This window comes from Papaver somniferum, chromosome 5 (assembly GCF_003573695.1).
Source record: "Papaver somniferum cultivar HN1 chromosome 5, ASM357369v1, whole genome shotgun sequence".
Taxonomy (NCBI): Eukaryota; Viridiplantae; Streptophyta; class Magnoliopsida; order Ranunculales; family Papaveraceae; genus Papaver; species Papaver somniferum.
The window spans coordinates 134,011,900-134,083,988 of record NC_039362.1 but is presented as its reverse complement, the minus strand read 5'-3'; the positions used below and the strand labels follow the sequence as shown (position 1 = coordinate 134,083,988).

Below are 72,089 nucleotides of genomic sequence, written 5' to 3'. Positions count from 1 at the left end.
GTGTAGCAGATGTCCCTTTCATCTTTATCTCTCTCCTAATCTTATCCATCTGTAAAGAAGCGGACGCATATTACAATGTTTATCTAGATGTGTAGCGGATATCTCTTTATCTAGCAGTGTTGCGGATGTGTGTCCCCTTTTCTTCAGTCAGCTTTAGAGCTGACACCTTTAATTTCTCTTGCATTCTAGTTACTTGGAGATAGGTTGAGAATATGTATGTCCTCATAGCTCTTTGGATACTTGTGACCAATTAGAAGTCATGGTTTTGTGGGTACACCTCTGGTAAACCCTCCCGAGATTAACTCGGTTTTATTTTTTTTGTTTTGCTCGAGGACTAGCAAATAATAAGTTTGGGGGTATTTGATAGACACATTTTTGTGTCTAAGTTGTCCTCAATTTTCTATATTGTTAGCACTCAATTTTGTACTAATTTTGGTATTTTATGTGTTTGTAGGCATTTTTGGGAAACAAACATTTTTGGAAAAATCGGCTCGAAAAGTTGTCTACAACACCCCCCGGAGGACATTTGCTATGCAGACTCTCACTTTGGTTAAGGGGCACCTCAATTACTAAGGGGCACCCCCAATTACTATTTACATCCCAGGGGCACCAACTGCTATTCACACCCCCATCTCTGTTAGGGGGAGGTCGTCCCCTTCATTTGAGTTTTCAGTTTGGCGGGAAACTATGTGCATCAATGGCAGAATTTAGGGTTCGCGTTTTGGGCAGAATTGAATGAGACTCAATGGCTGAAATTTCATGGGAAGGCCTGTTTAGGCTTAACAGGCATGGTATGATCGACGTTTTGAGTTATAATTGGATGGAGATTCAGATTGAAGAAGTCAGGGAGTTGCGTATTTTTCTTTTAAAAACCTGATTATCCCTGTTTTGGATTTGGAGGAGTTTTAAGGAGATTCAACGGCTGAAGTTGATTGGGTTTGTTCCTCTGAGTGTAACAGACGTCGTACAGTCGTTCGGTTCAGCTAGATTTGACTGGAGAATTTGTTAGAAGTAAAACAGGGCAGTCATACACGGTGGCTTTATTCTCGGGATTTTTGTGATATTTTTAGGTAGCTGGCATGTGGATAGGCAGTGTTTTGCTCCGACTGATATGAGGATCAACGAGTATGGCGTGTATAAGCCTCCAATATACACATGCATTGAAGAAAAAGGAATAAAAATATAATCCGGAGCTGGCAGAGTTAATGAGGATTACTCGGATTAATGATCGAAGATTTTTGATGTTGTCCAGTATATATGGGCTGCTGGGATGTTGTAGAGGGGGGATGGAGAGTTTGGGAGAGGAATAGAGCACCACAGAGTCGAAAAATCAAGCTGCAGAAACTCCATTTCTGCTGCTGCAAAGCTGAAGAACACGAAGAATAGACTTACCAGGACAGTCGTTTTCCAACAGTGACAACGACACTTAGCCGTGGGTCGTATAGCTACAGTGGTTGCGACACATAGTGACAGTCGTAGAAGCTACATCGTCAGTAACAGTTTATTGTTGTATCTGTAACAATTATAACTCTTACAAAGGCCCTGTTTTATACCTTTTCTCCTTGTAAACACCTTTTTGAGCAATGAAAAATTCCTTTGAGTGTGTTTTCACCATGCGGAGCTAGACCCCATCACTGGGAAAATGGACGAAGAAACTTTTCATGATTGTGGTAAATGAATTAATTCTTTTATTGACTTTTTGCATAGATTTAATTGTTTTATGATTTCTATTAATTATTTGTTATTTTTTTAGATGCCGCATGCTTAGTTCTAAATAATTTAGATGCGTCATGATTTTAACTTACAAATAATATTTTACGAAATCTATTTTTGGCAAAGAACTAGAGTCACAACTTCTTTTGTTTGAGCTATATTGTCTAGAGTTAATGATTGAACCATAACAATATGAAAAGTAGTGGAATCCTGCGTCTCAGCGTTTCTTCATCTTGTGACAAATTGTGTATATATATTTTTCCTTATTTTCTTTATTAAGTCTCAAAACAAATTCTCAACAAATCTGAGTGAACGAATCATCTTACTACAACATCATTGAAAAATACCATCAATTTCCTTTACCCATTGAGCATCTCCATTTGTACATCTCCTCCATGCTGCTCTGACTAAGAGAGCTTGGTTTAAAACCTTCAAATCTTTGAAACCTTGACCACCTTGAGTTTTATGCAGATTCAAGTTTTTCCATGAAGTATAGTACGTACCTCTTTTTTCTTCATATCCCCACCAAAAATCCCTCTGTGCTGCATCAATTTTCTTAATGATGTCAATTGGGATTTGAAGACAACTCATAAAATATGAAGGAATAGTATTTGTGGATGTCTTTATCATTAAAGATTTACCACATTGAGACATAATCTTACCATTCTAGGCTGAGAGTCTATTCTTAACTCTGTCATACAGATGAGTGAAGCACGAGATTTTATTTTTGCCAATAATAAAAGGTATACTTAAATATTTATCATTGGAGTTCATTCTAGGCATCTTCAATCTCCTCGTTAACAGTCTGTAGAAACATTGTGGTACATTTGAACTGAAGTGCACTTGACTTAGTGAAATTCACCATCTGTCCTGAGGCATTTCCAAAATCTTGAATTATTTTTAGTGCATTGTTAACATTATGAAGATCTGCATTGAAGAAGAGTAAGCAATCGTTAGCGAAAAAAATGTGATATAGAAGGAACACCATTTGCAATTTTAATACCCTCAATCTGCTTCATCTGTTCTGCATGGTAAAGTTGGCGTGAGAATGATTCCATAACAATGATGAATAACTAGGGTGAAAGTGGATCACCTTGTCGCACTCCCCTTGTAGGATGATATGAATAATCGATATTCTAGTGGTACTGATGCACTACAATATTAGGTTGCGGAAAGCTGCACAGAAGCCCATATGTTCCATGACATCCAAGAGAAAAGACCACTCAATTCGATCGAAGGCTTTTGACATGCCTAACTTTAGGGCTAGATGCTTAGAATCTTCTTTTCTATTTTTCATAGAGTGAACTATCTCTTGAGCCAGCTGGATGTTGTCTGAAATTTGACGGCTTGGTACGTATGCTGCTTGAACAGGTGATATAATTTTCCCCATTAATTTTTCATCCTGATGGATAAAACTTTAGAAATGAGTTTATAACTTGTGTTGCATAAGGCAATGGGCCGCAGATCAGAGGGAGATTGCTTATTATTCGTTTTTGGGATAAGAGTAATGTTTGTAGCATTCAAACATTTTAGAATGAACCTTGTACGAAAGAATTGTTGGACCATGTTAACTAAATCTTGGCCAACTACATCCCAATGTTTTTTGAAAAAACCTGGCGGAAATCCGTCAGGACCATGTGCCTTCCATGACTTCATTCCCTTTAATGCTCTATGAATTTTAGCTTCATCTGGTATCCTTAGCAGTTCTTCATTATTTAGATCCGTTATAACACTGGGTATACATTGAAGTATCTGTTCATTTCTTACTGGAAAACTGGTGGTATGAAGCTATAATGATCTGTGAGTAGTTTCTCCAAATCAGTTCTTGTTGTGCACCAATTCCCATTTTCGTCCTTTAGAGCAACAATATTATTTTTTGACCTTCTTATATTTGCATTAGCATGGTGGTATTTGGTGTTGCGATCCATCTCTAAGTAATACTCATCTCTTGATTTTTGACCCAAAAAATCATTTTGTATTTGATGCCAATTCTCAATCTGATTCTCCAACTGTTGTACCTGACTTGTAGTATCATTAGTATGAACTCCTCCTTGCAGTGCTTCCATCTGTTGGTGAAGAAGAAAAATATTACTGTGGATATTTCCAAATTTTTCTCTATTCCATTTTGAAACTAATTTCCTTGCTACAATGAGTCTTCTTGAAAATTTGTAAGCATCTGATCCATTGAACTGATGGTTCCAGGCTGAGATGATTTCATTTTTTAGTGTCTCATCTTTTTCATAGCATTGAAAGTACTTCCAGTTACGTCTTCTATCTCCATTTAAGGCAGTATTATCCAACATGATTGGACAATGATCAGATCCCATTTGTGGCAGATGTAATAATTTTGAATCTGGGAAGTGAATGATGAAGTCTTCATTTATAATGGCTCTATCAAGTCTCGACCTTCTAACACCAGTACCGTGTACATTTGAAGACCAAGTAAAAGATCTTCTTGCGTAACCCAAATATTCTAGTCCAGCTTCATGAATTAGCTCAATGATGTAAGAATCCCTTGAAGAAGTATGAGAATAAATACTGCCATTCGAATATCTGCTTTCATTTGGGAATACCAGATTCAAATCCCAAATAATAACCCATGGTTGTTTAATATTTTGACTTAAATCCTTGATATAAGTCCATTGTCTCTCCTTATGATTCAAATATGAGGATCCATACATACATGTAAGGATCCATTCAGGTTTGCTTGGGTCATCCTGCACTATACAATTTATTATCCAAGATTCTGAATTGACAATGCTAAAATGAAAACCATCCTTCCACATAAGTATTAAACCTCCAGCAAGACCTCTAGAAGGTATGAGTTTATGATTTGAGAACTTGTAGTTTCTGATAAACCTAGTCATTTTATTTATCCCTACTTTGGCTTCAGAGATAAATATAATGTTAGGGTCATATCTGTGCATTGGGTCTCTAAGATGATCTCTAGCTTTTTTCTTAGCAAAACCTTGGAAGTTCCATGCTAAAACTCTCATGGTTATACAGGGATAATAAGGATGCAAAATTGTAAACAAATGGAAATATCTTAAACCTATCAAATGAGAAAATTGAAATGTAAAACAAAACTGATGATGATAATAAAGAGAGATTATAAAAGTTATTACCGTAATGGCATGGTCCTCCTGTGCATGGCATTTGGCTCTGTGTTTGAATTATTGGTATTGTGTGTGCCACTATCCATTACATCCATGTGATCGGCTTTGTTGCTTGATGAAGCACCATTGTTGTTATTCCCTCCATGAGTAACCAGAATAGGGCCAATTGTAGATGGGTTTGAATTATTAGTATGAACAGGTTGGTTTCTAGCTCTTTTGGTATGCCTAGAATTTTCAGCTTCCATTTCTTGCTCATTTTCAACATGTACATAGTCATTATCCAACTCATATGCTTCAGTAATAGTTGCTTGCTCCTTAGATTTATTCTTTGCAGCATAATGTTCCTCATATTCTTCTTGGTCATAGCTCGTTCTTGTAAATACTCAACAACTGCTTCACAAGTGGTATCATCATGATCAATTACATAACACTGATCACAGATATTATAGGGCTGCTTAACCCAATGATATATAATCCATTTTGGCTTTCCTGAGTTAGTGTTCCACCATTCACCTCTTTTTAATGGCTTTTTGAGATTCATATCTATACGAGCAGTGATCATGTTGCTGCCTCTAGGTTTGCAGTTTTTCGGTTCTGTCGAGATTTTCTTCCCCAGATCTGCAATTGCTTCATCTACCACTGCAACATGATGATGTTCAAGTAGTAAACCTTTGAATTGAACGTTCCAGGCTTGGGTTGAGAACTCAAAGTCCTTATACGCAACAACAGTTGAGTATTCTTGCAAAGCTAGCAAGCTTTTCATAACATTCCAAGGAGATTTCTTAATGACCTCTTTCATTTTCCTCTCCGAGTTAAACTTGAAGACATATAGATATTTTCCCTCAACCTTCATTTCTCTTTTTTTGTACTTCTTCCAAAGTATATCGAGTTCATCTTTAATCTGTGAAGTTTCAATCTCATCATCCTTCTTCACCAGTAGCTTCCCTATTAAACTATTAGACCAGGCTTTAGCAGCTTCATTCAGGGTTTTTATAGACCCAATAACACCCCTCTCTTCTTATGGATGTAGTCTCCATTCTTTCAGTGAGTAGAAGTAGGTTATTGTTTTCTCTATTGGTATTGTTAGCCTCCATTGAATAGCAGCAGCTCACAAGGATCTTTAGATGTAGGGATTCAGAGGTATAAAGATGATAAAAGAATATTTGGGTTTTATCTCCAAGGTACTCTAGGATTTTTATTCTGCAGTTTTTGATATCCAGAATATTTTGTTTCCTAAAGAAATGCCGAGAATAATTTAGAATTAACCGCAAGTTTATTTTGCTTAGCTGTTTTTGCATGGGATTCCTATTGACTTGCTGACTACGTAAATCACGGTACTTTCTAGGGGGAAGTTTGAAGTTTGAATGTTTTGAATTTTCTGAATTTAGATCAGAAGGAAAACTAGGGAACTCACCTGGTTACTCATGGTAATCAATATTTGATGGGAATAACGATTGTAGATCTCATACTGAGAAAAATTAATAGCTGATACTTTTTCCTTTTGCAATACTGTTGGATTAGGATAATCTGTTTCAGGTAATACCACCACAGTTGACAAAATTATCAAAACACTGATACAAGACCAAATCACAAAGATCCAATATAGGATATGATCCATGACTGAACAAGAGGGACCTGCACAAAATTAACAACCCATTAAACGGGTGACGAGAAGAAGAAGAGGGGAACTAAATCATATAGAAACAGAAAAAACTATGAACAAATTTACGGATCACAAAACCTGAATAACAAAAGTAGTATGAATCAAAACAAGAGAAAAACTGATGCATAAAACAGGAGCATTAAAGCAATCATAAAGCTAAATTTAAAAAAATAATCATGGATAGTACTATGATGAATCAAGAAATCGATGAAAATGGGAATAAATTCAAATTTTAAGATTTACTGAGTCGACTCATAATATTCGCCCGATTTTGTAAGCTAGGACATATATTGAGAATTAAAATATTTCAATTTATTTGGAGTGTGTCTAATTTAACAAATATTAACCACACAAATGATGTATTTACCAAAAAAAAAGTTAAAAAAAAATGTTATAAACGTGTAATTATGCTAAGAATATCTCGGGCAAATCCTGTTTATTACTGGGATGCCCTTGTGTCTAGCCCTATAAATAGAGGCTCTAATGTTAGTTTATTGTACATCATCTAATAAGATTTTATCCCCTTCTTCGTCTTTATTTTGTCTTTCCTTCTCTATTTTCTAGTTCCACAACACGTTATCACGCACGTAGCTCTACAAATTGAGTATTGATTGGCTTTTGTACTTATACTTCAGCCGTTTCTACCGAGGGATATATGAATAGACATGTCGAAATGATGATAGATTGAACATGACGCCGTTCTAAATAGCTTCCAATCTTTTGTTTTATCGAACGTTTTCCATGAGTTGCTAATGATATTATCAAACATAACTATATGTCCTCGTATTGACATCTATTTTTTTTTCTTTGTTTGCATGTCCAGATGGTTCTAGGGCACCCACGTCGTGTTTGCGATCTAAAACGGGAAAAAAACGGTTCAGTCCAAAACCGCTCAAAAAAGAACAGATTAGTCCACCCCGATCCAACTAGGAACAGATTAGTCCAAAAAATGTATAAAGACGCTGCTGACCCCACACGTGTTTCATAAAGCACACGTGCAGCGAATGGAATCAGTTTGTAACTGACACAATGAACGTGGTTGCGACACTTTTGCTCAAAAAATAAATTGAATTAAAGATTAAAAACTGCGGCATAACGGACAAAACAATAAATCCATTTTAATTGTTTTGCAGACTAAAAGCAGAAGAAAAAAATCGGTTGAAATTTTGCAGACAAACCCTAGAAATTTCTTCAAATTATTGAAAACATTTCTTCAAAAACCCTAAAATATTACTAATCAAAACATCTAGATGAGTGCAGTATCAGTAACATCATGTTGAGAGGAAAAAAAGTAGCTTCAAAGACAAACGCAACACCAACAGTGGAAGATTCAACATCAACTGAAGAAGAAGTTGCAGTAGAAGAAATTCAAAAATCAACATCACCAAGAACGAGATCAAAGTCAGCATTAAAAGATTCAACACCAATTTCATCCCCAACTCCATCTGTTGCAGCAGAAGAAATTCGGAAATCAACAGGACCAAAAACGATATCGAAGAGATCATTAGAAGATTCAACATCAATTTCAGTACCAGAAACTTCAAAAACATCACCAGTTAAGAAGAAATCAAAGCCTTCAAATCCTCCAAACCCTCCAAAGTCTTCAAATCCTTCAACATCTGTTAAAATAAAAAAAGGTAACAATTCAAGTCCAGTTCTGTCTATTTTTGAGCAATTTTTATTCAATTTCTTGGATCTGTACACCGCCATGTTGTTGCAGTGATTCATGTCTAGTTCTATCTTGTTTTTGAGCAATTTTTGTGGGAATTGTTGTTGGTGTGTACATGCTAGTACACCATAATGCTGTTTCAGTGATTCATGTCTAGTTCTATCTGTTTTTTAGCAATTTTTATTGGAATTGTTGCTGGTGTGTACATACTAGTACACCACAATGTTGTTGCAGTGATTCATGTCATATTATGTCTGTTTTAAAGATGTTTCTGTAGCACTGTACTGGTTTGTACACCAGCATGCTATTTCACCTTCCGGTATACACACCTTTGCACCAGCATGCTATTTCACCTTTATTTGGCATGTTCTGTGTGTTGTCAACATGTTGTGCCGTCACTTGTGTTTACTGGTGTACATATCTTTGCACCAACATGCTATTTCATCTTCATATGGACTAATGCGTGTGTTCTCAACATATTATCCCATCGTTTGTGGTGCTGGTGTACACATCTTTGCACCAGCATGCTACTTCACCTTTATTTAGCCTGTTGTGTGTGTTTTAAAGCTGTTTTTGATAGATTTATGTATGAGTGTAAATATTTGTACACGCACATTGATTTATGGCATGTTGTGTGGGAACAAATGTTGCTTTAGTTAGTTTTCTGTAGGAGTGTACACAACTATACACCTGTATGATATGGTCCTATTTATGTGTACAATGATATGACTTGTACTTATGAGTATAATGAATGTATTATTCTTCTTGGTTCATTTTCGTAGATACCAACAAACCATATAGGTCAAGTTTCCATCCGATTAGTGACTTTGTGAATAGAAACTTTGAGGAAGATGAAACAAAAAGAGGAGGAAAAGTATGGTTTACCGATTATCAATTACAGAATCAAAAAGAAGGACCATTCTGTCCTGTTGTAGATATCTTTGTCCACAAAAAAGCAGATCAGATAGATGGGAAAGATCCAACTGAAAAGAGAGATGATATATGGACTAGGAACCCAAACTCAATCTTCAAAATTGTGAGACAGTATCGCCATGAAATTTGTGAAGAAGGGGGACATTATTTCATGTTTGATACTCCCAATGAGAAAAAGAAAGTGGCAGTAAAGAGTGAACCTGAGGATTTATTTCTACTTTATGGGATTAAGATGGTGGTAGGGGAACTTGAAAAAGGAGAAGATGCAAAAACTACAGCAGAAAAAAGATACAGTCCGCTGATAAACAGATTGCCTCTTAGGAAACGAAATGAGCTGGGGAAAAAAGATGTGGAGGAGGAAATCAAACGTATCATGAAGCTAAACCCAAGGTCAGCATTGGAGATTCAAAGAACCGCTGAAGACTTAGTGGTGTTGTTTACTATGTACTTGTGTATCACGTATTTTTTACCCAGGCAAATGGAAGTATGATTAGCAAGAACCAGTATGCACACTTTTTTGAGTCTTTCGATAGGATGAACAAAACTTGCTGGCCAGTTCATATACATGAGTATCTCATGGCGTGAATTAAGAAACATCAGGATTCACCGCTTAAAGTTAATGGTTATGTGCTTTATCTTTTGGTGAGTTTACATGTGCACATAGTTGTACACCTGATATATCCATTCACCATTTTAAATAATTTTGTTCATTGTGTTTGTTCCTTTCTCTTACATTTCTAACTATTCACCTATTTGTTAATGCAGCATTGGTTTGCTGAACACAACAAAATCATGAAGCCAAGCAAAGAGGAAGGTGTGCCAAGGCTTCTTAGGTAGATCATCAGCGACGTCAGTAATACAATTGAGAAAGACCTGAATGACGCCGTGAAAAAGGTATCTCAAAAAACTTTCTTACAATAGTATATGTACATTGATATACACCTTTAAGAAGGTGTACAGGATTGTACATTGTTTGATAGTATATGTACATTTATATACACCTTTTATAAGGTGTACAGGATTGTACATTGTTGATAGATTTTAAGAAATTTGTCTTGTGTACAACAATGTACACTCTTACAACATGTGTAAAAAAATTGTATACCTGTGATCAATATTGATACTTTGGCATGTTTTCAGATGCAACCAGGATGGGTGAAGGCTTATACTGATGAAGCGCGATTGCTTTTGGATGAGTACTGGAGGCAGAAACAAGAAAATAGCATAAATGCTGTGAAGGAAAAGCTGCGTATTTCAGATATGCGAGGAAAGGAGTTGGATGAGGAGCTTACGGAAGTTCGGGAGAGGCAAGAAATGCTTCTTAATTTCATTGAAGAGAAAAGACTAAAATTTAATGAAGTTGGTCGAATGAACTTGACAGAAAGAGAAGTGAATGATTTTCATAATTACACTTTTGGATGAAATCTTTAAATGTGCAAAGGAAATACGGCTTGAAACTGAGGAGGATGAGGAGATTGAGGAGCAGGATCAGGAGGATGATGAGGAAAAGGAGGATGAGGAAGATGGGGAGGAGGACAAGGAAGATGATGAGATTGAGGAGGAGGAGGAGAAGGAGGATGGTGATGACAATGACAAGGAGGGTAGCAAGGGTGGTGATATGCATGATCATAATGATGATGATAATGATTATGATGGTGATGACAATGACAATGAGGGTAGCAAGGTTGGTGATATGCATGATCATAATGATGATGATGGTGATGACAATGACAAGGAGGGTAGCAAGGGTGGTGATGACGAGCATGGAACTGAATCTGAAAGGTACAACATCACTTTTTTTAAATGTGCAAGTCATTTCTTTTTTTATGTGTGCACCAGTGTGTGAAAACTAATACCTTTTCTCAAAACTTGAATCTTTTTAGCACTCCTTCACCAAAGACTGATGGCAAGGATAGAACAAGTTGAGGAGTTGAGTCTGAAACTGGTAACAAGTCGAGGTATGTGTAGCTCGCATTTCTTCTCATTTTCTATATATATATTTATTATGAGTCCTACCTTAGTGATTTCTCATTTTCTAAAAAAATTGCATTTTTTCCAGCACTCTTCTGTCGAAGGAAGTTGAAATACCTGATGGTCAAGAAGAGCATATGAACCTTAATGACTTCAAAGTAGTTGGGTGTGAAGCTGCTAACAAGCAAAGGTATAAAGAAAATGATCTCAGCTTATATTTTTTTTCAGTATGTGTGTACAAGGATGTACACCTTTATGACTTCTTCTGAATTTGTGTACATACATGTACATTGGTGTAAAACTTTATACACCATTGAAAATTCTCATAAAAATGTCATTTTTTTCAGTACTTCTATGCCAAAGACAAGTGTAATCAATAAAGATAAACAAAACCAAGTGAACCTTGATGACCAGAATGTGATGGATGGCACTCGAACAGCTGAAATTGATGAAGCTGCTATAGTTGCAGCTGAAGCCATATGTCAGTTGGATCCTAAAGAAGTCTTTTTACACACACAAGGAGAAGAGACAGAGAATGAGACTTATACATCAATTGAGGACCTTCTAGATAACTTGTCTGAAACTGTGTTCGTAAATCTTGAAAAAGGTTGTTACAGAACGGCACCATCTCAAGTAAAGGAAAAGATGGCAACCCTGATCTGCCACGATTGTCCAAGCTTTGCATTATTGAGCCAAGAAGATACAAAAGAAGAGTCTTCGCAAAAATCATTATCCAATGAAGATGTACGAGAAAGGATCGTTGAAGAAGCAGTGCAGTTCATCCAACAAAATCATAGTGAATTTTTTAGCAGCCAAGAGGTAGAAGAAGAGAAGACGACTCCAGTGAGGACAAGAGCAGGGAGGATGAAGGAAGCAGAGATGTTGAAGACACAAGCGGCTGGAAAGTTGTCCGAGACACCACAAAAGAAATGGAAAAAGAAAGCTAGATCCTGAATTCACTGCCGAGGGTAAGGGTAAAACCAAACGAGTTACGATAAAAGAAGATCCAAAAGGCAAGGGGATCAAAGAGGGACAAGAACCAGGCTATCCTGAGCCAATAAAGAGAAAGGGAGATGATTATCGTCCTCACAATCCATTTCCAGGTGTTCGTCTATCTCCACTATACCATGTTATGCAACCATGACAAGACAAAAAAAGGATACAAAAATCCTTCGACTATGCAAGCCTGGAGTAAGTTCACAAAACACCATGATTGAATCTTATAAAAAAAATTATGTGCACAACTTTGTACACCATGTTAACATTTCCTTTATGTTTCCGCAGCTCTGTAGCTTGGCAACTAACAAGACTGGATGATATAACAGTCAAGGAAGATATTTTGATTGCTGGAAGAGTACTTCGTGAACTGATGTTCAACAAATATCTGGACCAAGAGGTACTCCAGTTCTACATCTATCAACGTAGAAGATCGCTTGTCAGAGATAGCATTCGTCATCCAGATGACAAAAAGTACCTGAGCTGTGAAATTATGAGTCCTACTGCATGTGTAAGTTTCTCAAAACAAACAAGAAATGTCATATATAATTACTTTAATATTGTGTACATAGTTGTACACCTAATTGACGTGGCGTGTTGATTGTTAGATTTATTTAGATATGTACATAGATATACACCAATATGCATCTATGATTGACACATGGTCTGCTAATTGTTGATTGTTAGATTTATATAGGCGTGTACATAGGTGTACACCTATATCATACATAGATATACAGTCTGTTTTCAGGCCTACAATGTTTGATTTGTTAGTTTTTTGTAGTAGTGTACATGCTTGTTAGTTTTATGATTAAGGTGAGCCTAATTAATTTTGTTTTCTAACAAATTATTAATTGCAGTACTATGTCAAGTATAATGTCACCAGCGAGGTGCAAAAGCTTGTGGTTGATTTCATATGGGACATGCCTGAGAATCTGGAAGTTCTTGTAATCCCTATCAATCACTCTACAGATCAAACGAGGATGGGATTGCACTGGTCGCTTTTGAATTTTGATTTTGAAGCTCATGAATGGAAATGGTATAACTTTTTACACTCAGAAAATGAGCAGTCATATCAAGACGATGCAAAGTAACTAGCAGATGTGGTACAAGTGGAACTCAACAAGAAGAGAGCATTGAAGGGTCACCCACCTATAGAAGAGCACGAATTAAAAATCATGCCATGCCCTTCACAAGGAATCAACCCGGACTGTCTAATATATACTTGTTACTTTATGAAACGAAGTATGAAGACAACAAAAGGTATGGAAAGAGATCAGCAGAGGGCCGAAGACATTTGTCAGCAAATGAGATCAAAATTGGTGGCCAAGATGTTGAAAAAAGTCGGATGTTATGAAAAGGTGTGGGATATATAAAAGGATGAGGAGCATCAACAGTGGCGCAAGACTACAGGAAAGCAACCATTGAAGAGGAAGAAGAGTTTTTAATCTTCATACAAGATCACTTTCTGAATTTCTTCTAAACATTATTAATCTTCAGACAACTTTTTAAATTTCAGTTTTCAACTTTCTGTTTAAGACTTATCACTATTATAAAGACCTTGAATTAATGTTTTTATTAGTTTCAATATTGATATTTTGAAAATAGACTTGTGTCAGTACTAAGGTATGTATTACAGGTTAGGAGATATTAAGGTGTACATGATTGTGCACAGTTTCTGACAGAGTAGAAAATATGACAGGAAATGGTACATGAAGGTGTACACAATGGTACGCATGTACTAACAGAAACATAGAATAGAAAAAGTAATAACCTAGTATCAATCATTGAACAACAAAAATAAAAACTAATTACTGGCATTAGAACTGAAAAGATAGAATATTACTAAACAAAATAAACTAGTAGTATCCATTGTACAACAAGGTGTACATAATGGTACACATGTAAAAAGACAGGTAAGAAAAGTGAAGTGCACAGGATAGTGTACATAATGATACACAGATCCTGACACTAATTATCAATGAATAGAAAAATGAAAAGACATTACCAAAAGTAAAAATCAAAAAACATAGTAAAAAGCATCAAGGCATGGGGCAGGTAGCTCTGTTTTGGTGACCAAGAGTGAAGCACTTTGTGCACATCATAGGCCTCTTTTGCTTCTCCCAAGCCTTCTTGAAACGATGTTCTCTTCGTCTGCCAGGTGGAGGCACAAGAATAGGAACAATAATCCTATCACTAGTATCATAAGACTGCGGCTTGTCATAATTGGGGATTGGCAAGATGATCTCTTGGTATGTCCTGTTGTACTATTCAGTGGTGAAGTATGGCTCAACAAATGAATAGATGTCCTCCCTCGTAGATTGAATGGCAGCACAAGCATGTGCACAGGGAAAACCATTTACTTGCCACCTGTGACACAAACAAGTTCTCTCCAACAGGTCTACAGAATGAGTGCGGGGAGACCTGACTTCATACAGTTTTTCCTTAGACTCAAGAACAGTCCAAGTACGACCAATGTTGATGTTCTCTTTTAGTATATCCTCGTATACGGGAGTGAGTCTAGTGTTAAAATTTTCAAGACCTTCTACCCTTCTCTTAGAATTCATCTGCATAACCTTCAAACTAAGATAACAAAAGCACAAAACATAAAATCAAAACATGATATAGAAGAAATACAGATAAAACATGTGTACAACAATGTAAACTTTAAGGAAATCCATGTGTACAACAATGTACACACAGTTGCAGAATCACAGATATAACATGTGTACAAGTATGTACACATCAAGCAAATCCATGTGTACGACAGTAAAAAAATAAATGAATGAAACACTAAACATAAAACTCACCGTATTGCATCAAGAAGAGCAAAAGCAGGAAACTCTTTGAACTCAAGAATCCAGTTATTGAATGACTCGGAAATAGTTGAAGAGTGAGCAGCATATCTGCATACAGGGAAAAATGCATTTGCCCATTTCTCCTTTGGAATGGTCCTGAGATAATTAGCAACATGTCCACAACCAATTGCATGCATCCCGCGCAAAGCTTCTTCAAAGTTCGTTGTTGTGTAAGAGTAAGCAGCTTTGTAAAACAAATCAATAACGGCATTGTAATTCGCATCACCTTTTCCAATAGGGAGATTGCACTTGATGTGGTAAAAGCAATAGCTGTGATATGAACCAGGAAATGCTCTTGGAATGCCCTGCAAAAGTCCTTCATGACGATCACTAAGGAAAACAATCGGACGATCATCGACCAGTTGTTGAAGACTATCCAGAAACCAAAACCAATTGTCTTTGTTTTCAGAAGACACAATAGCAAAGGCATATGGGTAAACCATCATTTCTATTGACACATGTTGCAGCCATCAAAGTACCCCTGAATCTACCAGTGAGGAAAGTAGCGTCCAAGTAAATCATGAGCCTGAGATACTTATAGCTATGCTTGCAAGCACCAAAACAGATGAAAATCCGCTTAAATTTTCCAGTTTCTTCATCAACTTCAAGTTTCACAAAGCTATCAGGATTAGTTTGCTCAATGGCTTTCACATACCAATTTAAATCACTATACGACTTCTCGTTGTCACCATATTGATCTTCAAATACGGCTTCTTTCCCTCTACGGGAATGGTGATACTTAATATTGGACCCATAAATCTTCTTAAAGAGTGACATGATTTGTTTGGGTTTTAAATTGGGATCACCCTGTATACTGTCAGTGATCAAATGCTTAACTAACTTGGTTGTCACCGCAGGACTCTACAACCTCAAACCAACACCACAACTACAAAAAAAATAAATCTGGAATAAGTAATGTGCACCACATTGTACACCTAATAAAATCTCAAAAACAACAACACACATGCAAAAAGAAAGCACAGACCAAGCAAGAATATGAAATTTACACCACATTGAGCCACCTAAAAAGCCTACAACAAGTAATGTGCACCACAATGTACACCTAAAACAAGTCTACATATTAAAACCTAAAAATCAATAACATGGATCAAAAAAACAAGTGAACACCACTAACCTGTGAATAACGTTAGAATCTACCGAGAAATGTCACCATTCACGGGCCCAAAGTGAATCCTCCAACCACAACCATCTTCTTCGCACTTCGCAGTAAAACGAGTCTTGTCGTTTTTAAGAATAAGAATCTTGTAACCAGTATACATCTTGTACTGATCAACAACAATCCTTACAGCTTTAACACCACCCATAAATTCTCTACCAATATTGTCAAATATATAACGCCATTCATCGATAATGAGAGGCTTGGCCTTGTCCGCATCATGATCGACCACCCTTACAAGCTTAGGACTTTCACTTACACAAGAGTTTGAAGTACTAGAACCATAACTAGTGCTACAACCAGAATTAGAACGAGACAAAGACCTTGAACTAGTGCTACAACCAGTATGCTTCGGAATCACATCAACATTCAAATAGAAATCTTCATTTTTCATCTGAATAACAAGAGAAACTAAACCTTGAAGTTGTATATCACCTTGTATAAAAACTACTTGATTAGTATCCATATAGGAAAAATGTATACTCCAAGGGGACAAAGACCTACACTGCTTACAGGCAAAATGCTTCAATTCATCAACGGTGATAAAAGTATTAACACGAAACGCAACAGAATGCTCACCAAGATTCAAAACAGCATGAACAAACTTCTCAAACATATTTGATACACCTACATACAACAAAAGATATAATAATAGTTTCAGATTCGCATAAACTAAAACTTGAACAGTGTACAGGAAAGTACACATTTAATCGAAGCTAAAAATCAAATAACAGTAAACTTAAGCTCAAAACTACTCCATCGATTAATCGAAGATATAAGCTTCAGAATCTTACTAGAACACATAATTGAATAAACGAAAAGCATATGATCTAATATCAGTTCGATTTCATATCATGCATCATAACACCAAAACCAAAAAACAGTAATCAAAATCATTTAACGAAAATCAAAAGCTAAAATATAACAAAAACCAAATCAATAACATACAAACAATAAGATGTAACAGATTGAATTCATATCATCAACTGGTAAAATAAAAAAAAAACTAAATATCAGAAAAGAGATTCAACGATGAAGCAAAAACAGAACTAACCTGAAGTTGAATTCCGTTAAATATCAGAAACGATGAAATTAAACCTAACTTCTATGAATCTATATGAAACTGTTTAATCGCTGAAACTGAAGTTGAATTCTGGATCGATCTATCTCTGAAATCTGTCGTGAATTCAAATTTGAGATCAAAAATAATCCCGTAACTACACTTTACCAGTAACCTGAAGTTGAATCGCAACCAAATTTCTCTCTGAAACTGTTAAAACGCCTACGAATTTCTTCTCTGTCAGGCTCCCTGTTTTGGATTCATGTTTCAGATCTGAAATTTTCGATTTCAAATACTCGTTTTATGTATGGAATCGTCTGAAGGGTAGTTACGGGATATTGGAAATACAGGAAAATCTGGATTGGTCACAATTTTGGACTAACTCGTACATATTTGGATTAAATTGTTTGAGACGGGGCTTTTTTGGACTAGAGAGTACTAGGCCTGAGATGAGTGGACTAAAGCGTCCCAAACCCAGTAACTTTGGGACTAAACGTCAATTTCTACATCTAAACGTCACTCCTTGTTATACAGTAAAGTTAATTTATTGTCTTTATTCTTTATTTCTTCTATTTTTGTTAAATCACTTGATCAATTATTTATTGTTCCTGTGTTTAGGGACTAACATCAATCATTAATGATTTTTTCGTTTGTCTTATCTACTAACCTGAAGGGGTATTTATTTGTGATGGATTTTACGTATCCATACACCCCTGACTATGAGACGGGTGCAATTAAAACCCATTGCCTAATCTCAAAAAGGCGTGGTCTATATTTATCGGTGATCTACTTTGCAACCAAAGTCAGATTTCTTTTTTTTCTCTAATTTTCTTTTATTGAGAAAAAGAAAAAAAAAATCCATCAAAAAATGATTTATAGTTTCTATTTCTTTAATGAAACTATAATCACCAAATATTGGTGTTATTGCATATTTGGTTATCTTTGCAGTAACTAATCACGTGCATGGTTGAAAAACCTATGGCCAATTATATTTGGTATCCTTGTTCTCTATACAAGGATCATGTGATTTTTCCATATGATTTCTATTTTTTTTTTACAAGGAACCTTTCGTCAACCACAAAGTTGATTTTTCCTATGCGATGGATAAAACGATAATATTTTTGTATATTTTGTAAATTAATTTTGGGAGATTGTACAAACCAATTGATATTGGTTTTTCCCCATCTCTTTTCTTTAACAGATGTTAAAATTGGAATTCTAAGAACTTTTAGCCAATTTGGTTATTGATTTCTATTCCTTCAAAGAAATCTTCATCAACTAAAAAGTAGATTTTTCTCTACGAGGATTAACAATAATGATTTCATTATTTTTATCAAAAGAATCATTTAAAACCAATTGGAATTGGATTTTTCAATATCATTATTATGGTTTAAACTAATTGCAAATACCAATGAATAAAATATTGCTGCATTCCTACGGGATATTGAGCAATTTTAAATTTTCCTCTCAGTAATAATCTCCAAAATTCAGACTGTTCCACTTCTAATCTGCATATGATAGGACACTAAAGGTCAGTGGGTGCACACCCGGCTTGTTAGCCTATATTATTAGTCCCTGCAACGACTAAATTGATCTTGAATTTAATTTCTTTTGAAAAAGAAAGTGTCCATAATCTCATTCTAAATCACTATCTCGTTGGCCTTAGTGGTCATGGAATTATTTGGGGATTTATTTGCATATCTTATATGCTTTTGGTTGTAACCATTTAAATCTACGGTTGATGTTAAATTTGTATGTCAAGTACACTACAATTTTCAAGGACATTTTTTTAATGGCTTTTGGAGTCATTATCTACAGTCCAACTGGTATTATTCTTAAAATCCAGAATATATTATGATTATATGTCCTTGATTTAATCGGATAATACACTACATAATGTATTTTCGTATATGAGATGAAAAATTCCACCATGATCAGGGGGAGAGATACGCTATCAGAAGCTTGTGTTAATTAACTTAAATGTTTTATCTTTCTCTCCCAACATGATCAAATCGAAAAAGGCTGCTACTATTAATTGGTGTGAAATGTCTCATTTTGCTTTTATATAAGCTTTTGCCTCTTGAAAGGAAAATCAAGTCACATATAGCGAAAAGTAGCATTATAGAATAAGCTACAGATAGTACTTCGATAGACTATCAAAACAAGATCCACATTCTTATAATTTGTATCTCCTCAATGGAAGATATATAGGGAGATTATATTGCCCTCGGGCACTGGTACCAGTAATTATATGAATTTTTTTCGTGGGATCGTGATAAGCTAAAGATTGTCGAATATTCATTTATAGTAGATACTGAAATAATAAGAGATGGTGGTTGTTAACCCCTCTGCAGAGGAATATCGACATATGTGATTGGTTGGCATACAATCCAAATTAGATTGAATTAATTTCTCCATTAACGCGATTTTGGATCCAAGACTAACACCTTTTAAATTTACATGCCTATTAATTATAGGTTGGTGTAGTAATAAATGCGTTATACGAGAAATATATTCGTTGTAAAAAAGATTTGAGGGTTTTATTTTTGTTCAGACCCTAGGATTGATTAAATAATTTTTGTTCTCCTTATTTGATGCATTTTGCGTGGTAGTCCTCAAAGGATTCATATTGCATTCAGAGAATATATTCAAATTTATAATCCTTGTAGGATTCAATTTATATCTAGGAAGCCACCTGACTCGATTATATCAGGTTTGACAATCCTTTAAGTGTTTTTTAAAAGTTTTGCAAAGTACCAAAATCCGGATTAGTTGATGTTATCAACTTTATTGTTCTCTTGATGAGTCCTTAAAAACACTAAAAATCCACGTTTAAGCAACATAATTTTTTTTATTTTTCTTAATCTGCAGTTTTAGAATTATGTTTGCATAACACTTGTCTATTAAATAGACTAGACATTATGGTTTGATGTTTGTTTTCTCTAGTACTCATATAGTTGAGTTAACATCCATAAATATGTCAAAAGTTGTACTCTTTTCCCTTCGTTTCAGGCTTTGTCCCATGTGGTTTTCCTGACAAGTTTTTAACGAGGCAACATCTTTTTGACGTTTAATTTTGTTTCAAAATGTTGATATTTGCGCTCTTTTTCCTTCGTCCAATTTTTTTCCCCATCGGGTTTTACTGGAAAGGTTTTAGTGAGACAATTTAATTCAACATGGTGGTCATCGAAGGGGGAGTTGTATGGATTTTGGTTATTTAGTGGATTCCCACCATTAACTAGGTTATTTTCTTAGACCAAATCAACATAACCATCTCCTAAAAATTTGGATGTCCTTATGAATCCCATATGGTGTGTTAATAAATACAGTTTTTTTCATTTACACTAATGTATCTATATCTTGGAAATTCGTTGAAGAAACTACATCAATTATTTCTGCAAATCATCTCCGAGAATCTAGCAACCGAAGACACAAGTCATCAATGTATTTAGAGAAGCATGGAGACTCGAGAAAACTACTATTAGAAGACTAACACAAAAGAAGACTTCATCAAGTAGCAATTTTCTTCATGAAAGAACAAGAATCTTCTGCATTCAAGAAATTCGTTCTTCAAAATTGGAAAGTCTCGACTCAAAGATTTGTATGCCAAGATTTGAATGAAGTATTTATCAGGGGGGGCGCCATCATCAAATTAAGGTGCATTCACTGGACTTTATCACATTGTACTCTTTTTCCTTCGTCAAGGTTTTGTCCCACTGGGTTTTCCTTGTCAAGGTTTTAATGAGGCAACATTTGCGTGTCCAAATCTTTTCTAAGTTTTCTTAATTGTACTCTTTTCCCTTCGATCAGGTTTTGTCCTTTTGGAATTTCCTGACAAAGTTTTAACAAGGCAATTAGCTTAGACACAATGTCATCAGGGGATGTGTTATAAACGTGTAATTATGTTAATAATATTTAGGGCAAATCCTGTTTATTACTGGGATGCCCTTGTTCTAGCCCTATAAATAGAGGCTCTAATGTTAGTTTATGGTAGGGGTGTAAATTCGCGCAGGCCGGGAAGCCTGGCCTGATTTCTAACCCAGGCCAGGCCGGACAGGCTTGGAATTCAGCTACCCAGAAGGCCCTCCAGGCCGGGCAGTAAGAATAATTTTGAAGCCCAAAGCCCGTAATGTAACCAGGCCGGGCAGGCCACCTTTTTTGCAACCATCAAAATTCCATAATTCTTGTATTACAATATCACTGAAGTGTTCTTATAATTTAGGTTTACAAAGAGTCACTAAAATGTTCTTACAATTATGTTTATAAAGAGTCAAATAAGATTTGCTTTTGAACATTAAAAGGAAGCCTAAGTAATTGAACCAAAATACGCTGATTAGAAGACAACTCTATACAAATTTGCGCCTTTCCAAGCAGCTTGTTGTATGTCTTCGGAGGTGTGCGGTGCCAACACAAGGATCCACAGACTTGTCTTCTATGCATATCATGCAAATTGTGCTAACGTTATCACTTTGCTGGGATCGGATGGATCTTGCTTATAATTTTCTTATAAGCATCCCATACCTTAGATTTGTCTTCTTCTTTTGTTCTCTGTTTATTGTCGGCACATTTGAGGAGTTGGCAAGATCAGTATGAGGCATTCACGAGTGGTTGATTAGGATCCATGGTATATTCTGCTATGTGCTAACAAGAAAAACTAAATAGTTAAGTATATGTAAAATTCTAAACTGAGTCCGATGAGTTCTATACCATAAACAGTTCAATTGTTGCAACTACCTAGCAAACACATCAAAGACTAACATAGATGGGAAATATTTCTTTCAAACATTTTTACAAACAGTAGATAAGCATAAACCTGATTTCAAAACTTGCAACACAACCTATCAATAAAAGCATTTTAAAACATTAATATAAAAACTTTTACCAAAATTTAAAAAGTATAATGTTTAGGAAAACACTTACAGTGAATAATCAATCACCGATTTGCTTTATGTTGTTAAAACTTCAATCCTAGAGATGTAGAGAAACCCATACCTTGTAGCAATGATAAGTGAGTATATATAAGTCATATTCTTAGCGTGGAAATTCACAAAATTGAAAAGTGTTACGGAAAAATTTGTCAAATAAAGGAAACAAGATCTTTTCAATCAAACAAATGGAAAGAAAATTTAGGTTTCCCCCAAATTTAGTCGAGACTTGCGGAAGTACAGTAAATATTTCTAGATATTAAACCTTATACACAAACAAGCTTTCGGTCCGGGCAATATGGGCGGATACCAGGCCGGGCAGTTGAAAAAAAAGTGAAAGCCTGAGCCCGCCCATTTTAACTAAACAGGCCAGGCCAGGCGGCCCGTGACGGGCTGTAACAGGCTTCGGGCTCCATCGGGTACAGACAGGCTCAGGCGGGCCGAGTATTTTGGGGTATTATTTAGTAGAAATTGACGTTTAGTCTCAAAGTTACTGGGCTTCGGACGCTTTAGTCCACCTCTTACAAGCCTAGTACTCCTTAGTCCAAAAATTCCCCGGACAGACAGTTTGGTCCAAAATTTGGACGAGTTACTCCAAATTTCTGCCGATCCAGAAAATAAAATTTTTCCTACTACCCTGATTACCCTTTCTGTATTCGGACATTCATTTTTGACATCTTAGATTTTTTTTTTTCTGAAGAGAGAGATGAAGGCGGAGCACAGAGACGATTACGATTAGTGTTTTTAAGTAATACAGGTTAGAGTTTTGATCTTTCCATTTTATATTTATTTGATTGATTTTTCTTTTACTTTTTTTTCATTTTTTTGGTTGGATCTGTTTACAGAGATCCCAAATTTAAGAGCAAAAAATGTTTGAAACATCTCGATTTCATTTTAATTTTACTCTCCATCTAAAAATTTTCAAAGATGAGAAGGTATATTTTTGTTGATTTGTAAAAGTAATTTGGATTTAGATTCTGAATTTTGGTATGATTTAATCACACACAAGTTGCATCCAGAGCGATTCGATGCCAATTAAATTTGTGGTGGGTTGATTGAGTTGAAACAGTGGAAGATATACAAGAGATTTGATTATTTAAATCCGGATTTCATAAACTGATACATGGATAGTGACTGAAAATAGCATAACCTAAGCATAATTACTACGTTAGGTTCTTTTTATTAGAAATGATTGCACTGGTTCTTTATGGTCAAAAAATGACTCAAGTTGAGATTTGAATACCGATATCTCTTTTAACCAACAGTCTTAGTTTATTTGTATTATATGCTTTGGATGCATAGAGGGAATGATTTTTTTATATAATTGTACAAGTAATTTTGTTATGTATTTGAAGTTTTTTGAATTTTATGTATATAAATCTGATTGTGTGTACACTATGTGAGCCATTACTAGAATCCATGATCCAGTATTTGAGATATTGTTTTATGATTTCATCACCCTAAAACTTTGCTTAACGCCCTGGTTTCGAGTCTCGCTAATAAAAATGTGTGACTACTTTACATTTTGATATGAAATCTCACTCATGATGCTGATATAATTGATGGCCTTACTGTACTACAATATAAAAGATGCTCAAGAAGATGCACCATTTTACAATTTTAACGTCTGCATAAGCCAGTACTGGTGAATGATTGTTTTACTTGTTTTTGGTTCTTAGTTCATATTAGTTATGTTGCTAAGAGTAGTTTGAAACCTTTTTTACAACAAATGTTGTTGAGATAAGAAGCCAAACAACATCTAATTATTGATGATTATCCATCAATAGAAGCCTAAAAGTCTATCAACGCTGGTGCATGCCATGTTTTATCAGTTTCTGTTAGGTTTGTGCGTCCAACTTATATTCACTGTACGAGGTGTATTTATTTTTACACCAGTTTTACACAGTGTACTTTTTAGTGCACCAGTTTAGTTGGTTCTTAGTTTTATTTGTTTTTGGTTCTTAGTTCATATTAATTATGACATTCAAGGGGTTTGTTATATATTCTTTCCTTTTGGATACATTTAGTTGAATTTGTTTTGGTATTATAAAATTTTAAATTATGATCCAATGTTTTTATCAATTCTTAATGTGCGCTTAGTTGTACACGTTGATTCTTAATGTGTACATAATTGTACACTTATTGATGTGTACATAATAGTCCAAGAGAAGTGGAAACTATGTGCAATATGAGACTTATGCTCGGGTAAATAACTAGAGTAGACATGATTTGGAGGCATGAAACTCAGGCTTATGTAAATTTTTATTTGTTTCCAGGTGTCCCATGTACTATCACTTTAAGCTTGCATTTATGTTGTGGCTCCAACTTCTATCTTTTGATGTGAGTAAAACCTAGTTCTTGGTTGTTTTTTTTTTTACATTTAGGTTTGTGTTAATAAATCTCTATGTTTTAACCACTCTTCAGTTATGTTCGTAAACTAACAGTGTGCACACATTAAAATTAACTCCTTTTAAAACTCTTTGTTACTTGTCCTGAAGCTTTTTACTGTTTATCCCTTCAAATTATTATTATTATGTCTGCATGAACATTAGTTGTAAGTTCTCTTTGGCCGCCAATGATAATTGGGAGAGACATGAAAAGATAGGATCATTTGGGTATATAATGTTTGGATAGACGTGTAGACAATATGTGTATATAGTTGTACACATATTGATTATTAATGTGTACATAATCGTACACGTGTTAATTGTTAATGTGTACATAGTTGTAAACATGCTTCTTACTATACAAGAATCTTTTATTTCAGATTTAATTGTTATTTTCTGTTTACATCTTTAATATGATATGTGGTGTTAACACAGGGGGACATGGAAAGACCGGATCATTTTGTAGGCTTGTATATAATTGTACAAGATGATAAAGATGAGTTCCCAACTAATGTTGCTATGCTTGCAGCCCAAGATGATGCAACACGCTGCAAGGTATTTGTTCTAGTTGTATATTTTGGTTCCCTTGATGATTTCTACCTTAATATTGGTCCTAACTGATAATATGATTGTGTGCTTTAGGCTTTCTTAGTTGAATTTGATAAGTATAACATATAGATTCTTAATGTGTACATAATTATACACATGTAGATAGTTAATGTGTATATAGTTGTGCACTTGTTGATTGTTAATATGAATAATTGGTGTTATGCATGTTTTACAGGGGTGTACATATTGGCGCACCTGTGTAAATCTTATGAAAAAGTAGGTTTCCCTTGTTTTACAACGATGTACATATTGGTGCGCCTGTAGGAAGTAATTCCCATGAAAAAATAGGTTTGTGTGTGGTTGTGAATGATCATCTTTATGCATGTTTTGAAGCGGTGTACGTATTGGTGCACCTTTGCCATTCCCATGTAAAAGTAGGTTTGTGTGTGGTTATGAATGATCGTTTTTCTACATGTTTTGCAGGGATGTACACATTGCTGCACCTGTATAATTCCCATGAAAAGTGTGCCCAAGAGTGAATATGAATGACCGATTTTATGCATGTTTTGCAGGGGTGTGCACATTGGTGCACCAGTGTATTTTCATTGAAAAAGTAGGTTTGTTTGTGGCTATGAAGGATTGATTTTAGGAATGTTTCACATGGATGAATACACTGATGCACCAATATGCTTCTCATGAAAAAGTAGGTCTGGATGTGAGTATGATTGATCTGTTGTGCATGTTAGTAATCTCCTTTTCAGTAAAGTGCAATGAATCACTGCACTGGGATATTTCGAAGCCATATTATGTTTGTGTAGTAATGCCCACATGGATTGTGTCTCTGGCCATAAACTAAGTTTTTATTTTGATCGTTTTTTTTTTCTTGCTTTCTTTTCTTACATGGATGTTGGTGAAAGGATACTCACTTTCTTTTCAAGCTGCGATTTTCTTATGTTCATTGTTTCGTCCTCAATGTTGTCCGGCTATTATGGATGTTATCCAACTGGTGCTTGTCATGGTTGATATTTTTCTCAGTCTGTGCGGACTAGGGTGGCAGTCTGGCTATATTTTGGATTTTTTTGGATCTTTGCAGCGGTGTACATAATTGTACACACAAATGTAAATTAAAAAATTTTAAAAATGAAAATTATATAGTCATATGAGTACTCTTTTTGTAGCTCTCGGAAAATGCTTTCCAAATATATAAAGTTTGTCGATTTTGGACGAGCGGTTTAAAGGATAAATTGTTTTTAATTACTTTTTATATTATTTAAAATTGCTTACGTGTCATTTCCAGGTTGAATGCGTTAGTTACAAAACCGTCCCCACTCGTTGCACGTGTGCTTTATGAAACACGTGTGGAGGTCAGCAACGTCTTTACACAATTTTTGGATTAAAATGTACCTAGTCAACTAGGTCTGGACTAAACTGTTCTATTTAGTAGGGTTTTGGACTGAACCGTTTTTTTCCCTATTATTTACACCCCTAGTTTATTGTACATCATCTAATAAGATTTCCTCCCCTTCTTCGCCTCTATTTTGTCTTTCCTTCTCTATTTTCTAATTCTACAACAAAAAAAATAAAAAATAAAATCTACTAAAATTGAACATTCAAATACATAAGCCACTGTTTCCTGTGTACTTACAGAAGAAGTTTATTCATCTTACTGTTATGTTTATACCCCTTGGACTTGGGATACTTAGTCTTAGATCCAAGTTTGGCGTGTGATTTTCCAGGATTAGAAGACGCTCGTCTATGAATGAATCCTGATTTTGGGCATACCAAAATCTTATTAGGCATACCTAATAAAGACAAAAAGGGATGTGAAATAACAAAATCAGAAGTCCCCTTAACCAATTTTTTTTAATGGCAAATCTGCCCTTTTAGAATTAGTGTTAATACAAATGATTAGTTAAAATAATTTTGATTAGTGATTAGTGATTAGTTTTAAGATTATTTAGTTAGATTTTTTTGGAGAAGGAGAAGGGGAATAGAAAAAAAACTTGTTTTTGATTCAATGGATGAAGAAGTTACACTTGTATCTTATGTTTAATCTCACTTTTGTAGCTTAAAATTATAAAAAGTTTGTTGTTTTTTCACTAAGGTTCGGCAAGTCTGGAATATGTTCGACTTAATATATCATCCAGACCCACCTGGATATTGACAACGAATGAACAGTTCGGCAAGCTGAAAGTGTTATTATTATGAGCCGAACCAACTAGTTCGGCTTGTTAAAAAATGTCATAATGAGCCGAACCTGATCATGTGTGATATGGAAGAAAAATTATGTTAGGTTCGGCTTATATTGAGAAAATCGTAAACGCCGAACCTTTTGGTAGTACATGGTTCGGCTATTTACATAAGTATTATATAAGCCGAACCTGATCATTCATATTCCTGATAATTATTGGGGTAAGAATTTTGTATTGGTTCGGCACATAATATGAATATCGCAATAGCCGAACCTCGTAAATGTGCTAGGTTCGACACATATTATGATTATCGAATACGCCGAACCCCTATGCATCTCTATTTGTGACTAAGTTCGGCTTGAAATTTCATGATATTTCATGCCGAACTGTTCATATACACTTACAGGAAGCTTTTGTGAAGAACAATTCGGCTAACAACACAACTCAATTTTGAGCCGAACCCAACACTGTAACCGTCATTTAATCGAAGAAAAACACCAAATAGGAGATTGGGTTTGTAAAACTTACTTTCTTATCCTTATTTCCGGAGTTGGAGATGCAGTTGGTTCAATTTCTGGTTCAATTTCTGTTTCTACACCTTCATCTTCAATTGATGGATTATAAGACGATTTGGTTTGCCTAGTCCCAGCTTTTTTCTTGGTACGAGTCATTATGTAATTGAGTTTAATCGACGATCAATTTTTTACGAATCGACAATTAATCACGGGGATGAAATTTTTTTTTTTCCCGAGAGGGGAAGAGTTCGGCTAGAGGAGGAAGAAGAGATGTTAAGGGAAATTGATTTTGATTTTCTAGAAAACTGATTTTAGATTTTTGTATTAAGGGCATATAGCTAATTGAACTACCCATAGGTTACCCCTTATAAGGTCACCCAAGATGGGACTATTGCTTTGTATGCCTAGAAAGATTTTGGTATGCCCAAAATCAGGGTTCCTATGAATTTTCTCTAACCGTCTTTTATCAGCTGTTGACGACTTCGGTCCCAGAAAGTGACCAACTACACCTCCAAAGAACTTTCTGACATGTCCATGTTGTTTGGGCTCCTTCTTAACCTGTTTGTTCTTTCTCACCGCTTGGTCATTGCTTTTGCGATGAAGTTTTACCATTACTTACAGGATTTGCAATGGAGCCATGATGAGCATAGACACCAGTATTACGACGGACGGGATGATGGAACCCAAGCTTGTTCTTGATTCGTCTAAGCCATCCCACATTGTCAGTGGAATGATTTGATGGATAATGCTTGGATTCGCGTCTCTTCCTATGTGAGTAGACCTCATCTGGTGATCTACTACGTGACACGGAACTACATGAGTGATCCTCCGGCGACCGACTCCTTGATATGGACCTAATACGACGACGGTGATCCACTCGCTGTATCTTGTATTTGGAGCAACGGAACCAGATGACGAAGCAGAATATGTCGACTCCCACGACGATGTTCTTTGATATCTAGTGGGAGAATTGGAACCAGTTGAGGAAGTTGTAGACCTCGCAGGTGAAATAGACCTTGACCGGCTTCTACTTTCAGAGCAACTTGAGGAATCTGAATATGTGCGATCTTGATTCTACTGTATCCGGATCGAATCGCATCAAAGTTGGCGCCAGTATGACATCAGAATTACTGTATCTATGTCGAGATGGAGTAACTTTCTTCTTCTTTGGGGAAGATATTCTCTGGTGAGTCTCATTTTTCTTCATAATTTTTGGACTCAATCTTTCCTGTGCATATGGAATATCTTCCCACTTTGAATGTCTCTCCATTTTTTCCTGACCTGATTGAAATCTGACACTCTTCATTGCCGGAATGCCCATCCTTGACAGAGTCAGAAGAAACCAATTGAACTGATGAAGGTTGTTGAGGATGCTTCCCAAAATATGCAAACCTTCGGGCTGCATCTACTGCAATAACCATCTTCCTTCCAGCTTTCTTCAATTTGCCGCAATTTGGACACTTTTTAGGAGAATATTTCTCCTCGAATGTCTGTTTGATCACCATAAGAAAAAAAATTAGTGAAATTCCAAACCCAATTAGATAAGAAATTAAGATATTTGATTGGATGGAATGTTGAATTACCTTTAGTTGGGACTGAACAGCATGCTCCGCGATGTTGTTCATCACCCTTTTAAACCCAAGTTTATCCTCATCTAACTGGAAGAAAAAAAACAAAAACAAAAAAGAGGTCTCAGAGGAATAAAATCAAATTGCTTGCAATTAGAACAGGAAAACTTAGAATCGAAATAGGGTTCTGACGGAGTTGATTTCCCATGCAAGAGAAAGAAAATAGGTTGAAACCAGAAGAATAGGATTAAGAAATATTAAGGGATTCTTTACATACTGTTGGAGAATTTCTTGAGTTTTGGTCTTGATAGAAGAGTCGCCACATATTTTCAATCGAGCGCATGGTTGCTGCAATTGTATTTTCGGAATCCATTTTCGTACTTCTTGATTTTAAAGTATCGCTGAGAGAGCCTGAGCCTACTAGGAACAAATTATGCGGGGAGTAGTTACTGTTAACAGAGCGGGAGACTAGTACGAAATAAAATGAGTAGGTTATGAGCAAGTATCCTTGGGTATTTATATGCATGGATAAGTATGTGTCAATTCTTTGAAGAGCAAGCTTTGAATCATCACAATGTTTCGATGTTGATTGAAACATTGTTTTGAATCATCACATAGAAATAAGATAGAAAAAGAGATGATTCTTTTAATAATGAGGTATTGATTCTATTCTGTTTAAAACAACTCCAAATTCTAATTTTGGAGTCATCTCATCAGTGATCACTCACTAATTCAAAGTGCATAACAAGTAATAACACAATGAGTAGACACTTGCAAGCCATTGGATTTTGCTTGTGGAGAAGAGTGGCGCAGCATAATTTCACAATTCTTTAAGTCTGATGAATAAAAGAGATCAATCTTCTGCTCCATAGGAGAGGGTTCTGGAATGGAATATTCAGAAAGAAGGACGGGTCAATGAAAGGAATTGCTCAGCTAAGGTGCATAATGGGTCACTGACACTAACTATGAGAAAGAAACCCACAAGAATATTAGATTGTAAATCTTTCTTGTCCTATGTTACCAAATAATAAATTTTTCAACGTGGTAAGAAAGAGGATTTGCTGAAGGGGCTGATTGAAGGATAATGCACAAACAATTCAACCAGCTAAACGGCCACTAAGCTTCAAGTCATTCATAGAGTAGCAAGTAATTGGGTCTATGGAACATCGCCATCGTACACTATTTATTTATTCGGGTTTTGAGTAAATCCACTGTTCTCTTACACTAAAGCCAGAACAACATGAGATACACAATTTGCATACATTAATGTAACCTATGTGCTTCAATCTCCGCCAAGGAATCCATTTAATAAAAGCAAGTGTAGAGAGTGCATTACAAAAGAGAAAAAGATCCAAAATGAGAATGCAAGATTGTTACGGTAAAAAACAAATCACCTACCTTTACTGCTAGACTTCTTGTCATAGCGATCCAAAGCCCCACTGATTGGCCAAATCTACAAAAAGAGCAGCTAACAAAGGTAAGCTTTCTGTTGTCATACCAAAATCACTTCCTGTTGTAGCAAAGCCAAGTTAAAATGACATCAAAAACGCTGAATTGTACATAAAAACAAAAAAAAAACCTATATTTTAGTAAATCCAAGGTTGTGTTGTTGGTAGACTGGATTGGCGTGAGTCTTGTGAGGCATCTGCATTATCTCCTAGGGTCCAAATATGTCCCTTTGGCACCTGTTTCAGACCAGTAAAATAGAAAACTTGAACGATGAGTTAAGAGAATACTAAAAAACATCAATGTCAGGCATATTATTTTTCATTTACCATAAACATTTCTCAGAATTCTGAGAGTCCTCCAAGTAGGTCACATTGTCTCCTTCCATGCCCAAAATACGCTTAAGAGCTTTTTAGGATTCTCAGGTGAGCACACTGGAACTATATCTCCATTGCTCGCCTTCCCTAAACGATGTGATATCTTTCCCCCCAAAACCAAATCACCAGTTAGACTTAAAGTTGGGAGCATACACCTGGAAAAGAAAAAAAACACTCAAACACAATTGTCCCACTATTTACAGAGGCAAAGAGTAGAAAATTGGGATCAATTGCTTACAAGAGCAGGACTGCAGATGAAAATGTGGTAGAACCGGTAAATAATGAACCATAGGAATAGGGAGAATGCTGCAGCATAGCAAAGCAAAATGAAAAACCATAAAGAACTGAATCAAAGAAAAAATACTGCGAAAAGAAACCTTATGCAACTCGCAACATGCATGGTAAACACTAAAAATATCTATTTCATGCCACTGACACACCTTGTGAACTGGTTTACTAGTTTAACTTAACTCACAATTCATACATGAAATAGATATTAGCTGTAAACATAATTATGGCTACAAAAGAAACTAACATGACATAGAAGAAACAATTCGATCTCTATGCCAATTAGCAACTTCGATATGAACTTTGAGATTAAAGTAAAGCTGGTGAAAACAAGACTACCATATGAAAGGGAACACTTCAAACTCATCTAGCAGCTTTATCAGCCTGTGAAGTAACACTAACTACTAGAAAAACACCCGAGTCCCTGTGATTATATAACTACTAACTCGGTCTCCAAATTTACAACCTGTTTTAGGCAGACTGAACTAGTGCGTTTTTTCTATATGTACACTAGTAAATACGCACGTGCGATGCACCTGCAGCATGTCGTTCCGTTACAAAACTTACGGGATAACAAACTATAATACTAAGGCGAAAAATCTGCCTTCAAAATAAAAATTACCGTTTTACAATTTTATCTCTTGTAATCAATTAGATGCGACTTACATTTCAGAGTGAAAAACCCATACACAATAGACACCAAAATTAAAATAATAGAGGAAAAGAGAAAAACATTTGCGCATGAGAAAAATGGTCATCATGCACATTTGCGCATGAGAAAAATGGTCTGATTTGATGAAAATTGGCAAGGGTTTTCATCAAGTAGAAGTTGTCAAAGATTATACCTTCGGAAGTAGAAGTTGTCGATTTAGAAGCACCAGTAGTACTTGGTCCTGGTTATTCCATTACATGTTGATTGAGGAACCTGGGGCTTCGGCATGTTCTTTCAAATGGACGTTTGGCTGTGCCAATATCAACATTTCTTTCATTATCTGTGACAATATCAACATTGATTATAATGAGTAAATTAAAGCAAATAGATAAATTATTAAACAAAAGCAGGGAACTTCTTCAAACAGCTGTTGGTGGTGATTATTTACACCTTGAGCTAATCAATAACAAAAAAGAGCTTTGCTCCTCTTTGCACCATCTTCGCTTCAGGGAAATATTCCCATCTCCCATACAACAAACACCATGCAGTCTCCATCTACAGCAACATCTCCTCTTTTCAACATACCTCCAGGTCCCATTCCACCAGCGCCAACCGGTACAATCTCAAACATTCATTACTTGCATCACCACCTCACCTGCATGCATCACCTCCCTTCCATACAGTCTACAACACTAAGTCAGTAGCAATACAGCGCCACCAGTCCATCTTCTCACTACCACCAGTCTGCCCCATCAGCTTCACCGTGGACATAATCACCACTACCAGCTGCTTGAAGAAGTTCACAGTAATTAAAACAATTTCGACAATGAACATTATTCTGTCTTACCCCAACTTGTTCCCCCTGCGTGCCCTTCTTTATTTTCATGTCGATGTTGTGATGACCGAGTAAGGTGTTGGCTGCATATTTTTTCAAGGGTAGGTCTGTTAGTACTTGGTCCCGGTTCATCCATTCTATCTTGGTTGAGAAACCTGGGGATTCGCGAAGGCGGCTGAACCTGGAGGGCATGTTCCCCTCAATTCCTACAAAAATTTTGAAACAAAGGAATTATTATATGTTAGTTCAGTGGTGTTTATTGGGCTTATGAACCTGCTAAGAAAATGGGACTGAAAGTTGCAATGTTTTGCCCCACGACTTTGGCTGTCACATTATATCTTACCATAAAAATGTACATTTTTACTTTATCAACAGTAATTGGCAAAAAGAGAATTGCGAAAAAAAGAGCAATAAAAGTATCCTTAGAGTAAGCTTACCTGTGCCACTACAGTTTATGTTTGAATTTTGATTCGGTGGATTTGATGATTCTTGACGTTGAGCCTGCTCTATCAACCGTGGGCTTTTACGGAGGTTAATTATAGGAGCCTCATTGCGATCTAACGCCAAAAACGCGATTATAAAACATTAAATAGTACAAAAATCTGACATAATAAATTCTGTATAAAAAAGGTAACTTAACTAAACAATGCAGTTATCTATTATAAACCTACCGGTGCTTGTTTGTGCTTCCTGATCCTCTCTGTTTTTACTTCCAAGCCTAGTTGTGTTTGCATAAGAAATACGATGTCTTTCACGGATTCTTTCTAATTCATTTTCGCTCATTGAACTTCTTTTTGCCTTGTCCAAAACACGTCGTTCCTGCAATCGAAGTTCTCTTTGTTCTGGGTTGATTTCATGGCGACATTTCTTGGTTCTTTTATTTTCAGTAGCTGTCAATTCCTCGCAATTTCAGATCGACGCTTCTTGGCTCTTTCAATCAAAGTACCTGCTAATTGTTAAAAATGAGCTCCACATATTTTTTCCTTAATAATATTAATATCCAGTTTTAAAGGTACCTCTCTTTTGTGTTCTAAACTTCTCTAGTGTTACTTTTTTGTACACCAAATGTTTTATCGAGCATTATGTAGATAAAAAATGAGCTCTCCATTTAAAGGTACCTCACCTCTAATTTGTATATTCTAAACTTCTCTGGTGTAATTTTTTTGTACACCAAATGGTTTTATCTTGCAGTATTCAGTCTTGTTTGTCCCTCTCAACTAATTGATTCACTACCATTTATTTACAGTATTTAGCCTTCCACTTGTTCCTCTCAACTCATCTATCCACCGCAATAACATTAACATTAGTTCTGTCCCTCTATAATACTATATGTTGGTTGTAGGTTAGGCAGACAGTTGGGTGGTAGAAAGATGTCTATTTTTTTAATCAGTAAAGATGTTAGAAAGATACTCAAACGTACAGAGATAAAGATACTCAAATGTACATAGATTATATGCATCGATCACTTACTCGTTGTACTGGTTCCTGCTCCATGGTCTTGTGGTCGAACCGGAGCTGGTGATAGAGAGTTGCTCACTTATTTCTGCTGTGTTTCCGCATTCATTTCTTGTTTTCTGGATGCGATAAGCATTACGCCGTTTTTCAAGAACTGCTTCCTTTTCGACTTCTGTCATTGAATCTCGTAATACTGTATAGTGAACACAACGCCTCTCTAAGTGAGCATCTCTTTGTTGTTGCTCGATTAGTCTTGGACTGCGACGCAGATGAAAACCCGAAAGAGTATCTCTTTGTTGTTGGTCGATAATTCTTGGACTTCGACGCGGATCAAAATCTGGAACATTTTGAATAAACCCAAAAGTGAAAACCTTGCAATGAATCCATCTACAAATAAACCCAAAAGTGAGTTAAAATTCTTCATAAAAGTTAACAGAACATTTTGAATGGAAAATTAGTGCACAAACTAAAATGGAGCAGCGAATCCATCTACTAATCTAATCTATCTATCTAATCTAACTAATCCATCTACCCTTTAACTAACTTTCCTTTCATTTTATTTCATGTCTCTCGATGGAGATATCTCGAACCGAGAACGTTAGTGGTACTGGAACTGTAACATTGAACCTTTTCATTTTATTAGTATAGAAAAACTTAATTTTTTGGAGCTCACATGTGCACACTGAAATGAAACACAAAAGATAAAATAAAATACATACTCTAAACAAATGAACAAAATTGCTTTTCTACTTCCATTATCATCCAGAAAAAAGAATAAAGAATAATAACAAAGCATAAACTCATCCAAGCACGTCAACAGAGCAAACCCATATTTAGTACTGCAATAAGCTTCATGAAACATTAAATTAATGTGCAGTTGAGGCTGTTGAGCGCCTTGATTGCTACAATATGCACCTCATTGGTCACCTTTCAGTGTTGTCTCTATAATCAGTTTAGTAGTGTTGTAGTTTGAACCAAAAATTAGTGCATAAACTAAAATGGGTTTTCTCAAGCATTTACACAAACAGATGGCGTTCAGAAACCTTAAACTCACAACATAAACCTTAGATTATCACTGAGTACTCAAATCCAAGGCTTAATGAAATCAAAAGTATAGAACGAACCCTAATCGAAGAAATTAGGATAATGCCCTAATTTTTTCCCTAAACCCAGTCTGAACATTGATACTTTCTCACTGATGAAAAAAAAAACTTCCTAGAAAAACCACAAAAAAAATGGGTACTCAAAGTAACTCAATTCTAACTAATAATAACTCAAAATTCCAGAAAAATCTTACCAAATTAGTTCTATGTTGAGTTGATAATCAGAGAGGAAATAAACTTTGATGGAACGATCAGAAGGGAATTTGAATCCAAATTCGAGTAAATACATCGTTAATTTGATCATCAGAGAAAAAGAGGGAAGAAATTATGATGGAGCGACGATGTAGAAGTGAACTTTATCTTCTTCTCCATCATATTTGTCTGCTGATTTTGGTTTGTGCCGAAGCTCTGTAACAAAGACGTAAAGAAAATGTATTTACCCTTCCTAAAATCTAGAGTTTTTGTGTAAGATCGATGATCATCACCGTTTTCACTGCCAAATTAGAGCATTGGTTCAGAACTGATGATATGAATACATTTGTCATTGGCTTCTTCTAACTAAGTACCTAACAATTCAAGCATTTCTTGATTACAAGAAAGGCAATATGGTCCACCAGCAGACCAAGCTAAATTTATTGTACATAAACCAACTTCCTTTTTGATGAAATAAACATATAAGAAAAATGAATTCATAATTGGATATTTAAAACTCAAATTCACTCTAGGCATTATGCCACATTATTAGATGTTCCATTGTGAAAATCTGGAAGGAAGAAAAAAGAAAAGAAAACATACTTCACTGAAGTCTATACTAGGACGTACCTAGCTTAGTAGAAAACTTCATATTTTCTCAAACTTCTTCCCATAGTCAGCCAGCCTGCAGGTGCATTATCTACTGTAGAAGTTAAAAACTTCTGAAAATCATAATAACAGTCAAATTTAATGGTAGTCCGTCCTCCTTGAGGAATGAAGGTTTTCAGAGAAAGGATGTTTTCCACTTTAGCGTGTAGATGATAATCCACGTATGGGCATGGAGAGATTCCTTTCATCTTAGCGATAAGAATATCCCGAATTTCCACTGGACGAGAGGGAACCTCTACCACCATGAGCTCATCATTATTCATATGAAAATTGAAGTATGCGAGGTTTTCACCGTCGAACCAATAGAAGACCAACTGATCAGAGAAACTCAATATACGTGTAGGAGGGGTAAATCTATCAAACTTTTCAAGGCAAGAACAACGAAAGGGAGATGGTAGATCACTAAGCTCAGTGTCCTCAAAAGTTACTTCGAATAACTCCTCCTCGGTCCATACTTGCTCGACCTTGTCCTTGAGTACGTACATACGAATATCAAAACCACAACAACAATAACTGCGGCTGCGATGACCAAGACGATGACCTGGTATGACTGACATTGTCTTCTCAGAAATTGCAACACACGGATATCCTTTAAACTCCAGAAGATGGTGATCAACTTGAACTGCGAAATCTGTTAGAATTTTCTTGCTCACTGTCGTCCTACTACATTCAGTTGGGAGTCGAATGAACTGCATCTTCTCGCTGCAGATATCAAACGAGAGCAACATTTCCTCCTTGTTATCATCATTGATTGTTGTATCCCCTCCTCCTTCTTGTATGTAATTAGTTATCTTCCAATAAAGATCACAACCGCAAAGGGTGGCTGACCTACAATATTCTCTCCAAACTCTTGTCACCATTCTTCGTCTAGGCAGCGGAAATGAAGAAGAAGCTGGTGGTGTGATTTCAGAAATCCTAATGACCATCCTTTTCCATTCAGCTACTCCAGATGTATAAACCATGCAAACAAACTCCTCTTCTGCTTTTATTCTTGTTGTATAGATAACTACCACCTTGTATTGATGTGACAATGAATCAAAACCAAAACCAAAACCATGACATAAATAATTTCCAATCCCGTTACCTCCACCACGAATCGTAATAGGGTTCAAATAAAAGAGTGCAAGTGTTTCATCCCTTGCCGGGTTAATCACAGTTATCCTAGCTCTTTCTACGTTGTCCTTGCTAATCTCTCTAATACAAACTAAACCATTACAATACCCTACTAGTTCATTTGGGATTTCAAAATGTGCTCTACTTAGTAATTCATATTCAATTTTACGATTTCGTTTTTGTCGCAAATTGAATATGTAACAAGTTTCCTCGTCCCCAACATCATCATCGAATACATTAAGGAGACTGAAGATGAAACTATTTGTATTAGAATGAGCACTGTTTTGACGAGATAAACGAGTGCTCTGATGAGATAAGTTTTGGGCAACAAATTGTTTATCATTGAAAATTGAATTATACCAGTACTTACTGACGCTGCTAAATCTGGTGAGTGGCCGAGCTGGTAATCTCGTTAAAATATTATCGATGACTAGTTCCTGTGGCAGAAGTTTACCTGAATCATCATCGATAATTCTCTTCTTCTTCTTCCTCTTCCTGTCACCATAGATGATTGCCCTTTTCCTCTTCATTCTTAGAGTTTCAGCCAAATTGAATCGAAAAATTGGAAAAAGTTTAACAGAGTGATTAAGAAAAACCTTACCCTAATTCTCAAATGAAGTAGTATAAAAGAAGAAATTTAAGTTGTGATACTGAATTGGCACTAATTCCGCTAGTAACCTTTGACGTGCTAGAAATGGCTGACGTGTGGCATTCGTGCTCTAGTTTAGGCCCACAGCTGTCAGTTCTGACTCATGCGGTTTGTTCAGATCCGGAAATGGTTTGCCTAAAAGTTACCACGTACTATACAGCACGATCTGGTATTGTGGTAACTAACATGGCAGGTGTCATCATTGATTGTTGTGTCCCCTTCTCCTCCTTGTATGTAATTAGTTATCTTCCAATAAAGATCACCTCCGCAAAGAGTGGCTGATCTACAGTACTCTCTCCAAGCTCTTGTCACCATTCTTCGTCTAGGCAGCGGATATGAAGAAGAAGAAGTTGCAGGTGGTGTGATTTCAGAAATGCTAATGACCTTCCTTTTCCATTCAGCTACTCCAGATGTATAAACCATGAAAACAAACTCCTCTTCTGCTTCTATTCCTGTTGTATAGATAACTACAACCTTGTATTGCAGTGACAATGAATCAAAACCAAAACCACGACATATATATTCTCCAATGCCACCACGATTCGTTATAGGGTTCAAATAAAAGAGTGCAAGTTTTTCATTCCGTGCCGGGTTAATCACAGTTATCCTACATCTTCCTAGGTTGTCATTGCTCATTGCTCTAACGCAAACTAAACCATTACAATACCCTACTAGTTCATATGGGATATTGGAACGTGCTTCAGTTAGTAATTCATAATCAATTGTATTGAATCGTTTTTGTCGGAAATTGAATACGTAACAATTTTCCTGCTTCCCCTGGAATACATTAAGGAGACTGAAGATGAAATTGTTTGTACTAGTGCCAGTGTTCTGATTAGATACGTGCTGTGCAGCAAATCGTTTATCATTGACAACTGAATTGTACCAGTACTTACTAGTGCAGCTGAATCGGGCTAGTGTTCCTCTGGATGATGAACTTTACATGAATCATCGACTATGCTTACGATTCTCTTCTTCTTCTTCTTCTTCTTCTTCTTCTTCTTCTTGTCACCATAGATGGTTGCCTTTTCCTCTTCATTAGTATTTCCGCCAAATTGAATCAAGAAAAACCTTAGCCCTAAGAAGTATATATGAAAGAAGACCGAGCAACCTTTAACGGAAAAAGTCGACAGAGTGATCAAGAAAAACCTTACCCTAAGAAGTATATATGAAAGAAGATGTGATAGTGATACCGAGCAACCTTTGACGTAGGCCGACTTGTGAGATTCGGGCTCTAGTTTAGGAACATATCTGTCAGTTTATAGAACTTGGCTAAAAAAAACTGTCAGTTATGTCAAAGACGGCATTGATGCATGTGTGCAGCAGGTATGGGCATTGGGAAGTTGTGCAAACACTCGTGGTCTAACATAGCATTCTAAATTTTCCATTTGTTTTAGGTATATGTCTGTAGGCTATTGTAACTTGTGATATTTGACACGATATCTATTCTTGCGTTATGTTTGTTTTCAGGTTATACAAGTTTGTTCTCCTTTATTAAAGTTTGTAGATAAAAACCAATAAAGAAGTCGAAAACTCCTTTATCGAAGCACAGCCAGCGTCAGGCCACGGCCTGGTACCAAAAAGAACAAAAAAAAAAACTTGTTTCTGAACAGCCTAGCAGCACAGCCAGCATCAGGCCACGGCCATGCCATGCCATGAGCGCTAATCTCTCACTCTCTCCTGTAAAAATTTCTAAATACAAGTAGCAGAGGAGAAAATGAAATCAAGTTCAACATTACTGCAACTTGATACAAGGGCAATCTTCAATTATTCATTTCTGCATCTGCATACTATAATGTGAGAAATTATCATGGTTCAAGAGAAGGTTATTATAATACAGTAACACAACTTGAGTGTTTTGTAACGGATGAGTGTAAGTTTGGGAAGATTCAGAAGCTGGTTGACGGGTTGAGATACTTTGACCGATTGATTCTGGAAAGGCCATTGCCATCCATTGTTACATTTAATCAGGTACTGGGATCATTATCAAAGATCATGTGTGGTTCAGATGTCATTGGTTTGTATAAGAAGATGAATTTGGTTGGGGTTGAACCAAGTTTTATTACATTCAACATTTTGATCAATTGCTTGTGCCAATTAGACCAACTGAATCATGGGTTTTGTGTGCTTGGAGAGATGTTAAAGAGAGGTTATCTTTTTTTTACCCTGAGAACCAAGTTTTACACTGACAAGAAAGACTTCACAAGTCTCAATTCTGATGAGAAGGAAAGAAAAGGAAAGGTACTCAGCTATAGGTTCTGGTTTGGCAGTTGGTTTGGTTGGTGAGACTGGATTCTATATTTCTCACCAGTTGGCATCCAATGCTGCTGCAAATAATTGACAATGGAAGATACAACAAACAACCATTAGATCAGGAAACACAAGAATTCTATAATCTGTTGCAGATTCTGGGGCTCACAAACTCTGGTGGAGGGAGAGCACGTACTTTACGAGCCTTCGGACTAGTTTTAACCTCTGAATTAGTAAGAATGATATGAAAAACAGCATTAACACCTCCTTTTTGTACACTTTGGGCTCATTACTTGAAAATCAAACAAACAAGAATGAAAACTGTAGTAGTCTCATTCCCCATAGACACATTCATATGAAAATCAAAATGGAAATCCGTAACCTGGAAAAGATATTCTGTTGTCAATAGCAATATCGAAATCTATCATATCCCAGTTCAGTTGAGAAAAAAATAGCATCGTCTGCATTGTTACAATCATTCACATTCAGAGGGGAAAAAAAGCAACAAAGAAAACTAAGAAACATTTAGATTGTAAATCTTTCTTGTCCTTTGTTACCAATCAAAAAGACGATTTGCTGAAGGGGCTGACCGTATAATAATGCATCAACAACTCAACCAGCTAAACCGCCACTAAGCTTCAATTCTTCCACAGAGTAGCATCTAAATTGACCTGGTCCATGGAACTCAATCAGAGACTAATTGGGTCTATGGAACATCGCTATCGTACAGTTTTTCTTTATTTGGGTTTTGAGAGTGTAAAGATTGTTACAAGTAAAAGAAGAATCACCTTCACTACTAGACTTCTTGGCCCAGCGATCCAAAGCCACTGATCGGCCAAATCTACAAAAAAAAGCAGCTAACAAAGGTAAGCTTTCACTTCCAATTCAAAAGAATAAAAACTAGTGACTAAAATGTTTGAGAACCACAAAATACCAAAATCACTTCCCGTTGTAACAAAGCCAAGTTAAGATGACATCACTACGTCGAATTATACATAAAAAAAAAACCTACTCCAAGGTTGCGTTGTTGGTGGACAGGATGGTGACAGTAGATGTGATGAACCTAGAGAGAACTTGGCAACAAGACTGAAAGAGTTAAGCAGTTGGGACAGTGATGGATGCTGTGAGGTTAATAAGGTTGGCTAAATGGGTGCAGTCGGGGGAGCAAATGTAAGTCCAAAACAATGTTGAATATAACTAATATCCGTATAAAATTTGTATATGATCAACAGCACATTCACAATTCAAATCTGCGGAATAAACATGCTTACATAACAAACAAAAGAGAACTCACCCTACAAAACACCTTGCTTTGAATAAGACCGTATGGAACAGGACCAAATTCGCGTGAATCTTGTGAGTTATACATGTTGTCTCCTTGGATCCAAATATGTCCCTTTGGCACCTGTTTCAGACCATTAAAATAGAAAACTTGAACGATGAGTTAAGAGAATAGTAAAAACATCCTTGAGACGAACTTAAATCATGTCGATACTGAAATGAGATTATTCTTCCTTTACCGTAATAGTTCGACATTCCTCAGAATTCAGCGGGTCGACCAAGTAAGTTACATTGTCTCCTTCCATGCCCAAATACGCTTAGTAAGAATCATTTTAGGATTCTCAGGTGAGCGAACACTAACTATATCTCCATTATTCACCTTTCCTAAACGAGGCGATATCTTTTCCACCAAAATCAAATCACCAGTTTGACTTAAAGTCGGGAGCATACTAGGACCATAGCTCTGGAAAAGAGAAAAAACATTCTAACACAATTGTCCCCTAATTTATAGAGCTAAAAGAGTAGAAATTAAATTGGGATCAATTGCTTACAAGAACAGGCCTGCAGATGTAGGTCTCAGTAACATGAAGAAAGCAGAGAAATTTTCCTAACAAAACTGTTCGATTAAATGCTTCTTTCGTAATCCCGAAGCCCTTGCCTTTCAATAGATTCCTCAATCCATTCATATCTTCAACTTGCTTTTTCTGCACTTCTCCAGCCTATTCGTTTTAAAATAAACACACTTAAATATATTCTTTTGAACAAATCTTATGACAAATTTAACATTTCATATCCAAATATACAACCAGTTTCTTAAACAGACTAAACTAGTGCATTTTTCTAAATGTACAAGAATTTCTAATCGACATTTCATCAAACACTATCATGGCATAATCGCAACCCAAATTTTGAACATCAGACACAATAATACCTAAAGTGAACTAATCCATACCGAAGAAGAACTCGAATAACAAAGAACCAGAATAATCACATAGATAGGATTTTCCCATAATATGATAGTAAATATTACCTATTTTCACTGAAATGGATAAACTTTTGAAGTTGAACACTCTGTTAGGAAACTCCAATGGGCGTAAGGAAGCGGTTTTCACTGATATGGTTGAGAAATATCATATCTCTAAATCGTAGAAGGAGCTTGCTCGACTAGGTTGGAAGGGGGTAGCTAGTATTTGGAAAAACTAGGAAGAGGGCAATGAACTTCAGCTAGGAAGAAATAGAAGTTGTGCCTTTGTAGCTTGTTCGGCCTATGCCTTGCTTTGCAATACTTGGGCTTTTTTTCCCTTTGCTGTAGAGCTGGCCTAGGGGTGAGCACGGGCCGGTATGGACCGGTTTTTACCTCATTCGCATCCAATCCAATCCAGTATGGATTTCAAATTTGGCATCCGCATCCAATCCAACATCCAACGAGTGTACGGGTAAACGAATTGGGTGCGGATAATCCAATGGATTTGTGTTACTTCAAATTTATAATGAAAAATAAAACTAGTATAGATGACTTGTTATAGAACCTGCACCTTTTATGTATGTATATAAATATAGAAGTTTCATGTACCACTCCAAGTAAACACCTTAAAAATTCCAAAACTACCTATATATTTTCTAGAAACAATATAAATGTTCTTAATCTAACGGATATGGATGTCCAACGGATTTTCAAGATTGCATCCAGGCCCAATCCGTAATCCGTTGGATTTCAAAAATGTTATCCGCGTCCAACCCATTAGCGAACAGTTCGGGCATCCATCCGCAAAAATACAGTTGACTTTGGTTAAATCCGCGGATTACGGATAAAATAATCACCCCTAAAAGTTGTTGTGTTGCAAAAGAAAAGAATCATGTTTTAGGGTATACATAATACTTTCAGGGCATACAAACTAATAGTACCATCTCGGGTGCCCTTATAAGGGGTATTTATTGGGTAGTTGAATTACATATATACCCTCTAACCGTTTTAATTACTAATCTACTCTTACCCTTAATATAAAAACCTAAAATCAGTTTTATGAAAATAGTAATCAGTTTCTATATCACCTCTCCATCTTCTCCTCTAGCCGAACTCTCCATCTCCTTCATGAGAAATTTTTTTCATCGCCGTGATTAATCGTCGATTCGCCAAAATTTGATCGACGATTAAACTAGACTACATAATTGTTCGAACAAAGGAAAAGGAAACTGGTAGGCGTTCAAAATCGTCTTCAAATCCCTCAATTGAACAAGAAGAACCCATTGAAGAAGAAGAACCAACGGAACCTGAAATCGAACCACCAAATCAACCAATCGAAGCACCAACTCCTCAAATGAGGATAAGAAAGTAAGTTCTACAAACTCAATCTCTTTTTTGTTGTTTTTAATCGATTGAATAGGGCAAATTCCAAAAAAAAAGGTTTTAGACGGTTGCAGTGTCAAGTTCGACGCATATGTTAGTTGTTTTTTGTGCCGAACTGTTCTTCAAAATTGCAGCCTGAAAGTGTATATGAACAGTTCGGCATGAAATAGTTTACTTAATATGCGCCTAACCTAAACACGCTTAGGAGTAATATCGTGGGTTCGGCTAGTTCGATAGTATTGAATATGTGTTGAACCATGTTCTGCTGGTTTGCAACGTACATAGACTAGGTGTAGGTTCGGCGCATAATGGCTTTGTCGGGCTTGTCGAACCCTATAGTTGATAGGTTCGGCTTGTTATGATCATTGCATTGCAAGCCGAACATTGCGCTGTTTTACAAAATTAACTAATATTTATTGGGTTCGTCTCATAATAGGTGTTACGGGTAGCCAAACCATGTGATTGGTTATCTCTTACAATCCTAGACTTGAGTTAATTCACCAACTTTCAATATGTTAACGAAATTTTAAACTTGTTTTAGGATAACGAAGGTAAAAAGAGGAGGAGGATGGAGGTTACGCCTTCTACTTCTAAAACACCCGATCCTTTAGGAGGAGGTAACAAAAAATTGGGAGATGGAGGCACAGGAGCTGACAAAGACGCAACATTGGTAATTCGTGAACCACTTCCAGAGATACAAAGAGAAGAACAAGAAGTTGATGGTGGTCATGTTAATGAAGAACCTCAACATCAACCAAAGCCTCTGAAAGAGAAGCATGTCGATGAGCGTCGGGTTAAACGTTTGCACATTCCTGATGAGAATAACGTAATCCCGACTCGAGTTGATGGTTTTTCCCATGGACTTCCAACAGATGGAGGAGGGGTGTTGATCGGTTACGCTGAATCTTGGGCAAAGAGAATATATGAGACTCCTAATTACTACGATGCGAACCGAACATTGAGACACCATAGGGCAGCGGAATGGAAATTGTCCAATTGAAACACATAAATATCTTTAAATGCCCTCATTGTGTGTAAAACTACATTTATCAACAAGCACACCTGCCAATCTAGATGATCTCATTTTCATGCCACAAAATCTATCTCAGCCCTGGATGACATGTATAGCTTGCGTTATTTTGTCATTCACTTCCCCTTCTCCATGACGGTTTTCTCCTAACACTGCATCAAGTTGCTTTTTTTTTCCTTCTTTTTTCTGTAAACAAGGGAAAAGTGAATCATAAAGTTTCTTTCCCATCAATTATCTATAACAATTTATCTCACAAGCTTTGAAACATTATGTTTCTAGTAATAAAACGACTTATGTTGCTCTGAAGGTGGTGTAACATATCTTGAACCTACGCAGGGACATTTCATTTTTCTCTAAGTCTAACCCATCATACAAAACTATTAAATCACAAAGTTTTTCAAACATATTTTGGTTTACTAAAAACGTGGTGGATAAACGATACCATCAAATTAAAGATCGAAACTAGAATTTAGGAATTTTAATCCTTTGTTCCCAATTTGTATGAAAGTAATTGATTATTGGACGCTTGGCTTCTCGTACTTCATAGTAAATAATAATCTAGGGGATGGGATGTCATTGTATCACAACCATGACACCATATGCTGAGACATTTGATCCCAAAAACCAAATTATTTAAATTACACTATAAACTAGTAGGATAAATAAAATATAGTAAAACATCTATATAAGCATGTCATTGGAATCGCTTAAAAATATTTTGTATAGAGGTTATTCTTCTATAAAGTTTCACAACTTGGATACCATCTTTCTAGGTTATTATTCTAACTGAAACAACAAAAGAATATAAACAATTAAGACCTTATGGAATACTTTAATTCGACAAATAATAAAGTAAGATTCTAGAACCACCACCTCTGAACAGTGGATCAGATACAATCTCTTGTGAAAATACAACAAAATATAATTCCCTGTAAACTACTCGAGAACAATCTGGAATTATTTCACCTCCAGAATGCAACCAGCTTGGACACCTAGAGCATCTGTGTGAGAGCAATTGGAACTATGGACAACAAGACAAGGTAACATCTTAGCTAAAAATATTTTGCCAATGACACCTTTTGGGATTATGTGGGCATTATGGTATGAAAGAAGTAAGAGAGTAATGGACAAAAGAAGACACATAGATGACGAGACTATTATAAACGAAGTTAAAAGATTTCTACATCAATTGGATTCTCAGTTTGGATAGTTCATAGGTATATTATTTAGAGATTTGATAACAAATTGGGATGATGTAATGCAATTAGGTCATGGTCATGACAATTTTTGCTTGTCTTGACAGGCTTTATGTTTTGATTTTCTGGACGAGACGACAAGAAAAATTGACTTAATATGAAAAACTAGTGAAAGCTAAAAAAAAAAAAACAGACTAGTACTTACATGTTATGTTACCACCAGTATAGTCACAGTCAAGAGCGCCGATAAATAATGCATGCTCCATCCATATCAGGGCTTCATTTTTAGACAACCTCCCACGTATCTTTTTGAGAATGTAATCGGCAGCCTGATCCATAAGTCACATACTATGTGGAATGTAATCCCATGGGATTCTTACTTGTCACTCTCCCATTTGCCTGAAATTTCAATTTTTTTATTAGATAACAATTCTAGAAATGGCATTTTTATTTTATTAGATAACAATTGAATACTTTCATCCTTTTCTCCACAGAGTCCTCCAAACATTTACTGGAATCTCTCTGAATTGTACTTATGCAATCCATAGAATATTTATAAATAAATTCAAAGTTTAGGTACCATTATGGGGAATTAACAACTTGAACAAAATAGTATTATATTACAATTACATCACTAAATAGGAAAGACTTACATTTTTGTTGAACCCCTTAATAGTTGGTTGCTCCTCAGGGAAATAATTTCGCTCTCCCACTGCTAGATCATGTTTGATCTAGTAGCATGTAGGCCATAAATTTAGGCTATTTTCACGTCAGAAAAGACTTAGGTTAACCAAGGTTAGCAAGAAGTTATTAAAATTAATTGGAATCAGTCTGAGTAGAGCTCCGTGAATCGGCGAACAACTCGGCAAAAATTTTCTTCTCAGATCTCGTTTTCAGTGTTTCTTCAGGTGAAAATCTTGATCGCTTTAATTCTCTTTTTGGTTTACAATGATTACTGATATTAATTGAAGTGTTGGTTAATGTATTATTGTCCTAAAAACACTTTGATTGATCAAAAAACTTCTGAAATGGAGAAATTGAGCAATAAAAATAATTTTAACAAAATTCCTTCGATTGAGTTACCTGATGATTTGTTTGAAAAAAGTTTAGATCCATGGAAGTTCTCTCTTATAGGAAGACTTGATTTACAGAAGATTAAGTTTGTAGATGCAGCAGTTATTCTAAGAAGTCAATGGAAATTAATGGGTGACTGCAGACTCATCCCTTTAGGCAGGGGTTTCTTCACCATCAAACTTGATAATGAACAAGATAAACATCTGATTAAATCCCAGAGATGAGAAGTTTTGAATCAAATTGTACAAGTTAGAAATTGGGTTTCCAACTTTCGTCCAGTAAGTCAAAGAACTTCAAAAGCAATGGTGTGGGTGCGTTTTCCTGGTTTAAGATTAGAATTCTGGAATGCGAAGATTTTGTTTACAATCTGTAATGAAATTGGTAGTCCAATTAAAATTGATAATGTTACTGCTAGGTGTGAAGTTGGTTATTATGCAAATGTATTGGTTGAAGTAGATTTTTCTCAGCACATTCCTAGCAAGGTCTGGATTGGAACAAAGTATGGAGGTTTTTTTCAAGATGTTTTGATTCCAGGTTGTCCTAAGTTCTGTTCATCATGTAAAATTGTGGGGCACTTAAATGTTGAATGTAGATTTGAGAAGAACAATGGTGAACAACAAAGAGAACATATGGATCCAACAAATTCAAAGAGAAGACTAATTCAATGGAAAAGATTAATCCAAAGGAGAAGCCTACTCCAATTCCCTTTGATATCTGTGATTTTTCATTTAAAGAAGATTCAGTAGTTAAGTCTATTCATAATATTGTTCGAGCAAGTACCTTTAGTAGTGAATTTTTGTAACAACAAAGTAAATTTAGCCCTCTGGAGATTGAAGACAATGTAGAAATGCCTGAAGCTCTAATAATAGAAGTACCAACACAAACAACAGTTGAAGCAGTGGATTTGGATAATATTATGATTAAATTTGTTGATGGAAAAAATGGTACAATAGTGACTACACCAGTGCAAGTTACTTCTTGGGCCAAAGTGGTGGAGAAGAATAAAGTTACTTAAAAAACTACTGGGAGTCCATCCTAAGGTAACTAAACAAGCTCCATTGAATAATAAATATAATTTTAGAAAGAATCCTGGTAAAGGGGGTACCATAAACCCTCCAACTAAACAATGAACATAATCTTTTGGAATGTCAGGGGCCTAAGAAGATTAAGGGCTCAGGACAAACTTTGGTCTTTAGTTAATCAATTTAGTCCTTCATTAGTTTTTATAGCAGAACCGAAGGTTTTTTGCAGTGCTTCTTTCTATCAGAAATTGAATCTTCCAGGTATGGAAAAAATGGTAATTCATAACTCTTGTCTTGGTAGAAAAGGAAATATTTGTCTTTTCTGGAACAAAAGTATTGCTCAACCACAAGTCATTTCAGTTTCTGGTCAAATGATTACAGTAAGTGTAGGTGATGTATTAGTGTCAGGTGTTTATGCACATGTCAAGGTTGTTCAAAGAAGACTTTTTTAGTCTGAAATGCAGCTAATAAGTGATCTCAACAAGCCATGGATAATACTTGGTGATTTTAATGCAGTAATTTCTCAAGAAGAAAAATTTGGTGGAAGAGCTCCTAATAGAAATGCAATGTTAGAATTCAGTGAATGTCTTAATCAGTGTGAACTACTTCCAGCTCCTAAAACTGGTTTACAATTTTCATGGTCAAATTGTCAAAAAGGAAGTAAAAGAATTATATGTTCCTTAGATAGAGTGGTTTTCAACCAAAAATGGTTATAGCTTTATGGTGATTGGGGATACAAGATTGGTATGAGGATAGTTTCAAATCATACTCCTTTGTTGGGAGGTTGTGCTAGCATACCCAAACCCAAAAAATATACCAAGAAAATTTCAAAAAATGTGGATCAGTCATCCTGACTTTTTACATGTAGTATCAGATTTTTGGACAAATCAATAGTTGGAGATCTCGCTTTTCAGTTCTTGCAAAAAATGAAGAAATCAAAAAATCTTTTGAATGAATGGAATTGGAAGGTGTTTGGTGATGTTAATGTCAAGATAAGACAAGTTGAAGAAAAATGAAAGTTAGCAACAAAAGTTTCTGATAATAATCCATTTGATGAAGAGGCTCTTAATAATTTAGTAAAGGCTCAAAATGAGCATGCAAGCAGAGAGGTTCAAGCAAATACATTGTTAAGGCAGAAATCTAGAATTAAGTGGATTAAAGAAGGAGCAGCCAATAAAAGCTTCTTTCATACAAATATGAAGAATAGAAACTCAAAAAATATGATTTGTGAACTTGAAGATAAATATGGTAATGTGATTGTGGATCAAGAAAAAATTGCAGACTTATTGGTGAATCACTTTCAAGAAAATTTTAAGTATAAACTAGTGGATTGTACTGACAATTTATTAGATGTGATACCTAAAGTCATTAATGAGGAAGATCAAAAAATGTTGGATAACATTCCTGATGAAGAAGAGATTAAGAAAGTTGTTTTTGATATTGATCCAGAGAATGCTCCAGGTCCTGATGGTTTTTCAGGCATATTTTATAGAAGTTGCTGGGAAATAATCAAGAATGATTTAGTTAATGCTATTCAATTCTGCTGGAGGAGAAATTTTATACTTAAAGGAATGAAATCAAGCTTTTTATTCTTACTTCCTAAGGTGCAAGGAGCTAAATCTGCAAAAAATTTCAGACCAATTGGGTTAAGTATTATCTTCAAAATATTCACAAAACTTATCACTAAGAGAATGAGTGGGTTAATGAATAAGTTAATATCACCTCAACAAGTTGCTTATGTAAAAGGGAGAAGTATACATGAACAAGTAATGCTTGCATCTGAGCTTGTCAATGAAATGAAATTCAAAAGAAGGGGAGGAAATTTTGGTATAAAACTTGATATTTCTCAAGATTATGACACAGTAAGTTGGAAATTCTTAATCAAGGTGTTAAAGAAATATGGCTTCTCTTCTTCTTGGTGTGAATGGTTAATTATATTGTTCAAATCAGCAAGGATATCTGTAATGGTTAATGGTGGTCCATGTGGATTTTTTCCTGCGGAGAGAGGATTGAAACATGGAGACCCATTATCTCCAATTCTGTTTGGAATAATGGAGGAAGTATTAGGCAGAAATATTTCAGCTCTGGTTGATAGGGGAGAGTTGCAGCCAATGGTCACCAAAAAAGGTATACATCCTACACACCTATTTTTTGCAGATGATGTCTTTGTTTTCACTAATGGGGGAAAAAAAGTCTTTTGAGCCTTCTCAAGCTTCTAGATATCTATCAATCTAGTTCAGGTCAAATAATCAACAAAGCCAAAAGTAAGCTTTTTGTGGATGGTACTTCTCAACAGAGGAAGAAAATGATTAGTGAACTAGTAAATATGGAAGTGGCGAAATTTCCAGATAAATATCTGGGTGTGTATTTTGCTTCGGGGAAGATCACCTCTGCAATGGTGTGGCCAATAGTTGAATTAATTCATAGCAAGTTAGCTGCATGGAAGGGTAAATTGCTCTCATTTCAAGATAGACTTGTTCTTGTTAAATCAGTCCTTTGAAGTGTTCCAATTTATAACATGTCAGTTAACAAATGACCTTCATCAGTGATTAAAGTTTGTGAAAGGATAATTAATAACTTTCTATGGATAGGTGATGGAGATATTAGAAAATTTAAAACAATTTCTTCGAACAGAGTATGCACACCATATGAAGAAGAAGGTCTTGGCATTAGAAGATTGGAAGTAATCAACAAATCATTGTTAATGAAGATGATGTAGAAAATTCTGAATTCAGATGAGGAATGGGCATTATTCTTCTCTGCCAAATTTAAAGACAAATATGGTCAATGGTCTGAAAATTGGAAGCAATATTCTGTTTGGAGGGGGTTGAAATGGGCATGGAATGAACTAAAAGATGATGTCATGTGGTGTGTGGGATATGGATCAAAAATATCTATTTGGTTTGATATATGGAGTGGTGACAGATCCTTAATTAGTCTAATTGGCTACACAGATTATATTAGAAATAATAAGGGTATGAAAGTACAGGCTTTAATACATGAAGGCAAGTGGATAATTCCAGATGAATTACAACAATACATTCCTACAACAAATTTGCCAGTGATAAGTGCTGGAACTGACAAGAGAGTATGGATTTGTGGCAAAAATGATAAATTTTCAACAACTGATGCAATTGAGAAAATAAGAAGAAGAGAAGCTATTCTGTCATGGCCAAAATACATTTGGCAAAACTTTCTTCATCCCAGCATTGCTAGTAATATCTGGAAATTACAGAAACAGGTGTATGTGGATGATGTAATAATGGCAAATAGAGGTTTTGAAATGGTCTCAGTTTGTTGTATTTGTGTTGTAGCATAAGAAAGTATGCATCATATACTTTGGGAATGTCAGTTCAGTGTGGTAGTTTGGAGTTGGTTGAATGCAGTATTTGATTTTGCTAATGCATCATCATTTGAAGATGTCTGTAAAGCAGCTGAGAAAAAAAAGTCTAATAGTCAAGCAAATATGGATGATTGTAGCTTGTGCAACCATGAAAGAACTATGGTTTCAGAGAAATGCAAGGTTATTTGAGGAGAAAAAACCTAATCTGAATCGTTTTAAAAGTAGAATTTTTTCAGATGGTGTGTGAAGGAGGTTACAGAATGGATGGTGTCAGATGGAAGCATACATATGAAAGTCAAATACTGAAATTTTTCAAAATTGGTGTTGGAGTCTGAATTTCTTCTTAGCTCATGGTTAGCTAAATTTGAGTCTTATAATTGTCATTCCTATGGTCTGACTTTTAGCTCTTTTTTTGGGTCTGTCCTGTACCTTTAGCTGGCTTTTTGCCTTTCAATCAAATAAAAAATGAGTGATTCAGCAAAAAAAAAAAAAAAAAAAAAAAAGCCACTGTTAGAATTATTTTGGTTTCATAACCTTTTCTCTTGTTGTTTTCTAATTTTCCCTCTCAAGTCTCACCGATCAGAGTCATTAGACTCAGTACTCTAACTTTTGTTTCTATTCCAAACCTCGATCATCAAAGTTAATTTATCATTAGAACTTCCTAATTCTTGTAAACTATTTTATGAAAAATAAGAAACCTGCGCCAACATAAAAATCAACAGAATCAAATAAGTTGGAAAAACCACTACAACCCGTGTGATGATTAGAATGTTTGATGTTTGTAGTGGTGATTGGTGATCGTCTTAGTAGTGTGAATTTGATGATGGTGAACTTGTTTCTTCTCTTGTGAAATCTATCAAAATCCATATATTGATCGGTGCCCGATTATTTTTACACAAAATCAAGACTACTTCCCAAAGGGAACTTATCTTTCCTTTCCAAGATTTATAACATCACGGATTAGAGGATTAACATTTCGTTCATACTTTGATAAACCCTGAATATTGTTAATGGGTTGTATATTCTCCAACGCTGATTATATGATCAAGGGATTGCTGGAAACTTAGTTTTTTCTTCTATAGCTACGTTCATGGCGTTCATCTTCCTCTCTTACTCTTTCTCTTTTCATATCTTCTGTTGTCTCTCCAAAATACGGAAGCTAAAAAAAGGTCGAAAAAGTCTCACGGCAACTGAACTAAAGGAATGCTAACCATGGTTAACGCAAGTGTAGCTTGACGCCAGAGTAGCCCAAATGTCGTGCTTAACATGTTGCTAGATCAAACATGATCTAGCAGTGCGAGAGCGAATTTTTTTCCGGTCCTCAGTGTGGAAACTCCATATAAATTTTTAATTTTACTATATATGCTTAAAAGAACACACTGAAATGCAATTATGATAAACAAATATATATGCCTAAAAAAGCACATTGAAATGCAATTATGATAAACAAATATTTTTATAGAAATGTACAAAGTTTTCAACAGATCTTTATATGTTTTGTTATGTGTATAAAGACGAGGTTAGTTCGTACAGTTCTTAATTCATCGATCACTAATTAAATTTATTTTACTTAAGCAATTGAATTGGGATAATGTCGGACCTGCTAATTTTGTCAAAGTACTTTTTTATTATTAATTCCTCTACGAGAAGAATTTTATATTCATATATTATTTTGCTCACAGTAGAATATTCTTCGACAAAAGATTGAATTGCAAGATCGGTGAAAGCAAGTGGGAAAATTATGTAAACGTCTGCATCAATGTTTCAGATGTTTTATAAGTCTTGGTTGATGTTTAACCTCTAAATAGGAGGAATGATAATAAAAAAGTACTAACAACTACCTTCGTTTTATATAGCCACTTTTGGCTCATTACTTTAAAGTTTAAAATCAAAACAACAGAAATTCATGTAATCTCATTCTTATAGACACCTTCAAAATAAAATCCATAACTACGATTTTTAATGTGTACGATGTTTGAGTAAGTGGTGTTCGTCAGATGTAATTTCTTTATGTTTAGTTTCAGTCTATTATGGGTGTATGTTGCATTGGATGTATTAATTTGTCAAAGACTTTATCTTTAGAAATAGAGTTTCTCTGTCTTTTCATTAGTATTTACATCTCAATACAACTATTGAATTTGTCTCACATGGTATCAAATTGCTATTTCTTATGATCATGTAAATCTCAAGTTTTTCTTCGTCAAAACCTTAAAAAAATTTATGATGACTACTACAAATCTTACTCAATATTCTACATCTACATCTAAAAGTATGAATAATATTGTAAACAAATTTCTACAAAAGAACCAATATTCCAATTTCTCTCTTACATTACAGAACATTTGTAATTTTTCTCAAATTACAAATGTTATGGAAACATCAATTCGAGTTTATTTTGATAAGTATTAATCTTCTTCGTTTTTTTATGGAGCATAACATTTTGAACTTCTTAATAATATTCTTAAGGTCGAGTTGTGAATCCTGAAAATTGTTGAAGCATCGACAAGGTGGAGAATTATTGGTGTTTTGGGAGGTTCCGAAAATATTGAGTTTCCTAGTTTAGGTCATTTTCGATATGGACATGGATTTCCTAATTGACATTACGTTTCCTATTTATTTGAGGTGTCTTATTCCTATGAGACTACTACTTAGGAATCAAGTTTATGACTACTATATAATAAGGCTTATATGGTGATACATAATTATGGTTTTCTAGAGAGAGTTAAAGAATGCATAATGCAGTTCTCTAAGGTTTTTATGGATTCCATTCCACCTCTTTGGATGGAGTTTTAGTAAGAAGAGAGACCATTATATGGTGTTGAGAGATACATCGTTGGAGTTGAGAGAGTAAATTGTTATGGTTTTAGGGGCAATAGTTCGTTGAAGAAGTATCCTTTATGAAGATGTCGGAAACATCATTTAACAAATAGAAAATCACCGTGTTCGTAGATGGTGGAAGACACATCGTTGGTGTTGGAAGAGACGTCATTAGGAACGATATACCATCTCGTTATGTGAGATAATTAAGTGTTATAGAGCATTTAATTCATGACAATTATCTGAGGGTTTATATTTAATATAATGTTGAATCATAGTTTTTTGATTGATTCATCAATTATTAAGTGTGCAATTCCCTATTTTGTGATTTCATAATAATAAAGAAGAAGTCGTAACCGTTTGGTGGAAGTAGACAATATAAACACATTGTGTATATTGTAGAACCATGTTTAATCTTGTGGGCTTTACTTATTGATTCATTTGTGTTTGCATCTTGTTTGTATTTTATTTTACGTCGATCCAAAGATCTAGTGTCTTGTGGGTTATTTCGAGTTTAATTTTCCCAACAAGTGGTGCAGTGACCATGGAGAGGATTGAATTCGGAAGTGAGGATGTTTGATTTTTCAAGTGTAATATTTTTAGTTTCGAAGGATTTGAAGTTTCAAATATTCAAGTACGAAAGGATTTGAATTTATAAAATAATCTAAGATGCATAGATTGATATTGTAAAGCATTCGAGTGTGAATGGTTTGATATTTTCAATTTTTGGGTATGAAGCAATTTAAAGCGTTTCGGAAGAATGCAATTATTCGAGATTTTCTGAATTCGTTTTGGTCGTGCTCCATATTGAAGGATTTAACGTTAACACTTCTTGAAACATATGACCATATGCATTCCGCATAGCTTCGGGTAAGTATCCGTGAAAACCATATTAATAAATTTAAATTGTCTAGTTGATTATATACTTTTCTCTGTTTCTTACGAGGGTGTGACTATTTTTTGAACGCCTAGAAGTTGACTGTATACTTTACTTCGTTTCTTACAAAGGTGTGACTATTTTCAAAGACCTCAAGTGGTTCATTTTTATCCGGGTTGTGTTCGGTAAACAATCTATATTTTTTGTGAATGATCAAATTAAACTGGATTGAATGGAACAAAAAATGGTATATTCACAGTCAAGTTTGCTTACAATATCTTGCTGGAAGAGTCTCGTCCAAGGAATTTGACTAATACTGATCAATTCCCTTGTCAAAGATTGTGGAAAGTTAAACTACCACCTAAAATTCATCATTTCTTGTGGAAATGTGTGTCCCCGCTAGAGATAAAATATCTAGATTTATTAATAACATACGAATTACTTTTCCTCTACGTGGTAATCATGTTGAAACTATGCATCATCTTTTTATAGATTGTTATGTTGTCACTAGCATTTGGAATGCTATTGATGATAATCTTACTGTAGATATGGTAATTTTACTGAATGGATTCCAAATGTTTTCAAGTCCAATCGGTTTTTTGTTGCAGATACGCGGAAGCAGCTAAGATTGTTAAGCTGCACTCTCTGGCATATATGGAAATTAAGATGCTATGTGGTCTTTGATAATTTTCAATTTAGGCCTAATGGGTACATAAGTACATTAACTCTATTAAATTGTTTGTCACTGAGTTTTCTGAATGATATACATAATTATAATCGAGTGATGTAGGAACCCAGATGGAGTCCTCCAAAGGAAAATGATTTAAAAATGAATTTTGATGTGTCCTTTATAGATGAAAACTCTCCGATTAGTAATTCTTCGCAATTCTTTAGGAAACTTCTAGGGAGCTAAAGGAGAAGTCTCGACATCAATAAATGAAGAACAATGAGAAGTAACAGCAGTCTTAGAAGCTATAAAATGGGCAAGTGATAAAGGAGTTATTAACCTTCACCTAGAAGGAGATAATAAAAATTTAGTAGCGGCAATAAATTGTTTTGTAGGAAGTATTCAATGGACAAATAATAGTATAGTCCATGAGTATAGAAATTTATTAAAAAAAGAAAAAAAAAATTGGTCTTGTATCCATGTTAAAAGGGATGCTATTGGAGTAGCATATGTAATGGCAAAAAAATGCCAGAATTAATGGTGCTAGAATGTGGGACGCAATTTCACAAGATTTTTTGTTGGGGTAAAATACAAAGCTTTGACTATGACCAGTTTAGAAATGTTTTGGATTTCTTATCTATTACAAGAATTTAAGAACGCGCGATTGGGGATACTTAAACTAATTAGGGGATAGAGGAAATGGACAAAAACTGGATTTAAATATCAAATCAGGATCACCCCTTATCTAAGTATTTTACCTAATATATAATTTATCTCTCACTAATCATGTTTAGTGCTTAATTATAATTAGTAAATTTATAAGATTGTTTGATAAATGATTAGTATGTATTTTTTGTATTTGGGTGCCTGAGGTGAGAGTAGAAGGGGGGGAAAAAGATTGAGAGGAAACTTTTTTTGGTAAAAATGGAGGAGGATTTTACAAGCACTCCCAATACTCAGGTATCCAATGTGTTGAAAATTTGATTTTTTTTTTATTTGAATCCTCCATTGTTGCAGCTGAAATAGCTCGGTGCCGGCATGGACGTAGTATGAATACAATGTTGGCACAACATTCCTGGCATTGTATTCAAACTACGCTCATGTCGGCCAACAATATCCCCCATTTTGAAAGGCAAGCCGGCATTGTATTCAACCGAAAAAACCATGCTGGAATTTGTTGGAAATTTTCATAAATGTTTGCCACTATCCGGGTGGGGCGTAACCCCTCCCAGCTGTGTTCGACCTGACAGGTTAGGTGGAGGGGGTCTAAGGGGGAAGCGCCCCCTAGAAGAGTGCGAGACAGCGTCTCGTAGAAATTTTTTCTGGTTTTGAATTTTTTTTCTGGTTTTAATCAGTCCATTTCCGGCACAGTCAGTTAATTCTCGAGCATGCCGGTGCTGCTAACGGCATGGTATGTTGCTTAAATTTCTTTGCCGGCACATGATGCAAAGTATCCAGAAAATAGAATTTTTTTCACTTGACTATCGGCATTGATAGATTTATATCGAGCATGCTGGCATCTAGTTACGACATTGAATGTTAATTACCAAGCATGCCGACACCATTTTCCGGCATGGTCTTCAACAATCCCGGCATGGTCTTCATCACTTCCGGGGATGTAAAAAAGAAATTATTTCTGACATGGTATTCATCACCACCGGCATGGTATTCATCACTTCCGTCATGGTCTTAATCACTACCGGCATGGTATTCATCACTTCAGGCATGGTCTTCGTCACTACCGGCATGGTCTTCATCACTTCCGGCACGGTCTTCATCACTCCCCGCATGGTCTTCATCACTTCCAAACGTAAAAAAAAGTCGTTTTTAAAGTGGGGAATATTTTAGTTTAAAAGTCCTAACCCTAACGAGAATGCCGACAGTGAAGATGGAAATGGGGATATGATTTTGTTTTTTGATTTTAAGATTTTAGATTTTTATTTTGAGGGAAGGATATTTTAGTATTTTTTCCCTCAGAAAACACCCCTTAGCAATGTTGCTGAAGACCATGGTATTTTGGTAACCTAGCAACAAGCTGGGTACCAACACCCTTTTGAATAGCAACACCCAATCTATAAAAAAGAAATTTACCTACACCATTACTAGCATCATAACTAACAATTATTCAATCTCTTAAGGAAACACAAAGTATCACCACTAAGCTCTCCTAAAATAGAGAAGGCTAGAACACCCAAACCATAAGCGTGTGATACACGTTTGTCTAGATATTTAGTACGTTTGCGCAGAATAGCATTCGAAACAGCTAGACCCGGAATGAAAGCATGAATACCATCACCTGTGAAGGGTGAGACGCTAGTGACATCCATACAAACATCTTGGTCATTCTCCCAATTATAAACAAGAATATCTGCAGGGCGCAAATTTGTATTATTATATGAGAAAAATCCAAGGGTCACTTCTTTATGCGCAGGTACACCAGCCTTGTAACAAATGTCAGCAATAACATCCCTACAAGATCGTGTCTGAACTTAAGCCCCACATCTTTGGCACAATGGAGAACGTGATCACCAAAAATATCCATAGGTCTATTACAACTTGAACAAATGCCACCTTCAGCAAATAAGGGAATACCAAGGCGGTAGCAAACTACGGTTGTAAATTGTCTTGGTCTGAGACACTGATTCAGCCCACTAATGGGTACAGTCAAAAGATAATCTTGTGCATGCTCAATACGATTGCATTGCCACATAATGAATCTCTTGCAGACATTGAAAATTGGATGGAGACTTGCTTAAAATATCCTAAAGATGATCTTGTGCATGCTTATTATTTTGTTTATTTTTGTATTTTTTTTAAATATCCTAAAGCCTCTCCAAATATCACCTATTTTGGAGTCTTTGTTTAAGCCTTTTATGGTATATTTTCACTTAAAAGTCTCTAAAAATACCCCATAACCTTAAATCAGTGATTTGGAAATCCAAATCCAATAAACATAGAATTCTTAAGACTTTCAGAAAGTCACTATCCAATAACAGAAATTCTCAAAGATTTACAAAGACTCCCTATCGACTAACAAGAGATTTGGAATGTCTATAAACTTCCCTATAATTCTCAATTGACTAACCCCATATTACTTTATGTTTAGATTTTAACTATTGTGGGGAGTCCATCTATGTGCACCCCTACTTAACCGGGATGCACATTCCTCCCCTCTTAATTGGGAGCCCTAATTGACATAACATTTATTTGTTTTTTAGGGGATGTTTGGTAACCATTATTTTAATTGATTATCAGCCCATAATCCATTGTGTAGATTATAATGAATTATGTATGTGTTTGGTAACCATGATAATAACTCATTATTTTAATCATAATTAAAAAACTCCATTATTTTCAGAAACAGAAAAAAATTGTTTTTTAAAATTATTATTATCAATTATTTTCTTTAATAAAATTGAGTTGGGTTTTTTCTTCTCATTTTCTCTAAACTATCAAGAGAGAGTTAAAAGAACAATAGGGGACCTAGAAAAAAATCCTAGATCATTGTTTTTTACTCTCCTTTTTGAGAGCATTTTTCAAAGATAATCAATTATTTGAGAAAGGTGTTTGTGAAAATTTATTATAAAAATGATTATACTAAAATCATTTATCTATTTATGATTAATTATAATCATAAAGATATAATCATAAATTTTGAACAATTAATTGGGGGATAAAAAAAGGAATTGAGGGATATTGATTACTTCTCCCAACCCATGGTGTGTGCTAAGGGGTGATTTTTGTGTATGAAAATGCTAAAATACCCTTTGATTAATCAAAAAATATTATGAAAAGACTACTATACCCTTTACCCTAAAACTTAAAATCTAAAAACCAAACACATATCCCCCATTCTTCTCAGTACCGGCACTGATCTAGGTTTAGGTTTTTGAAAGAAAAAAAATTCATCTTTTTTCATCGTTCTTCATCTGTTCTTCGTCGATTAATCGTCGATTCAAAAACTTCTTCGTCGATTAACCTACCTGAATCATAAACAATGCCTCCATGAAAGAAAATGAATGCCCAATCGAACTCAAAATCGATTGCTCAACAAAAACAGGAACAAAGAATTGCTAAGATTGCTCAAGAGCAAGAAGAGGAACAAGCGGCGGATTCTGACAATCAACCTCTCGCAACCATGGCTTCTGTGAGAAGGTAAGTGTTTTTAAACTACTTTATGAGTGTTTTAATCGATTTATAGCAATGGGTTTAGGTTAGAATCACAAACCCTAACTGAAACAGTTGAGTTTCAGTGATTACCGGCACTGAAATATGTATGAATATGGTGCCGGTTTTACCTTCCGGCATTCAATCTAGGATGAATGCAATGCCGGTTTAACTCCGCAGATTCACCAGAAACTGAATTTTCGACACTGGCATAGAATTTGGGTCGAATTCCCTGCCGGTTCTTGGTACCGTCAGTCATTTATAACTATTCGTGTATGCCGGTAGTGGTCTAAAAACATACAGGAGAGTTTATGAATTTTTCACCAGTATCGGCATAGACATTTGATTGCATTGTATGCCGGTTTATAGTACCGGCATTCTTTTGTAAAAATTCGAGCATGCCGGTAGTGGACTTAAACCATACAGGAGAGTTTATGAATTTATCACCAGTACCGGCATACATTTTTAGGTTGATTTGAATGCCGGCACCAGGTTACGACATGGAATTGATTTATTTCGAGCATGCCGGTAGTGGACTTAAAACATACATGAAAACTTAAGAATTTGTCACCTAAACCCGCATAGATTTTTAGGTTGATTCGAATGCCGGCACCAGGTTACGGCATGGAATTGATTTATTTCGAGCATGCCGGTAGTGGACTTAAAACATACAAGAGAATTACATATGATTACCGGCATTGTCGACAGTCATTGTTTAATGCCGGAACAGACAACCGGCGTGCTTTGTTTCAGTAAGTCAATGCCGATAGAAAAACTGAAAGTGAGTTGTGTCACATTCATTTCGTGTGATTTTATGATATAGGTCAAAATCCAAGGAGGCTAACAAATGAAAAACTAAAGATGATGTCACTAAGATAAGAAGGAAGGACGGTCTTGATACTCCTCAATCTCTCCCTCCTCGAGGGAAAGATGAAGGTCGTAAAAAGCGTTTGGGGGCTGAGACAAGAGGGATAATTTGGGAGAGTGGTGGTGACCGTAGTCGAGCTGTAATCCGTGACCACGATGAGCAAGATGAAGAGGAAAGTGAGGATGAAGATAATGTGGTTCCTCCAAGTCAATTAGCAAGCCAAAGCGAAGTTGGTGGGCCAAGTCAACAACCAACACAAGGCAATGGCAAGAAGGGCAATGGAAAAGTGAAAGTTAAAGGTTCCCACATTCCTCATATTAATGACATGATACTTGACCTTGAACGTGGTAGAATTTGGGGTGAAGCTCCGGAACTGAAAACACTATTTGGATACAAGCACTCGTGGGCTCGTACTATCTATCAAACCTATGTAAGTATTTTTTATCTTGTGCATATGTATTGTTGTGTATTTATGTAAAATATCTTAATTATATTGTCTCCTAATTGTAGGATCATACGAAGGCTGTGCGTGTTTGCCGAAACCAAGCCGCGGATTGTTGGAAATTGTCTGATGAATGTGAAGAGGTCCAACAAATAGTAATGGAATCTGGTTTATGTTCTTTGGTTGAAAATTATGTTAATCATGATTCCGTGACTGTCAATTGCTTCGTCGAAAGGTATCATGGTGAAACCGATACCATGCACTTCCCTTTTGGGGAGATGACCTTCATCCCTGATGATGCTCGGAACATTCTAGGCTTTAATGTTACCGGAAAATCAATTGCAGAAGGAGTTGAGTCTCTGGACCTAGAATGGTCGAAGTTGCACGCTCTGACTAACTACAAAACTTCTGTGGAGAGCTTTTATGAATCCAAGTCTGGTAGGACAAAGAAAATCAAGTTGATGCTGCTTAAAAATAAGTTTGAAAACACAAAGCAAAGAAGTTTGGAGGATGGATGGGACCCTGAAGAAATTTGTTATACTGCCGCTGCATACCTGTTATACATCTTGGGCACTAGGATATTCCCTGACACTAATGGCAACAGGGTTAGTGCGAACTACCTTCAGTACTTGGATCCATTGGAAGATGTCTATGGGTATTCTTAGGGCACCGCGGTAATGGCACATTTGATGATGGAGATGACAAGGGCCTCTAAGGCTAAAACCAACCAATTTGTCGGGAATTTCACTCTACTGCAGGTAATTTTGTTTTTAAACTTATGTTATTATTTATATTGTTCACATGTACCCTTATCGTGAACTTGGAAACAAAACTTATTGCTTCACCTTAGAATAGGTGTTGTCTTATGTACACTTCCCCACCTTGTTCAAGGACTGGACCTCCTTGAAGATCAAAGACCTTCCCGAACCCGATACGCATATATCTAGGAGATACGAGTTCAACAACACTCTAAAGCCCGGTAACATAGGTCGACTAATCGATATGAGATTGGATTTGGACGCGATGAGTACCCAATATGTTTTCTTCGACCCTTACAAGGAGGTTAGAGGAAACCGCCAAGTTTTGAGGTATGCTAACGTTGCATTCTACCATGGGTCGTTGTTCCACCCAAAAGGATACGTTATGGCCAATCATACACGTGTGATGCGCCAACTTGGATTCAAGCAATTATCACATATCAAGACGTACTTTTTTCAATGTTTTGTTCTTGACCTTTCTCGGTGCTTTTCAACTCCTAATCGGTTGCATGTAGAGTATGATCCAAAACCTGATCCAACAGATTGGAGGGATAGGGAACCACGTCGTTTGGTAGATATTAGTCAGTGGGATAAGTGGTAGCTTGCGAAAAACGGTGATGATGTTGATGCCAACTACATGGAAGATTACTTGCAATGGTCACATCCTTTTGTCGTCCTCCCGGATGACGTCCAATTTCCACCCCAGAAACACCCTCCCGTTCCAACTCCTGCACCGCCACCACCTACGATCACCCAACTTAATAAGACCGTTGGATTGCTAGTAAGTATTGTTAATTACTTAGTCGTTTAATGTACACATAATCTTATATTACCATATATATACTAATTATGTGTTGTATGTATGAAACTAGCGGCGTCGGCTTGGAAAGTTGAGGAAGCAGTTATGTTGCAAGTACGATGAAGGAGCGGGGATATCCAATGAAGAAGTGAAGGAAGTCGTGGAGAATCTTGATAAAATTGAAGAAACTAACCCTAGTGCAAGGGATTTGTTCGGTGAAATTAGGAAGAAACCGGCACAAAAGAAGCAAAAGACCAATTGATTAACTATTTAGTTGTGTTTATTTTTCTGGATGGTGGTTTTTACTTCTTGAACAATTACGAACTTGTTTTCGTTTGTACCTCATGGTAACTCTTTAGTTGTTTGGTTTGCTTTTAGTTTATGTTACCTGGATTAAGAACATTTAAGCAGAATCCAGTTGTTTGGTTTGTGTTGAACATGTTTAGGTTTCTAGTGATTGCTTTATGTTGAACATTCTAGTGAAATTTTATTTTTGCAAGATTTATTTACTACTGCTTCCGGCATGGAAAATATTTGGTTCAACAACGCCGGTACAGGTTTCGGCATGCGAGAAAATTACAGTTCATTGCCGGGTTTTTTGTACCGGCAAGGAAATGTTTCATAAAACCATACCGGAACTAGAAGATTAAAAATTTCATGTTCCTGTATAGAAATTGGAAGGTACCGGCATAGTCATTTTTCTACAATCTATGTCGGTTTTATGATTTTTTTTCCCCAAATTTTCACAGTCGACAGAAAACCGGCATTGTAATATTGGTCGCTTCTATGCCGGCAGTCTGCTAGTTTTGAGTATAAATCCATTTCGAATGTTCTTTTATTTCATTCCTAAGAAGTCTATTACATTGGATTTGATACTTTAAATTAAAACATGCTAAAAAACATAGAATGGATTACATTTGGGTAAAGATAACTATTTCCATCCCTTTTCAACAATTGTGGAACCTTTGAGCGTTTCCCGAATCTGTTCGAAGACATCGTCCGGGATGGGAGTGTCAAGGATCATCTTCATTGGTTCTTCTTCTCTTTCAACATATTCCTTTCCCTTCATATAACACCCATCACACCCATCGATAGACTTGCATTGGCCCTTGTGGTTTTCTCTTGACTCTGCTAGTTCAACAGCTTTGTCAAACCATTGAAACTCATCGCACTTTGGGTGATTCAAACACCTTAGAAATACTCTTCCATTTTCAGCATCATCAGTTTTTCAATCCAAAACCGGCGTGTCCCATCACAGCTTCTACACTTTGAATAAATAAAAGGACAGTCCATGGCTAGATGAGAAGGTGACTTGCAAATTTGACACTTGCAATGATGACTCTGTAAGAGAATATTATATTAGTTATACATCATAGTAGTGAAGATTATATTGTTAGTAATGTTTATTTTACTTACTTTGCAAATAGAGCTAGATGATGAATCTCCCATCCCTTGTGAAGCTTTAACCGTGCTTTCTTTCTTGAGAGAATGATTTTTGTTATTTGGTGGGTGGTTTGTGTAGATTTTTCCCAAGGAATGGGGGGTATTATATACAAATGAATCACCAACGGTCTTATTTTTCAAAAAACTAGCCGTTTTTTTTTTGAATTTCACAAACACCGGCATAGTCGCTATTATAGATCTAATGCCGGTTCTTTGTAACGGCATTGAATGTTGTTGTACAAACATGCCGGTAATGGTTGCATATTTGGCCCAATCTATGTGAAGAAATTCCCTTGTACTGGCATGGTTAGCTTATGGCAAAACTGTATCGGTACTTGGTGCCGGCAGCTTATGTCACAATTACCTCAATGCCGGGTTTGGTGATTTTCAAAAAAAAAATAGTCGTTGAGGTTTTTCTCTATATAAAGTGAGCTAATACTTGGGCCCAAAATTCCAAAACTCGTGTGTTCTTATATATTTCCTTGAGCCTCTTAACTTAGAAACCCTAAACCCTAGAATAATTATCTATGAATAGCTTAGTATAGTACCTAATCTCATATACAACAAATGACATAGTTCTACTCGGAGGAAGATTTAGCAATCACCCAAGCATGGTACGCCGAAAATCGTCCTTCAACTATAGATAACAGCACGAGGGATTCCATGTGGTTGAAGATTTTTAACAAATTTATTCACATTACGGTAACCCGAAAGGAAGAACTGCAAAACAAATCGAGGAACGACACGACATCATCCTAAATGCGGTGGTTGAGTATCTAAAAATGAAACACCGGATCAATCACGCTACCCTCAATACATTGTCCCCTCAACAACTCGTAAGTATCTTTATGATTAATTTAACATAATCTACTCGTTTGCAAATTTTATGAAACAAACAAAGTTTGTGCGTTGTTTTTGTAGCATCAAGCCGTGAAAACGCGTTACTTACAAGAAAAGGGGGAAGCATTCATGTTTGAAGCCAACGTCAACCATATTGTAACCAAAGTCACGGAGTACCACCAGTTGGGTGAATCGGAGACGGATTCTTCTTAAGAAGATTGATAGTTTAGTGGTGTTTGCTTAGGTTTTTAGGGCATTTAGTTAGGTATTTCGTAAGGTTTTGTGGGTAGATCTCTATGTAAACCCTCACGAGACTATAAATCGTCCACTAGGGTCGCCTAGGGGTTTAAAGGCTTGATGCACGTGCTAAGTGCATTCGTTTTTCTGTCGACAAGAATTACATTTGAAATAAATTACATTTCTGGCATTCTATGTTTACATAATTCCATGCCGGTACCAAGAACCGGCATGGATTTTATATATTTATTACATGCCCGTATAAAGTGTCAAGCACTATATTGTTTCTGTGTATGATAAACCAGGTACCGGCATTGATGATATATACGAAACAACGCCGGCTCCAACTTCCGGCGCGTCGTTTATCCTTATTACCATGACGGCAAATTCAAAATTCAAATTTTTGCAAGTACAACTTCATTGATTGAGTACAATAACGGCCATATTTGGGCACCATCCTATAAATACACTTTTTCTCCCTACAAAACAATACACACCTGGTTTTATATACTCTAAAAAGCTGATATCATTATATAATATTTCTAACTCTACCAATACCTCAACATACAAAGCAATGGCATCCTTTGATTCAAATGAAGATTTGGCGATCACCAAAGCTTGGTACGCGGAAACTCGAGCTAGGAGCCAGTCCTCCGTAAGGGTGGATTCCGTGACCTTTTGGGGTAAGGTATACAACGAATATATGCAAGAGTTTGGGAATCCGAATAGAAGAAGTGTTCAACAGATTCATGATAAGCACCAAGTCATCGAAATTGCGATACTTGCTTATTTAGAAATCCAAAAACCAATTTTCAATGATCCCCACTTTAACTTGTCCATTGACCAATTTGTAAGTATTGTTGTGGTTTATTTTACGTGATCCATGTTGTTTGATCTTCATACTAAACACCACTAACCAAGTAAGTTTGTGTTATTTTTTTGTAGCATGAAGTCGTCAAAGCGCGCTACTTGGAGGAAAAGGGGGAAGCATTCGCATTCGATTCAAGCTACCAATTCTTGGAATCCAAAATCCCGGAGTATGCCCCGGAGATGATGGAGGGTGTATCGTCCTTGGACGAAGATTAATGGCTTTAGAATTTTGTGTGTAGGTTTTGTGGGTAGATCTTTATGTAAACCCTCACGAGACTATAACTCGTCCACTAGGGTCGCCTAGGGTTTCAAAGGCTTGATGCACATGCTAAGTGCATTCGTTGTTCCGTCGACAAGGATTAAATTTCAAATAAATTACATTTCCGTCATTTTATGTTTGCATAATTCCATGTCGGTACCTTGTACCGGCATGGATCTTTTATATTATTATATGCCGAAATTAAGTGTCAAAATTCTGAGTGCAATAAACAGTGTTCCGGCTTTTTAGTTATATATATTAGCGTGCCGACAACCGTTTCCGATATTGTCGAAAATCTAACGTTCACTGCCGGAATAGAGCATTCAATGCATAACGGCTATTTTTTTGAACCATAAACCAGTAAAGACCATTTCCAGCGTGGGATCTAAGATACTGACAATGCTGGAATGTTAAAGTGGAAAAGAGTCGTTGTGTCCTCATCTATTTAAAGGAATGAATACACTTATTGCAGTTGATACATCAAAAAAAAAAATAGATGACCTCCACCATATCTATCTCATGGCAAAGAAATCACGAACTACCGATTTCAGAGATTTTTTATATGAAAAAAGAATCCACTCCGATAGGGAATCAATCATCATCCACCACCAACTCAATTCCCATGATACTAGAAAAACTTAAAAGGAAGGAGCCAACCACCAAGTCATTTGCCGCAATGGAAGAAGAGATACTTAGAAGGAAAAGAGTAGAAGAAGAGGAAGCAATACAAAAAAAATATCGCAAAGAAACTAAAGAGATAATCGAACGTGTAAAACAAGCGAACATAGAAGCGGATGTTGAGGAAGAAACCGAATGGATTAAGAATTACTTCATAGTTTCGGATTTGCCGGAAGACCACCGCCCTTCAAACCTTTTTTGGGGTCTTGTTGCGGATGGTCCTTATATGTCGAGGTTATATGACGGTAAGTGCAAGAAACGCAAAATGGATTACGGGGATGAGTTTGTAGCGAATCGGACAATTGCCCTCATAAAATTGTGTCGCAAATACAATGAGTTTCTCGCAAGTAAAATCAATGCAGGTTTCCTAAATGAAAGAGTTTCGGCATTTAAATGTGTTTGTATACTATGTCGGTGGTCTGCAATCTCCTTGGAAAATATGTTTTTGACAGAAAACCGGCACCGTTATGATGTTAACTTCTATGCCGGCGAATTTACTGATTTCTCTGGATGTTTTTTCTGTATTTCCGGCATGGTTCCAAAACAACAATCTACGCCGCCACAAAAGTTCTGGCGTAATAATTATAAAACACAACTATGCCGACATAGGCATCAGAATATGATTTAACGTTTACAATTCAAACTTCCCAAAAAAACAAAAGGTTGCGTATTAGTGAACCACATATACCAAAATTACTCATAATCGCTTCCACACGTATTAACTTTAATCTCCTCCTCTTGAAGAGGTTTCTTTGATAAGGCCAACACATCCCAAAATTGGTGATTATCCTCATACAATGCCATCCATCCCTTCCAGATATTGAGATCTAGATCCTTGTTTTTTACCATCCCACAAACAGGTGGCAAAGGAAAATTGTCCTTGAGTTTTGGAATTACGAAATGATTACCGTTCAAGAACGCCAAAACAACTCTTCTCTTCTTTAGGGATCCTTCACATTTTTGCCACTTTGGGGTAAATGTTACTTCTACGGTGGGGGTAAAATAATGAACAACACATCTAAATGTATCCGCCACTAGATGCCCACAAAGCGGCATTCTCATCCAATATTGAGAAGGAAGAAAGTTCATCTCTTGCTCGGGCCCTAATATTTGAGAATGCATAACATCAAACCCCTCGCCTACACCAACCAATTGCTCATAAAAGCTCCTCTTGTTCACAAGTTGTTCGTCCATCCTCGTTCTAGCATATCAGCATGGTGTCATACCTCTACTAACCGCCGTGTCAAAGGTTCCTAATTGTTCTGTCACAACATGATAGCCAAAATTTCCATCTCCATCGACATCATCCGTATATACAATATACTCGCGAATAACCTCGGGAAGTTGGTCTATGTAAGACTGTATCTTGGTATGATAACTTCTAATTGTCCTACCTGTTCTGGGATCCTTATACATCTTCATATTACCCTTTTCTAACTTGATTATATCCAAACCATCCTCTGCAATATCTACACTTGCACTTTCTTCGATATATGATGCCTACCCCTTCGCCTTGGAACTAAAACTACATCAACTTTGATATCACTTGGGTTTGTCACCAACTTTGCCTCGTCACCTTGTTGTTCTATGTCACTTGATGATGATACCTTTGGAGGCCTACCCCTTTTCCTTAGAACCTCCGCTAGATCGACTATGGGTATGGCTTCGGAATGCTCACCTTGTTGTTCTTTGTCACTTGATGTTGATACCTTTGGTGGCCTACCCCTTTTCCTTGGAACCTCCTCTAGATCGACTAAGGGTATGGCTTCGGAATGGTCACCTTGTTGTTCTTTGTCACTTGATGTTGATACCTTTGGTGGCCTACCCCTTTTCCTTGGAACCTCCGGTAGATCGACTACGGGTAAGGCTTCAAAATGCTCACCTTGTTGTTCTTTGTAACCTGATGTTGCTACCTTTGGCGGCCTACCCCTCTTCATTGGAACCTCCGATGAGTTGGCTTTTGGTGTGGATACATAATCCTTCGTTTGTTGTTGACTTGATAGCGGTTCCTTCCTCGGCCTACCTCTTTTTTTTGGAACCTGCGCTTCCACGAACCTTTGTTCCGAAATCTCACTTGCGGTTAGATCTCGTTTCTTACTTGTTGCGCGTTCTTCTTCACGTTGAGTCATTCCTTTCAATTCTACCCTTTGTTTTCTCCTTGACGTTTTAGTTTGGGGTCTACCTATTGGATCTCCCTTTCCTGGCTCTTCGTTTTTTGTGATCCATGGACGAGTAATTAGCCTTAGTTGGCTCAACAAGACTTTGCGGCTCACCGAGGTGCCACGTGTGTAAGCTTCGTAGAATTTCTTTGCTTCGTTCGTATCCCATTGACATTGCCCGGGATCTCCCGAAGGGGGAGGGTCGAAAGATAGTTGCTTCCAAAACGGATCAATAACCTCAATAGGTATCACTTCTTCATACTTCACAAGCATATGACGACACGGAAGCCCCAATGAGGACATTTCGGGACAAATACACACATCACCCGGTTTTCCGTAATTTTTCTCATATTCCATTTGTCTCATCATATGTTTTATTGCCCAATGAGAGACGTTGAATTCTATTCCTTAGAGCAACTTACGATAACGAAGAAATTGAGTCATCCTTTCCATTTAGCTTTTCTCAAAATCCACCTTGATCCTATTGATATCAGCCTTAAATTATTGCTCCATTGCCTCGGTGACCGTAACCACATTGCATTGACCGGACTTGATGAGATCTTTAAATCTCCCATGAGCGGAATGTGCTGCACTAGTTGCTTCAGTCTTGAAGTGTTTATACCGGTTTTTCCATGCACGCACAAATTTTTCCTTGAACTTATCCAACCATTGAGTCCGACAATACCAGACGGCAGTCGGATAAACTTCGTTCCAATCGGCAATAAACTTCTCCAATCTCTTTTCGTACATAACCTCGGTAAGAGACCAATAAACTTTCTCCCAATCTCTTAGAAATTTCAACCACTTTTTATGATTTTCCGCATGTTCTTTGTCCACTCGCTCCTTTATCTTGCCTCTCTCATCTTCTTCTTCTTCGGGGGATAGTTTGTTCTTTCGAACATCTTCCTCTAATTGAACAATCATTCTCTTCTTAATATCCGCCTTAGTGGGTTCAAACAAGGCATGGCAAGTTTTTATGATATTTTGACGTATATGATATGTACATAGGAAATTTTGTGCGTCCGGCAAGACGTCGGATATTGCTTTCATTAATGCATCATCTTGATCGGTTACGATCACCCTCGGAAGTTGATTTTCCCGAAAGAATAATTTCAATTGTCGTAATGCCCAATGATAATTATAGTCCCTCTCGTTTTCAATTAAACACCAAGCCAATGTGAATGTTACCTTGTCCGAGCTTTGCCCCACGGTGTTGAACAACGGCATATTGTATTTGTTTGTCTTGTAGGTACAATCCATCATAAGAACACCACAACATGTATTTTCCAATTGTGAAAGCGAAGGATGCGAAATGAATATTTGAAGGGGCTTCTCGTCCGGCCCTCTTTTAATGATACGCGTGTAGTTGTAATCCCAAGCCATCTTCTCAAATTCTTGCATAACGGACCTCCCTTCCCATTCCACCCTTCTAATAGTTGCTTGTGCACTATAAATTGTACGTAGAGAAGACACATTGGACTCATCCTTTTCCTTGAAGCCTCTGAGAATTTTTCTCGGTTTGATAAGTGCTTTGGTCAATCTCTTTACATCCTCGAACTCATGAGGTTTCATCTTCGCAACTAGGGAGTGACCAACAAAAAATTTCGGATCCCGGTGGTTATGACAGCCACACAAAACCTCACAATCCCAATTGTTCATGTCATTTAAATGGAAAACAAGCTTAAACGGGCAATCATTCTTCCTCGTACGAGTCTTGTATACCCTATTAGTCTTCTTTGTATATACCTAATCCTTTCTCTTGTGGCTATTCTTCTCCTTGTATTTCCCACTTCTCTCGCAAGCCATCTCAAAACGCCTCTTTGAACGTTCGGTATTCCTCACCAACACACACATGTTCTTAAGAGCCGTCTCTTTAGCCCAAGCGATTGCTTCATTTCGATCTATTATTCCCTAGATAAGATCAATTTCACATTCATTAGAAGGTTCATTACTAGCAATCCATTAGTAAAGTATTCTTTGGTCACATACCGGAGGTATTTTATAGTATTCCGACGTATCCCGATAAAGCGGCTTTGCATTTGTTAGATCAATATATGTCACCACCTAAAGATCGAACGAAAATTAGTTCCAAACGAAATTAAAACACTATGCCGGAAACAAGTACCGGCATGCTCGACCAGTGTTCCGGCATTGTCGAACTTAGCCAAACTGAAGACCAAATTTGAAACATATTCCGGCATACATTATTCATTAGACAGCAACGCCGGAAAACAAGGTGCCGGCACTGTCGTAATTTATTGTCCCAAGCCGGTACACGCTACCGGCATTCCAATTAATTGATATGTAATGCCGGTATTTATCTCTGGAAAACATTTATTCCTGTATGTTTTTTTGTAGGTACCGGCATTGTAAATTTGAAACTCAACAACGCCAGTTCCACTGCCGGCATTCTCGAAATTGATGGTACCACGCCGGTAACTGGTTCCGGCGTTGATGGTCATTAATTTTCCATGCCGGTTTTTGGGTTTACATGGAAATGTTTCCTGTATGTTTTTCATGCAGTTCCGGCATGGTAACCTATCAATGAACCCATGCCGGTTTAATATTCCGTAGTATATTCCTTGGTAGGTAAA

General features: G+C 36.2%; 2 protein-coding genes and 2 pseudogenes across 2 annotated transcripts; 1 reads left to right on the top strand and 3 right to left on the bottom strand.

Moving 5' to 3' along the window:
- Positions 1-14,103: 14,103 nt before the first annotated feature.
- LOC113279631 lies at positions 14,104-15,365 on the bottom strand. The gene is made up of 3 exons (XM_026528308.1): positions 14,872-15,365; positions 14,425-14,644; positions 14,104-14,328 (listed from the first exon to the last, which is right to left on the bottom strand). The coding sequence occupies exons 1-3, from the start codon at positions 15,363-15,365 to the stop codon at positions 14,104-14,106; spliced, it is 939 nt and encodes a 312-aa protein (XP_026384093.1).
- A 12,683-nt stretch (positions 15,366-28,048) lies between these two features.
- Positions 28,049-38,040, bottom strand: LOC113282788 (annotated as a pseudogene).
- A 2,717-nt stretch (positions 38,041-40,757) lies between these two features.
- LOC113277832 lies at positions 40,758-42,776 on the bottom strand (annotated as a pseudogene).
- Positions 42,777-48,729: 5,953 nt separating this feature from the next.
- LOC113279630 lies at positions 48,730-51,803 on the top strand. Its single transcript, XM_026528307.1, has 5 exons — positions 48,730-48,931; positions 49,331-50,398; positions 50,512-50,718; positions 51,007-51,546; positions 51,658-51,803. The coding sequence occupies exons 1-5, from the start codon at positions 48,730-48,732 to the stop codon at positions 51,801-51,803; spliced, it is 2,163 nt and encodes a 720-aa protein (XP_026384092.1).
- The last annotated feature ends 20,286 nt before the right edge of the window (positions 51,804-72,089 follow it).

What these genes read in the sequence shown, in the direction of transcription:
- LOC113279631 (XM_026528308.1), bottom strand. Translation starts at nt 15,365, where the DNA reads ATGATGGTTTACCCATATGCCTTTGCTATTGTGTCTTCTGAAAACAAA. An exon ending in GCTCTTCTTGATGCAATACG is followed by an intron (nt 14,645 to 14,871) that starts GTGAGTTTTATG and finishes TTGTTATCTTAG; the next exon opens with TTTGAAGGTTATGCAGATGA. An exon ending in GTTTGTGTCACAGGTGGCAA is followed by an intron (nt 14,329 to 14,424) that starts GTAAATGGTTTT and finishes ACCACTGAATAG; the next exon opens with TACAACAGGACATACCAAGA.
- LOC113279630 (XM_026528307.1), top strand. Translation starts at nt 48,730, where the DNA reads ATGCAGCTAATAAGTGATCTCAACAAGCCATGGATAATACTTGGTGAT. An exon ending in GCCAATGGTCACCAAAAAAG is followed by an intron (nt 50,399 to 50,511) that starts GTATACATCCTA and finishes AATCTAGTTCAG; the next exon opens with GTCAAATAATCAACAAAGCC. An exon ending in TGTAATAATGGCAAATAGAG is followed by an intron (nt 51,547 to 51,657) that starts GTTTTGAAATGG and finishes GGTTGAATGCAG; the next exon opens with TATTTGATTTTGCTAATGCA.